Here is a 72,089-nt window from a genome sequence, read left to right as displayed (position 1 = left end):
TTTTTTGGGCCTTTCTTTTTTTTGGCCTTTCTTCTTTTTTTCTTTTTTTTTCTTTTGGGCAATGCTCTAATAATGATGATCATCACACTATTGATTACAACATAAGGATTACAACTCAAAACTTAGAACAAGATATGACTCTATATGAATGCCTCCGGCGGTGTACCGGGATGGTGCAATGAATCAAGAGTGACATGTATGAAAAATAATGCATGGTGGCTTTGCCACAAATACGATTTCAACTACATGATCATGCAATGGCAATATGACAAAAGTAATGTATGCCATGATGATGATGATGGAAGTTGCATGGCAATATATCTCGGAATGGCTATGGAAATGCCATGATAGGTAGGTATGGTGGCTGTTTTGAGGAAGATATAAGGAGGTTTATGTGTGATAGAGCGTATCGTATCACGGGGTTTGGATGCACCGGCGAAGTTTGCACCAACTCTTAAGGTGAGAAAGGGCAATGCACGGTACCGAAGAGGCTAGCAAAGGTGGAAAGGTGAGAGTGCGTATAATCTATGGACTCAACATTAGTCAAAAGAACTTATATACTTATTGCAAAAATTTAGAAGTCATCAAAAATCAAGTACTATGCGCATGCTCCTAGGGGGATAGATTGGTAGGAAAAGACCATCACTCGTCCCCGACCGCCACTCATAAGGATGCACAAGCCAGGTACACTTCATGTTTCAAATTTGTTACACAACTTTAACCATACTTGCATGCTACGGGACTTGCAAACTTCAACACAAGTATATCTCAAATTCATAATCACCCAACTAGCACGACTTTGATATTATCACCTCCATATCTCAAAACAACTATCAAGCATCAAACTTATCTTAGTATTCAATTCACTCAAAACAAAGTTTCACATATCTTTAATACCAAGTATATTAACATTAAGAAAATTACCATGCTATTAACGACTCTCAAAATAATTTAAGTGAAGCATGAGAGATCAATAGTTTCTTTAAAACAAATCCACCACCATGCTCTAAAAGGTATAAGTGAAGCACGAGAGCAAAAAATTTCAAGCTCAAAAGATATAAGTGAAGCACATAGAGTATTCTAAAAAATTCCAATTCATGTATGGCTCTCTCAAAAGGTGTGTACAGCAAGGATGATTGTGGTAAACTAACAAGCAAAGACGCAAATAATACAGGACGCTCCAAGCAAAACACATATCATGTGGTGAATAAAAATATAGCTCCAAGTAAATTACCGATGGAAGTGGATGAAAGAGGGGATGCCTTTAGGGGCATCCCCAAGCTTTGACTTTTTGGTGTCCTTGGATTATCTTGGGGGTGCCATGGGCATCCCCAAGCTCAGGCTCTTGCCACTCCTTGTTCCATAATCCATCAAAAGAATTCACCCAAAACTTGAAAACTTCACAACACAAAACTCAACAGAAATCTCGTGAGCTCCGTTAGAGAAAGAAAACAAAGAACAACTTAAGGTACTCTAATGAACTCATTCTTTATTTATATTGGTGTTAAGCCTATTGTATTCCAACTTCTCTATGGATTATAAACTACTCCCTCCGTCCGGAAATACTCTTCATTGAAATGGATGTATCTAGATGTATTTTAGTTGTAGATACATCCATTTTCATCCATTTTGATGACAAGTAATTCTGGACGAAGGGAGTATTTTACTAGCCATAGATTCATCAAAATAAGCAAAAAAAACATGTAAAACAGAATCTGTCAAAAACAGAGCAGTCTGTAGAAATCTGTAACTAACGCAAACTTCTGGAACTCTAAACATTCTACCAAAATAGGAAGTCCTGGAAAATTTGTTTATTGAACAGAAGCAAAAAGAATCAACACAAAAGCACGTTTCTGTGATTTAACAAAACTATATTCGTGCGCACAAAGTTTCTGTTTTTCAGCAGAATCAAATCAATTATCATCGTAGGTTATCCTATAGGTTCTACTTGGCACAAACACTAATTAAAAGATAAAACCCCATCCAAACATAAGCTAGATGGATTATTTATTCCTAAAAATAAGCAAAAACAAAAAACACAAAATAAAATTGGGTTGCCTCCCAACAAGCGCTATCGTTTAACGCCCCTAGCTAGGCATAAAAGCAAGGATAGATCTAGGTATTGCCATCTTTGGTAGGCAATCCATAAGTGGCTCTCATGATAGATTCGTATGGTAATTTTATTTTCTTTCTAGGGAAGTGTTCCATGCCCTTCTTTAAGGGAAATTGGAATCGAATATTCCCTTCCTTCATATCAATAATTGCACCAATCGTTCTAAGGAAAGGTCTACCAAGAATTATAGGACATGAAGGATTGCAATCTATATCAAGAACTATAAAATCTACGGGCACATAATTCCTATTTGCAACAATAAGAACATCATTAATTCTTCCCATAGGCTTTTTAATAGTGGAATCCTCAAGATGCAAGTTTAGAGAGCAATCATCAAAGTCACGGAAATCTAGCAAATCACACAAAGCTTTGGGAATAGTAGAGACACTAGCACCCAAATCACACAAAGCATGAAACTCATAATCTTTAATTTTAATTTTAATAGTAGGTTCCCACTCATCATAGAGTTTTCTAGGGATAGAAACTTTCAACTCAAGTTTTTCTTCATAAGATTGCATCAAGGCATCAATAATGTGTTCGGTAAAGGCCTTATTTTGACTATAAGCATGAGGAGAATCTAGCACGGATTTCAACAAGGAAATACAACCAATCAAAGAGCAATTTTCATAATTAAATTCCTTGAGATTGAAAATAGTGGGTTTAGCAACATCTCGGTTTTTATTTATTTCAATCCCACTTTCATCAATTTCATCATCAAGATCTAGAAACTCCGAATTCTTAGAATGCCTTCTAGGTAAAGGAAGATCATATTCAGTTTCATCAAGATTCATATTGCAAAACAAAGATTTAATGGGGGACACATCAATAACTTTTAGATCTTCATCTTGATTTTCATAGGAATTGGAAGGACACGCTTTAATAAAGGCATCTTTGGAAGCACGCATCCTAGTGGTTCTTTCTTTGCACTCATCAATGGAAATTCTCATGGCTTTGAGAGACTCATTGATATCATGCTTAGGAGGAATAGATCTAAGCTTTAAAGAATCAATTTCAAGAGAAATTCTATCAATGTTCCTAGCCAAATCATCAACTTTAAGCAATTTCTCTTCAAGCAAAGCATTAAAATTCTTTTGTGAATTCATAAACTCTTTAACACTACTCTCAAATTCAGAGGGCATCTTATTAAAATTTCCATAAGAGTTGCTGTAGGAATTTCCATAATTATTAGAAGGATTGCTAGGATAAGGCCTAGGATTATTCCCTCTATACGCGTTGTTTCCAAAACTATTCCTACCAACAAAATTCACATCCATAGATTCATTATTATTCTAAAGCAAAGTAGACAAAGGCATATCATTGGGATCAAGAGGAGTATTTTTAGGAGCAACCATCTTCATAAGTTCATCCATCTTTTCACTCAAAACATAGATTTCTTCTATAGCATGCACTTTTTTACTAGAAGATCTTTCGGTGTGCCATTGAGAATAATTAGCCATAATGTTATCAAGCAATTTGGTAGCATCTCCTAACGTAATTCCAATAAAAGTGCCTGCCGCGGCCGAATCTAAAAGATTTCTAGAAGCAAAATTCAATCTGGCATAAAATTTTTGTATGATCATCCATAAATTCAAACCATGAGTAGGGCAATTGCGAAGCATCAATTTCATTCTTTCCCCAGATTGGGCAACATGCTCATGATCAAGTTGTTTAAAATTCATGATATCGTTCCTAAGAGTGATGATCTTAGCGGGAGGAAAATACTATTTTTAGGCCAAGATGAAAACCAAACTTTAGCACGATCTCTAAGTGAAAACGGAAATAACTTCAACTTGACAATATTGTTATCTGTATCTTTCTTCTTTTGCATATCACATAAATCAACAAAATTGTTTAGATGAGTAGCGGCATCTTCACTAGGAAGGCCGGCGAATTGATCTTTCATAACAAGATTCAACAAAGCGGTATTGATTTCACAAGACTCATCATTATTAAGAGGAGCAATCGGAGTACTAAGGAAATCATTATTATTGGTATTCGAGAAATCACACAATTTGGTATTATCTTGCGCCATGGCAACAAGTAATCCAACACACAAGCAAACAGAAAGGCAACGGGGGAAAGGCAAACGGGAAAGAGAGGAGGAGATCGGGAAAGAGAGGGCGAATAAAACGGCAAGGGTGAAGTGGGGGCGGGGAGGAAAACGAGAGGAAAATGGAAAATAATGTAATGCGAGAGATAGGGATTGCGATGGGTACTTGGTATGGTTGACTTGCTTGCGTGAGCCTCCTCGGCAATGGCACCAGAAATTCTTATTGCTACCTCTTGACCACTGCGTTGGATTTCCCCGAAGAGGAGAGGATAATGCAGCAAAGTAGCGTAAGTATTTCCCTCAGTTTTGGAGAACCAAGGTATCAATCCAGTAGGAGACCACGCACAAGTCCCTCGTACCTACACAAAATGATAGCTACTCGCAACCAACGCGATTAGGGGTTGTCAATCCCTTCACGGTCACTTACGAGAGTGAGATCTGATAGAGATGATAAATAATATTTTTGGTATTTTTGATAGATAGATGCAAAGTGAAAAATAAAAGGCAAAGTAAAAACAAAGCAAGTAAATAAAGCGATAGAGATTGATATGATGAGAATAGACCCGGGGGCCATAGGTTTCACTAGTGGCTTCTCTCAAGAGCATAGATTTTCTACGGTGGGTGAACAAATTGTTGTTGAGCAATTGACAGAATTGAGCATAGTTATGAGCATATCTAGGTAATGATGATGTATATAAGAATCACGTCCAAGACAAGTAGATCGAAACGATTCTGCATCTACTACTATTACTCCACTCATCGACCGTTATCCACCATGCATCTAGAGTATTAAGTTAAAAACAGAGTAACGCCTTAAGCAAGATGACATGATGTAGAGGGATAAATTCATGCAATATAATAAAAACCCCATCTTGTTATCCTCGATGGCAACAATACAATACGTGCCTTGCAACCCTTTCTGTCACTAGGTAAGGACCCGCAAGATTGAACCCAAAGCTAAGCACTTCTCCCATTGCAAGAACTACCAATCTAGTTGGCCAAACCAGAAAGGATAATTCGAAGAGACTTGCAAAGATAACTCAATCATACATAAAATAATTCAGAGAAGATTCAAATATTTCCATAGATAAGTTGGATCATAAACCCACAATTCATCGGTCTCAACAAACACACCGCAAAAAGAAGATTACATCGAATAGATCTCCACGAGAGAGGGGGAGAACATTGTATTGAGATCGAAAAAGAGAGAAGAAGCCATCTAGCTACTAGCTATGGACCGGAAGGTCTGAAGTAAACTACTCACACTTCATCGGAGGGGCTATGGTGTTGATGTAGAAGCCCTCTGTGGTGGATGCCCCCTCTGGCGGAGCTCCAGAACAGGCCCCAAGATGGGATCTCGTGGATATAGAAGGTTGCGGCGGTGGAATTAGGTGTTTAGCTCCTGCTATGATCGTTTGGGGATACGTAGGTATATATAGGAGGAAGGAGTACGTTGGTGGAGAAATAGGGGGGCCACGAGGTAGGGGGCGCATCCAAGGGGGGGCGCCCTCCACCCTCATGACCGCCTCTGGCACTTCTTGGAGTAGGGTCCAAGTCTCCTGGATCACGTTCGGTGATAAAATCACGTTCCCGAAGGTTTCATTCCGTTTGGACTCCGTTTTATATTTGTTTCTTCGAAACACTGAAATAGGCAAAAAACAGCAATTCTGGGCTGGGCCTCCGGTTAATAGGTTAGTCCCAAAAATAATATAAAAGTGGAAAATAAAGCCCAATATAGTCCAAAACAGTAGATAAAGTAGCATGGAGCAATCAAAAATTATAAATACATTGGAGACGTATCATGGCCGAAGCCGAGAAGAAGGCAGCCGCAGAGCAGGCTCTCCGTGAGCAGCACGAGGCCAGAGTTATTGAAGCTGGGCGAGAGCTTCAGGAGGCCGTGAAGAAATGAGAGACCTTGGAGCAGAGTTTATCAAGGAAAGAATCCGAATTCTTCCAGGCTCGCCAAGCTGCAAGTGATGCCCGGGGGGAAGACCAAGGTGCCCTAAAGGAAATCCAGGAGGCGAGGAAGATTGCGGCTGGTAAGGATTTTTCTATACAAAGCGGCTATTTGAAATGAGAAAATCAAGTTGAGAGTTTTAATTCTGATTTCTCCAGGGGTATTTGTGGAGCTACCGCGCGGCATATCTGATGCCGCCCAATTCTACCGAGCCGAAGAGAGGAATACTGTGAATAAGCTCTTATGGATGCAGTATCTGGCGCCGAATTATCCGGTGCCTTTCTCTGATCAACTGAAGTAGCTGATCGAACTGCATAAGGCGGCCGAGCTAGCCATGAAGGATTTAATTATCCGGATGTGGCCCGCCAAGATGATTTCGAGCAGTTACTTCAGGCTCGTGAAGCGAATTGTGAGTGCCTGCCCTCGACTCGAAGTCATCAAGCGGTCGGTCTGCATAGAGGGTGCGCGAATGGCCTTCGCCCGTGCAAAGGTGCATTGGGGAAGATGGATGTGAAAAAGCTGATGACCAAGGGACCGCCGGAGGGAAAGGAGCAACGTAAGCCCGAACTGTATTATGAAGGTGTCTTGAAAGTGGCCTACCTTGCGGCAGAGAAATGCACCAAGGACGTTATATTTCCATGAATACAGTCATGTTTGCCCTTTGTAATATTTGAACAAGGTCATTTCTATTATTTATTGCTTGTCGTTTGAAAGTTTTTCCTCCTGTGCGGCCGTTTTATATACTAAACCTGAGAGTTGGCCAGTAGTCGGCTTCTGCCCCCACGTAGTAAGTATGGGATTGTTCAGGATAACCCTGAGCACTATTTATCCCAGATTTGGGTCCTTGAAGGAGGTGTTCAGCACAGCGAACCAGGCAATCAGACTATAGGGCTTTATCACTCTCACTTAGCCATAGGAGTTTTAAAAGGAAGGTAGACGCAGCCCCTGATGTTCGGAAGACCGCATGAGGGGCTCTATAAGCGCCTGATCGGAAGAAAAAGCCTATCCATCGCACGCTGCATTGGTTATGGCATTATGCGGAAGAAATCCTTAAAGATTTTACAACCTCTCGAACAGCTGACCAGCTCTCGATGCATCATGACAGTCAGTTTTCGGCTTTCTCTACTGAGGTGCTCCTCTGGAAGAACCGGGACACAATTGCAGTAGTTCTCCCTGTGCTACCTTAGCTGATATAGCGGAATGTAAGGTACCAAAACATAGGAGCCGGGAAAACCCAACTATTGACCCAGACATGATTTGGAGTTGATGCATATAATGCTATAAGTTCGGGGTGCCGAACTGCCATGAAGGTGTTCAGACTTTTTTGCCATAGTATGGGTATAATGAAGCCCCTGGCATATTAAGGCATATCGCGATATGCAGCTGCCTTTTAACAAAAGAGTTTTAATAAGAAATAGCGGCAGACGAGCATCATATAAACCTGCATGTTGTATTTGAATAATACGTCAATGCGTACGAGTACAGGTAATGTGATAAAAAGAAATATGAATGTGGAACCTGCTGAGACCAGGCGGGAGGAAGTTGTATGTGGATCCAGAGTGTAGTCGGATGATCATAGAGGGGAATATCTAGAGATTCCCTTACGCGCTCGAACTGTCTCCACGCCATCCATTCTGGCCAACGCAAAGGTGAACCTATAAAGAAAATGTAAGAAATGGTTTTGCGCCACAGGGCGGTTGAGCCGCGGTATGAGGCTTGTCTTAACTTTTTGCCGGAGTGTTTTTAATTAAGCTCCGGGCGAGCCGAGCTATCCTGCCGCGCAGTAGTTCGGACTCCTTTGGCAGTGTCCGGGAGCTTGGCCGTCGATTGAATGGTGCCATCTGTTCCTCTTGCTTTTAAAGTGGTGGTAGATTCTTTGGCAATGAGGGGGAGTTCATCCCTGCCATTAACCATGATGACGCTGCATGGACCGGGCATCTTGAGTTTGCGGTAGGCATAATGTGGCACTGGTTGAACTGAGCGAGCGCAGTTCGTCCGAGCAATGCCTGATAGTCACCGCGAAAGGGGACGATGTCAAAGACTAACTCTTCGGTACGGTAACTGTCCGGAGATCCAAAGACCACTTTCAGTGTGATTGAGCCCGTGCAAGAGGACTCTACACCTGGTATGACACCTTTGAAGGTGGTTTTTGTGGGCTTGATCCTTGAGGGGTCGATGCCCATTTTGCGCACTGTATCCTGATAAAGCAGGTTCAGGCTACTGCCACCGTCCATAAGGACTCGTGTGAAGTGGAATCCGTCAATGATGGGGTCGAGGACCAATGCGGCCGAACCGCCATGACAGATACTAGTAGGATGGTCCTTGCGATCGAAAGTGATCGGGCAAGAGGACCATGGGTTGAACTTTGGGGCGACTGGCTCTATTGCATAGACGTCCCTTAATTCACGCTTCCGCTTGGTAATATGGGTTGCGTATATCATATTCACTGTTTTCACCTGGGGAGGGAATTTCTTCTGTCCGCCTATGTTCGGTGATCGGGGCTCCTTGTCGTCATCTTCGCTTTGAGACCCCTTCCCCTTGTTTTCGGCACCTGACCTACCAGCTTGTCTGAAGACCCAGCATTCTCTGTTGGTATGATTGGCTGCTGCTCCTGAGGTGCCATGAATTTGGCATGGACGGTCGAGTATGCGGTCCAAACTGGACAGGCCTGAATTGTTTTTGTTGAATGGCTTTTTTCGCTGACCGGACTTGGAACCACTGAATCCGACATTGACTGATGTGTCTTCGGCACTATCATTGTTTTTGCGACGCTTGTGTTTGTTGCACCGTGGTTTGTCGTTGCCATCCCTGGCTTTTGATGTGCCAGGATTGCTTGCTGTGTTGTTGCTACGAGCCAACCAGCTATCCTTGTCCGTGCAAAAGGGGGTCATGAGTGTGGTGAGGGCTGCCATGGATTTTGGCTTTTCTTGGCTGAGATGTCGGGCAAGCCACTCGTCACAGATGTTATGCTTAAAGGCCGCTAGGGCTTCGGCATCCGGACAGTCGACAATTTGGTTCTTTTTAGTTAGGAACCGGGTCCAAAATTTCCAGGCTGACTCTCCGGGCTGTTGGGTTATGTGACTTAGATCATCAGCATCCGGTGGTCGCACATAAGTGCCCTGGAAGTTGTCAAGGAATGCGTATGCCATGTTCTCCCAACTCTCGATGGAGTTTGCCGGCAGGCTATTCAGCCAATGCCGAGCCGGTCCCTTGAGCTTTAGTGGGAGGTACTTGATAGCGTGTAGATCATCTCCGCGGGCCATGTGGATATGGAGGAAAAAAATCTTCTATCCATACCGCGGGGTCTGTAGTACCATCGTATGATTAAATGTTCATGGGTTTAAACCCTTCTGGGAATTCATGATCCATTACTTCATCGGTGAAGCATTGAGGGTGTGCGGCGCCTCTGTGCCGGGCTACATTGTATTCGATCTGGCCGGACATTTGTTTAGTGTATCCAGCGTGACGGTCGTCGTCATGCATTGTGGCGCGCCCCCGTGATCCATAGATCGATCTTGACTGTCCTGCTTTGTTTTCCAATACGTATTGCAGGTCCTTCGTGTAGCCCCGGGCCTTCATATTTTTGCTTGATTGGCGATGAGGTGCGGTCTGGACTTCGGGCTGGTACGCCACTTTGTCTCGGCCACGGGGTGGCCCGTCAGCCGCATCACGCGCTGGTAGTGTGGGCTTTAACGCCTCCTCCTCGAGTTGAGGTAGCAACCTGCGCTTTGGGTAACTTTTGGTAGGGCGCTCGAGTCCGTATTCCTCGGCAGCCAGGACCTCGGTCCATCTATCAGTTAGCAAATCTTGATCAGCTTACAATTGTTGCTGCTTTTTCTTCAGGCTTTTTGCAGTGGCTATAAGCCGGCGCTTGAAGCGCTCCTGCTCAACGGGATCCTCAGGCACGATGAATTCTTCGTCGCCAAGGCTCACTTCATCTTCGGAGAGAGGCATATAATTATCATCCTCTTATTCTCCATCTGTTACCTGTTCCTTAGGGCTAGCTTGCCCATCTTCTTGCTCGGCCTGCTTGAAGCCTGGCTAGGCGGGGTTGTTTTCGTCTTCGGCATCATCCAGATTGTTATCATCTCTTGTGCCGGTATTACTATTTTTGCTATGGGGGGCTTGGAGCGGAGCCTACGACGCCGGTGCCTAGATTGCTTCTCCAGGGGATTATCTTCTGTTGCCTCATCGCCATTTCTTTCTTTGGGGGTGTCCACCATATATATATATATATATATATATATATATATATATATATATATATATATATATATATATATATCATATGATGAGGTGGCTGTCCAGCGCCCTATAGGCGGTGGTTCCTGTTCTTCTCCTGCATCGTCGTCCATACCATCGATGTCTTCGGAGTTGAAGTCAAGCACGTCGGTTAAGTCATCGACAGTGGCTATTAAGTGGGTGGTGGGAGGGGAACGAATTTCTTCGTCGTCCGCATCCCACTCGAGCCGGACATAGCTCGGCCAAGAGTCTCATGACAAGGAGAGAGACTTTAATGAATTTAGCACATCACCCAAGGGCGAGTGCTGAAAGATATCCGCGGAGGTGAACTCCATGACCGGTGCCCAATCAGATTCGATAGGCACGGACATACGCGGTTTGGATCCTATAGCCGGAATCAAGTCGGAGGGTCCGATGATACTGGCCTCATAGGAGGTGGGGTCAGTGTTCGGCTCCAAGGCCGATGAGTATGCGACCTCCATGGCGGGGTCCATTCACCCATCCTCGGATGGCACAATCTTCTCCGGATTGATTCCCGGGGCCACCGCAGGCGCGATCTCCCAAACATTGTCCGATGGCAGATCTAAGTCATACTCATCATGACTGTCCGGCGCACCTAACACGGGCTCGAATCCATCGAAAATCAAGTCTCTGCGGATATCAGCAATATAGTTCAAGCTTCCAAACCTGACCTGATGGCCAGGGGCGTAGCCATCGATCTGCTCCAGATGGCCATGCGAGTTGGCCCACAGTATGAAGCCGCCGAGCATGAAGATCTGTCCGGGAAGGAAAACCTCCCCCTGGACCGCGTCGTTGAAGATGATTGAAGGAGCCATCAAGCCTTATCGCGACGACACAGTGGAACTCTCAATGAAAGCACCAATGTCGGTGTCAAAACTGGCGGCTCTCGGGTAGGGGGTCCCGAACTGTGCGTCTAAGGCTAATGGTAACAGGAGGCGGGGGACATGATGTTTTACTCAGGTTCGGGCCCTCTCGATGGAGGTAATACCCTACTTCTTGCTTGATTGATCTTGATGATATGAGTGTTACAAGAGTTGATCTACCATGAGATCGTAGAGGCTAAACCCTAGAAGCTAGCCTGTGATTATGATTTTCCTTGTCCTACGGACTAAACCCTCCGGTTTATATAGACACCGGAGGGGGCTAGGGTTACACATATCAGTGAATTGCCAAGCTTGCCTTCCACGCAAAGGAGAGTCCCATCCGGACACAGGACGGAGTCTTCAATCTTGTATCTTCATAGTCCAACAGTCCGGCCAAAGTATATAGTCCGGATGTCCAAGGACCCCTTAATCCTGGACTCCCTCAGCAAGCACCACATGCTAAAGGATCTATGACAATATAACTTCTATGTGAATATGAACAAACATAAATCATTAAGTTGTGTTCCTTGTCCAACGTCAACAATTTTGGCATATAATATTTTTGTGAGGGCTCACAATCACAAAGGATTTCCAGGATTTGTATGTGAATCTCCTCTTCCCTTATGAATTTTTTCATGAGTTGGATCATTGACCAATGCTATGTTTGTCAATCTCTAATAAAATTTTCTACTTATACTTTTCCTTATGTGGTGTCATTACCTACCATAAGATTAGCACATGATCTTTTTCATTTATTTCCTTTCTTTTTATTGGAACATGAAAAGTAAAGAAAGAAAAAACTCACACTAAACTTTATTATATATCTCGCACACGATTACAAGGATAGATCACTAAGCAAACTCTCAAAGAGAAAGGATCGAACTAAACTTTTATTTAGCTAAAGCAAAAGATCAAACTAGAATAAGTAAAGGAAAAAAGATACCGGGGGTGATACGATACCGGGGCACCTCCCCCAAGCTTGGCGGAAGCCAAGGGGAGTGCCCATACCCGATACTCAATTTTCTTTTGGTGATGAAGAAGGAGGTGGTGTTGATGAAGTAGATGGGTTGTCCTTCTTCCTTAGTTTACGCTTGAGGATGGAATTTTCCTCCTTCAATTCACCGATCTCCTGCTCAAGCTCATCACCTTTCTGCATAAATCTTGCTTGTTTTCCTGCAAAAGGCGGAAGGGTATAAACTAAACCTTAGGCCTCTTTGCTTTATTGGGGAGGCTTGACTTCTTGAATTCCACATGCATGTCCCCAGGTTGAGGCAATGGGGCCTCGTCCTCGTCTGAGCTCGTCTCCTCCTTCTCCCGAGGATAATAGTCTTCCTCTTCCTCCGAATTCCAGCCATAATGCTCCACATCCCCATAAGACTTGGGGTTTGCGATAAAATCAACGACATAGCTCTCATCCTCCGAGTCTTGGGATGACATATTTTTAGATCTATTAGGAAAACAGCAAGAAAAGAAAACAGAATATTTCTCCGTGATACGGTGTTCAATAGGTTCGGGGGGGTATATAAAGATTTTTTATCTTGGGAAACAAGCAAACGGAAGAAAAACGGAGTCCGGAAGGTACCCGAGGTGGGCACAACCCACCTAGGCGCGCCTGGCCGAGGTGGGCACAACCCACCTGGGCGCGCCTGGCAAGCCAGGTGCGCCCTGGTGTCTTGTGCCCACCAGGGTCACTTTCCCGGTAGTTTTTTATTTTCCTAATTTTCTAAATATTCCAAAAGTGACAAAAATATTTTTGCAGATTTTTCGAAGTCCGTTTACTTACCATATCACGTACCTCCTCCTTTTCACGATTCTGTAGTGTTTCGGAAGGACTCTTTTATGTGTTCTTTCGGTGTCATAGTGTGGATAATATTACTTTCAACATTAATGGGCGTACCTGAGATATAATGTTTTATTCACTGCCCATTAACAATCTTCGGGTTAGTGCCTTTGGCATTATTTATTTTGATAGCTCCAGACCGATAAACCTCCACGATAACATAGGGTCCTTCCCATTTGGAGAAAAGTTTCCCTACAAAGAACCTGAAATGGGAGTTGTAGAAAAGAACATATTCTCCAACCTTGCACTCATGCTTTTGGATTCTTTTATCATGCCATCTTTTAACTTTTTCTTTAAACAAGTTGGCATTTTCATAAGCTTGGGTTCTCTCTTCATCTAATGAGCTAATATCAAATAACCTGTTTTCACCGGCAAGTTTGAAATCATAGCTGAGTTCTTTGATTGCCCAAAAAGCTTTATGTGCTAACTCAAGAGGCAAATGACAAGCTTTTCCATAATCCATTTTGTAATGAGACATACCCATAGGATTTTTATATGCTTTTCTATAAGCCCAAAGTGCATCATCTAATTTCTTAGACCAATTCTTCCTGGACCTATTGGCAGTCTTTTGCAAAATTAACTTTATTTCTTGACCACTAGACTGAGGATGATAGGGTGATACAATTCTATGGTTAGCATCATACTTGGCAAGCATTTTACAGAAAGCACCATGAATATAGTGTGAACCACCATTGGTAATTAAATATCTAGGGACTCCAAACCTTGGGAAAATAACGTCCTTAAGCAATTTATAAGAGGTGCTGTGATCAGCACTACTAGCTGGAATAGCTTCTACCCACTTAGTAACATAATCAACAGCAACCAAAATATGAGTATACCCATTAGAGGAAGGAAAAGGTCACATGTAATCAAATCCCCAAACATCAAATGGTTCAACAACAAGTGAATAATTCATAAGCACTTCCTGACACTTACCGATATTACCAATTATTTGACATTCATCACAAGATAAGACATACTTACGAGCATCCTTGAAAAGATTTGGCCAATAAAAACCAGATTGTAATACCTTGTGAGCAGTTCTGTCTCCTGCATGATGCCCTCCATAAGCTTCGGAGTGACATTTCCGTAGGATTTGTCCCTGTTCATGCTCAGGTACACAACGTCTAATAATACCATCTACTCCTTCTTTATAAAGATGTGGGTCATCCCAAAAGTAATGTCTTAAATCATAGAAGAATTTTTTATTTTGTTGGTATGTAAAGCTAGGTGGTAAATATTTAGCAATAATGTAATTAGCATAGTCAGCATGCCAAGGAGTGTTATTAGAAACATTTATTGTTGCTAACTGCTCATCGGGAAAACTATCATCAATAGGTAGTGGGTCATCAAGGACATTCTGAAGCCTAGACAAGTTATCAGCTATAGGGTTCTCTGCTCCTTTCCTATCAGTAATATGTAAATCAAATTCTTGTAGCAAGAGAACCCATCGAATAAGTCTAGGTTTAGCATCTTTCTTTTCCATAAGATATTTAATAGCAGCATGGTCGATGTGAACCATAACTTTAGAGTCAACAATGTAAGATCTAAATTTATCACAAGCAAACACCACTGCTAGAAATTCTTTTTCAGTAGTAGCATAATTTCATTGTGCACTTTCTAGAGTTTTACTAGCATAATGAATAACATTTAGTTTCTTATCAACTATTTCTCCTAAAACAACACCAACAACATAATCACTGGCATCACACATAGTTTCAACGGGCAAATTCCAATCAGGTGGTTGAACAATAGGTGCAGAAATTAAGGCTTTCTTGAGTGTTTCGAGGGCTTCTAAACAATCATCATCAAAAACAAAGGGAATATCCTTTTGCAAAAGATTTGTAAGAGGCCTAGAAATTTTACAAAATTCTTTGATAAATCTCCTATAGAAACCATCATGACCTAAGAAACTACGAATACCTTTGATAGCTTTGTCCACCTCAATACCTCTTTCAGAAATTTTATGGCCCAAGACAGTACCTTCATTAACCAAAGTGGCACTTCTCCCAATTCAAGACAAGATTTGTTTGCTCGCATCTCTGCAAAACTCGATCAAGATTTCTTAAACAATCATCAAAAGACTTCCCATAAACAAAAAAGTCATCCATGAAAACCTCAACAATCTTTTCATAAAAGTCAGAGAATATAGCACTCATACATCTTTGAAAGGTAGCAGGTGAATTGCATAAACCAAAAGGCATATGTCTATAAGCATAAGTTCCAAAGGGACAAGTGAAAGCGGTCTTTTCTTGGTCAGGTTGAGAAACAGGTATTTGGGAAAAACTGGAATATCCATCAAGGAAGCAAAAAATGTTTGTGCTTAGATAATCTTTCTAGCATTTGATCAATAAAAGGCAGAGGGTAATGATCTTTTCTAGTTGCTTTGTTGAATTTTCTAAAATTAATTACCATTCTATAGCCTGTAATAATTCTTTGTGGAATAAGTTCATTCTTATCATTAGGAACAACAGTAATACCTCCTTTCTTAGGGACACAATGAACGGGACTTACCCATCTACTATCAGTTATAGGATAGATTATACCTGCTTCTAGAAGTTTTAATATTTCCGTTCTTACCACTTCTTTCATCTTCGGGTTTAACCGACGTTGGTGATCAACAACGGGTTTAGCATCAGGCTCCATATTAATTTTGTGCTGACATAGAGTGGGACTAATGCCCTTTAAATTGTCAAGAGTATATCCAATAGCAGCTCGGTGCTTCCTTAGAACTTTCAATAATCTTTCTTCTTCATGTTCTGAAAGGTTAGCACTAATAATAATAGGATATATCGTCTTTTCATCAAGATAAGCATATTTCAAAGTGTCTGGCAATTGTTTTAATTCAAACACGGGATCACCTTTAGGTGGAGGAGGACCTCCTAGAGTTTCAATAGGCAAATTGTGTTTAAGCAGAAGGCGTTGTTCAAAGAAGATCTGATCTAATTCATTTCTTTCATGCATATGTAAATCATTTTCATGGTCTTGCAGATATCAGTAGGAGGCACAACAATAGAAGCAAGACCAATTATTTAATCCTTACTAGGAAATTCTTTTTATGAGGTTTTCTTCTAAACTTGGAAAAATTAAACTCATGGGACTCGTCATCAAAGCTGACACCGACAGTTTGTTTCTCACAATCTATTTTAGCATTGACGGTGTTCAAGAAAGGTCTACCAAAGATAATGGGACAAAAATCATCTTGTGGGGAACCAAGAACAAGAAAATTAGTTGGATATTTTATTTTCCCACACAAGACTTCAACATCTCTAACAATCCCAACTGGTGAAATAGTATCTCTATTAGCAAGTTTAATAGTAACATCTAGGTCTTCTAACTCTACAGGTGTTATGTCATTCATAATTTCTTGATATAAGGTAAAGGGAATAGCACTCACGCTAGCACCTATGTCACATAAGCCATGATAACACTGATCTCCTATTTTAACTGAGACAACAAGCATGCCAACAACGGGTCTGGGTTTATCTTTTCCATCAGGTTTGGCAATTCTAGCAGCTTCATCACAGAAATAAATAGCATGCCCATCTATGTTTTCTTCCAGGAGATCTTTAACCACAGCAACACTAGGTTCTACTTTGATTTATTCATTAGTTTTAGGTGTTCTAATATAGCTTTTGTTGACCACAGTTGAAACTTTAGCATGTTCCTTTATCTTAACAGGAAAAGGTGGTTTCTCAATATAAGCAGTAGGAACAACTGGATCAACATTATAAATAATAGTTACCTATTTAACTGGTACTAGTTCTTTAGTTTCTTCTTTGATAGGTGGGTGATATTTAAACCACTTCTTCTTAGGGAGATCAACATGAGTAGCAAAAGATTCACAAAAGGAGGCTACTATCTCAGAGTCAAGTCCATATTTAGTGCTAAACTTTTGAAAAGCATCGGTATTCATAAAAGATTTAACACAATCATACTTAAGCTTAATACCTGACTCTTTACCTTCACCGAGTTCCCAATTTTAGAGTTGTGTTTAATTCTTTCCAAAATATCCCACCGAAATTCAATAGTCTTCTTCATAAAAGAACCAGCACAAGATGTATCAATCATGGATCAATCATTATGAGAAAGTCGAGCATAAAAATTATGGATAATAATTTCTCTTGAGAGCCCACGATTGGGGCATGAATATAACATTGACTTAAGCCTCCCCCAAGCTAGAGTGATACTTTCTCCTTCACGAGGCCAAAAATTATATATATAATTCTGATCACGATGAACTAGATGCATAGGATAATTTTTTTGGTGAAACTCCTATTTCAATCGATTCCAAATCCAAGATCCAATATCATCGCATAGCCAATACCATGCCAATGCTTTTCCCTTCAAAGATAAAGGGAAAACCTTCTTCTTAACTTCATCTCCGGGTAAACCTGCAAGCTTAAACAATCCACAAATTTCTTCCACATATATCAAGTGCATATCAGGATGTTCAGTTCCATCTCCTGCATAAGGATTAGCTAACAGTTGTTCTATCATACCCGAAGGAATTTCATATTCAATATTTTTAGTAGGTGCATTAGGTTGAGGGGTAACTAATTGTGGTTCCGGTCGAGGTGAAGATACCCCGAAAAAGCCCCTCAAAGGATTGTTTTCCATAGTAACAAGTGGCAATAAATTTCAGCATGTAATAATAATTTTTCCTTACCAATTTCCACTTACCAAGAGCGCTTCCCTCCCCGACAACGGCGGCAGAAAATTGCCTTGATGACCCACAAGTATATCGGATCAATTGTAGCCTTTTCGACAAGTAAGAGTGTCGAACCCAACGAGGAGCAGAAGGAAATGACAAGTGGTTTTCAGCAAGGTAATGTCTGCAAGCGCTGAAATTGTAAGTAACAAAGTAGTTTGATAGCAAGATAATTTGTAACGAGCAAGTAATGATAGTAGTAACAAAAGTGCAGCAAGGTATCCCAATCCTTTTGAGGCAAAGGACAGGCCAAAACGGTCTCTTATAATGAGCAAAGCGTTCTTGAGGGTACACGGGAATTTCATCTAGTCACTTTCATCATGTTGGTTCGATTTGTGTTCGCTACTTTGATAATTTGATATGTGGATGGATCGGTGCTTAGGTGTTGTTCTTACTTGAACAAACCTCCTACTTATGATTAACCCCCTCGCAAGCATCCGCAACTACTAGAAAAGTATTAAGAATAAATTCTAACCATAGCATTAAACTTTTGGATCCAATAGGTCCCTTACGGAATAGCGCATAAACTAGGGTTTAAGCTTCTGCCACTATCGCAACCCATCATCTAATAACTACTCCACAATGCATTCCCTTAGGCCCAGATATGGTGAAGTGTCATGTAGTCGACATTCACATGACACCACTAAGGGAATCACACCATACATACTATCAAAATATCGAACACATATCAAGTTCACATGATTACTTGCAACATGATTTCTCCCGTGACCTCAAGAACAAAAGTAACTACTCACAAACGATAATCATGCTCAAGATCATAGGGGTATTAAATAGCATATTGGATCTGAACATATAATCTTCCACCAAATAAACCATATAGTAATCAACTACAAGATGTAATCAACACTACTAGTCACACACAAGCACCAACCCATAGTTTCGGTACAAAGATTGAACACAAGAGATGAACTAGGGTTTGAGAGGAGATGGTGTTGTTGAAGATGTTGATGGAGATTTCCCTCCCCAAGATGGGAGAGTTGTTGGTGATGATGATGACGATGATTTCCCCCTCCGGGGGGAGATTCCCCCGGCGGAATCGCTCCGCCGGAGGGCAAAACTACTCCTGCCCAAGTTCCGCCTTGAGATGGCGGCGCTCCGTCCCGAAAGTCTTCTCCTTATTTTTTCTAGGTTAAAATGACTTATATACCAGAAGATGGGCACCGGAGGTGGGCCTAGGGGAGCACAACCCACCAGGGCGCGCCCAGGTGGGTTGTGCCCACCTGGTGGGCCCCCTCTGGTACTTATTGACTCCAATATTCCTCATTTATTCCATAAAAATTCCCCATAAAGTTTCAGCTTATTTGGAGTTGTGCATAATAGGTGGCCTGACGTAGATTTTTCAGGTCCAGATTTCCAGCTGCCGGAATTCTCACTCTTTGTGTGTACCTTTCATATTAAGAGAGAAGGCATTAGAATTACTCCAAAAAGTATTATTATGCATAAAAACATCATAAATAACAGTAGGAAAACATGATGCAAAATGGACGTATCAAGTTTCTGACCAACAAACTTGTCCACTTCATTCATCCTGAAGCTCTCATGTACACCTGGTAAGTAGTCCTCATTGTCATCAATGTACTCCGAGTCAACCCACATCATATCACAGACAATGGGCTTCTTGTCCAACAAGACTATCTCATAGAAATTCTGTTGTTCCTTATTGTGAAAGTGGTAGTCTACAGCAGTCCTCCTCCTGATAGCATAGGGATCAGTCTGTCTCCATAATCACAGACCTGCATCCTTTCTTTCCTTCATGTTTTCAGCCACTGGATGATCATCACTGTGATCTGGGATCTCAGGCTTCAATTTTCTAAGTACTAGTGACTCATCATCCTCTTGGGCCTCAGGCACTTGGCTTTGTTCTTCTCAGCAGCAGATATGTTTCTGGTGGATCTCTTGGGTGCAGTAGACTTGGAGGCTTGAGCTTGAGTTGAAGGCTTGGGGGTGACTTGGGCTTAGATGGAGCATCCCCAGTCCTTATGGCATCCCCCATAAGCTTCTGAGTCATTGGTGGAGATGCAGCTGGTTCTTCCTCCTCCTCTTCTTCATCAGATGAGTGCCTTTCAAATTCAGCCATTGGATCAACTAGCTTGCGCAATCTTCCTCTTTATCTTTTCTTCTTCTTCTCTGTTGCACCACTTGGTTCAGCAGTTGTTTCTTGAGTGGAGGCTCTGGCTTTTGACATAGGCTTCCTCTTAGCAGGAGCTTTCACCTCCATTCCAGGCTTTCTGGCAGCAGCAACAACATACTCTTTCTTGAGTACCTTTTCCTTGGAGGTGACCTCCTCCTCAATGAAAAAATCCTCATCCTCAGATTTTGAAGTTCTCTTCTTCCTTTACCTCGTAGCAGCCTTAGGCAAGTTGCTTGGAGTGCTTCTGCTTCCATCATCATAACTGCTTGAGGGACTAGTGCCCTCACTGAGGTTTACTTGCTCTTCAGACCTGTTCTGGCTATCACTAGCCTCTGACATAGCTTAAACTGACCCTGTGAATAGTTGGTTATAGATAGAGTGGATGAGCATCACAAAGTTCAGCTATTTTGCAAAAATATTGAGACAAAAACTTAATTTTAGTTTTCTGCAGAAAGCATTTCGGAGCTACCGATATGACATACTCGGTGACACCGAAGCACAAACAGAGTCTAAACATGCAGTTTCGGTCTGACCGAAATGCAGTTCGGTGACTCCGAGATGCTAGGGTTTCACAAAGTAAGTGATTTTGGTCACACCGATTAGTACACTTCGGTCAGGCCGAGTTGTACTTGTGCAATGGCCTGGGCCAAATTGGTGAGACCGAGATCCTCAGATCGGTCGGTCCCAGATGAGTTGGCGGAAACCTAACCCTAATTTTTGCATCAAATCTATTATAATGGAATTTTTTGGTTGATAGATTGATCTCATTCGTGGTAAGAACAATGGAAAAGATCTTTGTGCAAGAATCGGAATAATGGAGCGCACAAAGAGGTCAAGTCCGTACCCTAACTTGGCGACGAACTTGCTACGGCGGCAACGGCTGTGAGATTCCCGTTGATGGCGATGGAGACCAGTGGTAGGAGGCACTCACGACGACGGTGATGATCCGGAGACCAAGGGGGCGGCAGAGTTGGGAAGGCGCGGTTGAGTGTTTGAAGAAATTTCCAAAATTCAACCCGTGGCAAATATATACCCAGTCACTGTCGGTGTGACCGGGTGGAACGACTCGGTGGCACCGAGATGCAGAACTGCAAGCGGTTACTGCAACTCGGTGTGACTGAATTGTTCTAATCGGTTGCACCGAGATGAAAACCTAGATCAACTTAATGAATTTGGTAAGACCGAGTAGGATGAGTTGGTCTGACTGAGATGCATTAAGAGGTTTTGGAAGTTTAAGCCCTTGACGGATCGGTGGCTCCGAGTGCTCCTCACACGGAGGGTCCGAATTCGACTTGTTCAAACTTTGTGATGTAGCATGAATAGAGTTTGAGACGAGAAAAGCATAGATAACTAGAGGGAGAACTTAGGCATTCTTGTCCATCCATTTGACAAAAAGAAAAAACCAAACAAGCAAAACTACAAATGGATGTCCTCGAATGAGAAAATTATGCATTCAACATGCTCACACAAATAAGATAGCAAATAAAACATGTGGCAAAATATATATGCACAAACACTCTAGCATCTATCAAGCAATTGTCGATGACTAGGTCATATATATTATGAGTATATTGACTTAGGAGTCAAATGAGAACATTTGATCATATGTCATACTCATCGTTTAAGCACAAGTGGGGTTACCACTTTTACATAAAGCATTGTTGTGCTCACACCATTTGAGTTGCTTTAGCTCAATTCTTAGAGCAAAGCTCCCCCTAGATGTGATATCCCCCCTTGAGAGGGATGAACTAACCTTGGGTTTTGTCTATGATGACTTCATGTAGGTGTTGAAGATGTGGATGCTCAATATTGATGTAGATCATTTGGAGCAATCCACTGGAGTGAGTTGCACTTTCAATACCTACACGGGTTAGTCCCACAAGGAACATGCAAGAGTATCCATAGACATAGAGTGAAACACACATATGATGATGTCCATGAAAGCATTAGGTTACCTTGTCCCTTGTCTTACCAACAAGAGGGTTTGTGACTCCTTGAGCTAGTGCAAGATATGGAAGTTGATTGCACTTGTCCTTGCCAAAATGAATATGAGTGAAGTTTGTTGGCGGAGTCACCCTCAAGAAGTCTATAGTTCTTCTTATTTGTGATCCACATCAACTTTATGGGAATCATTGGAGTTGTGGTCGTACTTGATGAAGTAGAACTTGACGTAGTCTTGGGAACCCACTTGACCATGGTCTTAGGGGCTTCTTCAAATGAATCAATCTCTTCTTGAAGCTTGTCCTTGCCTTTTAGCTTGTGGTCTTGTGGTGGAAGATCATCTTGAGCTTGTGTTACTTTGAAAGAAGTGGGGTCATACTTCTCTTGTTGAGGAACAAACTTTGTCTTGGGGTATTGATCTTCTTACCACTCAACTCCATTGGCATTGAACTTTCGTTCAAAACCAACACCTTGATTCTTCCGGTGCCTTCCTTGCTTGCGTACAATTTCCTCAAATTGCTTACTTCCGGCAAGGCTCTTGTAAACAACTTTCTCTATAATTCCCTTCAATAAGCTATTTTCTTGCTCAAGTGTAACTTGGCTAAGAGAATCATTAGTGGAATCAAGAGAACTACTAGAAGCAACAATATTGGATTTAACATTGTTATTGTTACTACTAGAAGAAGAATCTTTCTTGTTCTTGTTGCTAGTTTTTACTTGTGTCATGTAAGTAGACAAGAGTAAACGCTTGGCAATGTAAGAAGAACTTTTCTTTCGAAGATCATCGTTGATTGCTTTTAAGAACCCATGCTCTTGCTCTAAATTGAGCTTCTCAAAGTGTAGCTTCTCATGAATCTTTAAAAGTTCTCGATGATCCTCCAAAGTAGTTTCATGAGATAACTTAAGAGTGGTTAGTTCTTCAGTTAGACGCTCAATCTCCTTCTTATCATTGTCATTCGTTTCATCTTGATTAGCACGATTAATAGCAATTTCATCATAGTTTTCATCACTAGTGTTGTCAACAAGTAAATCATCATCACCTAACAAGTCATCTTCATCACTATTGAAATCGAGGTACTCGAGGTGTGAGACCTTAGGGCCTTTAGCCATGAAGCATCTTCCAATTCTTTCATTTGGTGAGTCAAATATGTCGTAGGTGTTCGATGACACAAGTGCAAGACTGCCAACACCTTCATCTTGGGTATAGTCGGAGTCGGAGTGATAGCTTCTCTCGGAGTAGTTGTTGGAGTCAGAACCGGATACCCATTCACCAACGTGAGCTTGATGTCTTCGTCTTGTATAGCTCTTTGATGACTTGTCCTTCCTTTTCGAATCTTTGCTTCTACGAGAGGGTCTTCATTCATAACAATCATCTCTACTCATTCTCTCTCTTGGTGGCGATTCATCTCTTTTACTTCTCCTTTTAGGTGAATCTTCATTTCTCTTGTAGGGAGCCGTATACTCATTGGAGTAGTGTCCGGGTCTTCCACAATTGTAGCAATTGCGATCACGACTAGAAGATCTTTTGTCATTGTAGGACCTTGACTTGGAACTTCTCTCTTTGCTTTTACTCTTGTAGAATTTATTGAAGTTCTTCACCATTAAGCTCACTTCTTCATTGAAGACTTGTTTCTCACTTGATGTTGTAGGAGCATCACATGAAGCTTTGTAAGCACCACTAGACTTGTTGTGAAGCTCTTCCTTATGCTTGAGTGACATATCATGAGCAACAATTCTACCAATGACTTCTGTTGGCTTGAGATCTTAGTAATTGGGCATCATTTGGATCAATGTGCACACGGTATCATACTTTCCATCCAAGGCTCTTAGGATCTTCTTTATGATGAATTCGTCGGTCATCCCTTCGCTTCCTAAGCCGGCAATCTCATTTGAGAGCAAGCCTAGAGTACATTTCCGCGACTCCTTCACCATCCTTCATTTTGAACTTATCAAGTTGACTTTGGAGCACATCCAATTTGGATTCCTTGAAGGACTCGGTACCTTCGTGCATATCAACCAAAGTATCCCAAATTTCCCTTGCATTCTCAAGGCGGCTGATTTTGTTGAATTCTTCGGGGCACAATCCATTGAAGAGGATATCGCAAGCTTGAGCATTGTATTACAGCATCTTCAACTCTTCCGTGGATGCTTCATGATCCGGTTCTCTTTCATCCTCGAAGTATTCACCTTGCAAACCAATACGCACAATAGCCCAAACTGCGGGGTTATGACCAAGATTATGCATTTTCATCTTATGCTTCCAACTAGCAAAATTTGTACCATCAAAGTAAGGACCTCTACGGTGTAATTTCCCTCGCTAGACGCCATACTCTCCTACATTGTGAAACAAGGCTATGATCACCAAAGCTATGGAAATCAAGGCAAATGGAGACCAAAGCTTTGATACCACTTGTAGGATCGAAAGTAGGTCTAGAGGGGGGGTGATTAGACTACTTGACCAAATAAAAAATCTAGCCTTTTCCCAATTTTAAGTCTTGGCAGATTTTAGCAACTTAGCACAAGTCAAGCAATCAACCTACACATGCAATTCCAAGAGTGTAGCAGCGGAAAGTAAAACATTGCATATGAAGGTAAAGGGAAGGGTTTGGAGAAGGCAAACGCAATGTAGACACAGAGATTTTTGGCGTGGTTCCGATAGGTGGTGCTATCATACATCCATGTTGATGGAGACTTCAACCCACGAAGGGTAACAGTTGTGTGAGTCCATAGAGGGCTCCACCCAAGAAGGGTCCACAAAGAAGCAACCTCATCTATCCCACCATGGCCGTCGCCCACGAAGGACTTGCCTCACTCGGGTAGATCTTCACGAAGTAAGCGATCTCCTTGCCCTTACAAACTTCTTGGTTCAACTCCACATCTTGTCAGAGGCTCCCAAGCGACACCTAACCAATCTAGGACACACCAGTCTCCAAAAGGTAATAGATGGTGTGTTGATGATGAACTCATTGCTCTTGTGCTTCAAATGATAGTCTCCCCAACACTCAGCTCTCTCTCATAGATTTGAATATGGTGGAAAAAAGATTTGAGTGGAAAGCAACTTGGGGAAGGCTAGAGATCAAGATTCTAGTGGTAGCATTGGAATGTCTTGGTCTGAACACATGAGTAGGTGGTTCTCTCTCAGAAAATGAGTAGTGGAAATGTAGGCACATTCTGATGGCTCTCTCTCAAATGGAGAACGAGGTGGAGGGGTATATATAGCCTCCACACAAAATCCAGTTGTTACACACATTTGACCCAACTTGGTCAGACCGAATAGAAGAACTCGGTCAGACCGACGAGATCAAATCGGTGTGACCAATGTGTTAGGGCTAGGGCAAAACCTCATCTCGGTGAGACCAATTGCTTGAACTCGGTGAGACCGGTCAGCAAAGAGCAAACAGAGAGTAGGTCAAGCAAACTCGATGGGACCGATTGCTCATTTCGGTGAGACTGAAATGTTACAAAGGGAAACAGAGAGTTTTTCAAGCAAACTCGGTGGGACTGAAATGTTACGAAGGGAAACAGAGAGTTTGCAGGGCCATCTTGGTTAGACCGAGATCTGTATCGGTGTGACCGAATTGGCTAGGGTTTCTGGCAGCGGCTATGTCAACTGAACTCGGTGGCGCCGGATAGAGTAGATCGGTGGGGCCGAGTTTGACTTTGGGTTTTTGACATATGTGGAAATGAGAAAGTGGCTGAGGGTTTTGGAGCAATATCACTAAGCACTTTGAGCAAGTAGACCATTAAGCAACACCTCGTCCCCTTTTAATAGTATTGGCTTTCCTATAGACTCAATGTGATCTTGGATCACTAAAATAAAAATGAAGAGTCTTGAACTTTTGCCAATCTTTGTCCTTAGCATTTTGAAGGGTCCAAATCTCTAGTCCATGCCATGCCAATCATTGAACTTTCTGAAATATTTCACTTGAAAGGATATTAGTTCAATGAGCTATATGTTGTTATGAATTACCAAAACCACCCGGGGATTAGTTGCACTTTCACTATCGTTACACTTAACGATATCTTAAGATTCGGAAAACATGGTCACCAACAACACTTGACCTAGTCCTAGAGGCAAGACAAGGACCCTTTTATTTAACCGTTTATTATTCCACACATGCATATGAGTTTTCCACTGAATCACATATTCCAGGACATAGCAGTTATGGCATAGAATATAAACTCTTTAATTACAAATATGGAAATATAATAATACAAATATTATTGCCTCTAGGACATATTTCCAACATACACTTGGCTGCCACGTGAGGGATTAATGAGGCATAGTGTTTCTCTTACGAGCAACCCACGCCAGTTTGTCAAGGACCTTATTGATGAGACGTCAACAACAGGGAGAGAAGAGCTTATCCGAATAATGTTCTTGTCAATTGATGTAGAGCTATTTTAAGTTTCCCGCTTTGCACTCGGCGAATTGATTTTTGGTCTTGGGACCATGAAAAGAAGGGGATCTTTACGATATGATTTGCTTATTGCATGTTAGTTAGGACCAAGCTGAGAAGGGGAACTCGTGAAATAGAGTATTGCGATCTTCTTCCAATAGATTTGAAGAGTAAGAATGGACCCTGTGGAAAATTGATGCCCCGAAAAAACTTAGGGTGTTTTTATGGAGATTAGCAAGACCGTCTCTTGCAACTTTTGATCTTTTAGAGGACCGTCATATTGTAGATTCTCCAAACTACTCGTTATGTGAATCCCCTGATTCTTGGATACATTCTCTCCTTGAGTGTTTTCTTGCTAGGTGTGTGTGGGATCTCTCGAAATTGGAGAAGCAAGCAAGAGGTGGAATACTACAAAGATAAATTGTACCCCATAAAAGTAGTTCCTGTAATCAGAATGTATTTTCTTAAACCACCCACATGAACCATATTCTGACTTTTATCTGGTGAATATCCAACAAGAGGTTCCATTGAATGAATAATAGATCAGGAACACATGACTGAGACGAGACAACCACACGCCAAACATTTGTTGTTTATGATGATAGATACGTTGTCACTTGATGATTTTATTCATATGGTAGTCACATTATGGGCAATCTAGCATGCTCGGCGCAAAGCAACTAATGAAAGAGAGTTCAAGCCTCCTCCTTCAAGACACCTTTTTTCCGAAAACTTCATTCTAGACATTCAAAGCAACCAATAGAACAAGTCATCGTCAATTCAACCCAGAGCTCTGAATCAATCACATGTTGTTTGGAAAGCGCCTCCACCGGGTTTTGCAACGTTAAATATTGATGGTGCAGTGTCTAGGAATGGTGGCCATGGAGTGGTGGGAGTCATGTGTTGCACCGATCAAGGCAATTCATGGGCTCGTCAACGATAACATTCAAGAACATCACGGAAATTAGGGTTCTGGAAGTCCTGGCGTGTCGAGATGCTTTGGCCTTGGCTGATGATTTGATGCCGCGCTAGGTATTCATTGCGTCAGACAGTTTGGAAACAATCAAAGACATTCAAGTTAAGATAGGACGCCCCTGCATTACTATTGTTCGAGAGGTTGCCCACCATGTTGATGATCTTGAGGTGTGCCAATACACTCATGAAGGTAGGAGTCACAACTTAAAAGCTGGTAGATTTTCAATATTATCATGGTCATTATATTTTGGCTGCCATGTCTGGAACGCCACGTGACCATCTAATTTAAATTCTTGAATAATGTTGCATGATCAGAAAAAATCAAAGGCCACAAATTGGAAGGAGCATGGGCATGGCTAACGCGTAGCCGAAAACCTACTGCCCCATAAGCCAGCTAGGTTTAGATACCACTATGGCAGCAGGACTGATGTCTGCATGCGTATGTGAAGCTTATAGAGACGGCATGTTGTTTGATAGAAAAAGAAAGAAAAAGTAAGGAGGAAAAGTAAAAGTAGGTGAAGAAGAATAAAAAGGGTAAACACATGGGGACAAAGAATGACGGGTGTGAGGCAGCACAACCATAGCCATTACGAGGGTATGTACAATGGTGGCATATGAATACATATGTCCCATGACAAAAAATAGGTTGGGGCATCTATATTGATTTTTTCTTCTCAATGCAAGCTACTACTAGCGGGCCTCATCAAAGAATAGAAAGTAGACCATCACTACATATGCATCTCTACTTTCCACTTCAACTTTCAAACTTTATGCACCGGACCACACTTTTTCTCCTCAAGCACCCGCCTCCTGTAAAGGATCCTGCTTCCACGTCCGAACCTACTTTTCCTGGCATCCGATTCTACATGACACGCGAGGCACCAACCTTGGGGCTATGCATTGTCCATGCCCTTAATGCGAGCACATGCCAGCAATAGCCTCAATACTTCCATGCCTGAGGACGGGGCATCGACCCATTGGCTGTGTAGCTGGGGTAGCTGTCAGCCCACCCGAGTTCGACTCCTGGCTCGGAAATGCGGTGCTTGTGGAGTTTCTCCTATAAAAAATGTCAACGAGGGTTAGTCCTTGGATTGGCCTCATTTTTTAAATACTTCCATGCCTAGGTGTTTAATGGAATGCTTGTCTTTTTTCGCCCCCATAGTCGTGCCCTTAGAAACTTAAGAGATACACAGTCCGATCAATATTAATTAACATTCGGTTAACTTTGTACTAACCTAAGAGCATCTACAGCCGGACTTTGCAAATCCGGTCCCTCAAAAGCCCACACACGCGACCGGGCGTGTCCGCAGACAGTGAACGATCACGCCTTAAATTAGCCATTCTACATCTGAGTCGCTCATTTCAATCCCTAAATCCATACAAAGCATGCAAAAAAAATCTACGTACTATCCTAACTAATCTTCGTCGTCGGAGATGTCCAGGACGACGATGTCGGGTGCCGGCTAGACGGGCAGGTAGGAGGGCTCTGGCTCATCCTCTTCCTGCTCGACCTCATCCATATAGGCGAGCATCTCCGCCTCTTCCGTGGCATGTTGCGCCTCCATCTCCTGTCGGCGATGGCGTCTGGCCTCCGCAGCCGACTCCGAGCGGAGGGAATCGGGGATGGCCTGACCCGCGTCGCCAGCGTCCCCCACATCCTCCTTCTCCGGCTCATCCTCATCCTCAACCTCCTCCTCCACCTCCTCCTCCTCCAACTCCTCCTCTGGATCCACTGCATCCGGAGGTAGCCCTGCGGCTATCAGGGCTTCGCGCCTTGATCGGATCTGCTCAAGGAGCTCGAGCTGGCGCTCCAGCGTTAGAAATGGCTCGCTCCTCACCCGACGGCGTGGGGGCATGGCTAGTAGGCGGACCGGGAAGGGGGGGGTTGGAAAATGGCAGTGGCGGACAGACGGAGGAAAATGTGGATGGTAGGGTTCCGATGCCGCCGGTCGACTTAAATAGCCGGGCTAGGCATTACGCGGCCTGCCGGAGCGGCGCCACACAGCGACACCGGTCTGATGGAGGAGACGAGATTCAGACTGTTTGGTTTCCGAGCGTTTCCGCGTGGGACCCTGCTGTCAGTTCGACATGGCGGACGTGTCTGAACGCCCATATTTTGGCTGGATATGAGGGATGCCGCTCAGTCTGGGCATTTGAGACCTGTTTGAGGGGACGTTTAGATCAAAAAATCGTGACCGGTCAATGACCGGACGGGCCGCCGGGGCATTTGCTGTAGATGCTCTAACTTTGTATGTTCGGAGGGAGCAGGAGTACATACGATTTGGGAAGAAGCAACGAGAAATGACAAAAAGGGTAATAATCTAAACGCTGATGATTTTCTGTATAGATATTCGCAACCAGCCGCGCGTGTGGTGTAGCAATACAATCATAATTTCCGCAGAAATGAAGGCAACGAACAAGTCACGAAAGAACTTGTCGGCACAAGTGTCATGTCATGTCAGTCTCAACCCAACTAGTAGCTAACTACGTATAACAAATTAACGAACTTCCCGTATGTGCGTGCGCGTGCCGTACGTGCTAGCGCCACAGTCACACACGCGCGTAACACGTGTGTATATACGCTGGCTATGCACACATCGATCCTAACGAGCCGGGCACGCCAGGCCTAGACGGCGCGGCGGCACAGCGGGCACGACGCATGCCGGCAAAGCCACCCGTCTATGCACGACATGTGGAACGTGTGGCGGCACTCCGGCAGGCTCCGCGCCGCCTCGCCGGCCTCGAACTCCTGGAGGCACACGGAGCAGCCCCCGTCCTGCACGGCGGCTTGCTGCTCGGTGATCGTCGTCGCGGGGAGCTCGGCGATGGCGTCTGCAGCCATGCCTTTGAAGGAGGCGGAGCCCATGTCAAACATCTCGGAGAGCGTCGGCGGGCTGTCGCTGAACCCGTCGCCCGCGGCGTTCATCTGGCTGTCGACCGCGTTCTGCACTGCGGGGTCCACCTTCTCGCGCACCAGACGACCCGTCAGGAGGCTCCAGATCACGTCAAGCTGAAATGAATTAACAACGAATTGATGATTACTACTACTAAATAATTAGGTGAATACAATGATGATAATCAGAACCGCTGAATCGATGCTGCGCTAGTTAGTTGAGCAGGTTTGGTTCAGGCACGTACCACGTATAGGACGCTCCAGATGCCGCACTCGTCGGAGCGCCACATGGCCATGGACCTGTCGACAACCTCCATGGCCACCACGGCGCCGGAGATGGCGCCGATGCCCGCGCCGCGGACGAGACCGCTCTCCGTCGCCAGCCCGATCATCCCGCCCGTGATGGCTCCCAGAATCGTGCCCACTGCAACAACACCAAGTCGATCAGGAACAGTCGCACGATGGAGATGCCGAACACCCCGCCATGTCCACGGTGGAATGAAAACAAGAAAAAACATGCATGTATGCCACCGACCTGTGGCGAAGATGAAGGTGATCACGCCGCGGACGATCGAGCCGGCGACCCGAGCCGGTAGTCTGGATATGCTCCCCCCGGCCGCGTCCTCCTGGCCCGAGAAGAATGCTGATGTGTCGGCGCGAGCTACCGCTGCCTCCATTGTAGCCGGATCACCTGCTGCTGCGGATCGATCGGGTGTCGGATGAACAAATCAGACGAGGAGAATCCCGCTGCTGGTCGATGATCAGAGTTGTACAGCTGAATGAATGAATGAGGAAGGCTTATGTTGGTGAGATCGAGGATTTTGTAGATGATGCAGGAGGGCCAGATCTTATATAGTACTAGTACTACTCGTACGCACGCAGCGCGTTGATTAATTGGCCGAGGACTCGTGGCTAGCCCCAAAATGGATTAGCTAGCTAACTGGAGCGAGGACATGTTGGGTGCACCTGGCTTGCCAGCTCACCGTCTGCGACCACGGATTTTTCGTTTTCGGACAGCCTGGACCATTCATATGCGTCAGACATCCCACGTGGCGCGCGAAGTAGCTTGGCGTAGCAGCCTAGGTGACGGAACGTGTCCAGCGAAGAGAAAAAAGAGAGGCGGGAAACAAGGCAATCATCCATAAATGCTAACGGACCGAGCCCATCCGGCACGCGGATGATGGCAACGCGCCAGTTGCCAATGCCTTCACCCGCTCCATCTCTTAACGGCTAAGCTTCCCTCTTCGGGCACTACTCAACGCAACAGCTGCTTCCAAGCGAATTCCCAGACTTCTCCTCACTCCATGACTGCGTGACGGGTGCGGCCGTACGTGTTATGATGCCTACCCGTCAGCTAAGATTTTTCCATGGAGGCGACAAAAAGACCAGGAGAGGGACGGAGAAATATGGGTTCGCTTTTTCCTTCTCAACGGATGCGCGGAGCCCATTTTCGGAAATGAAAATGTGTTTTGACAGAGCATTTCCAACGGAGTATATCATACTCCCGGACGCGGACTTGGTGCTCACTGGTACCCGTGCACCCTATATATGAAAAAAAATTTAGTAATTCCAGAAAGTACAAAAAAATCTAATTTTTTTTGAAATCAAACATGATCAAGTATTGTATTCGTATAAAAAGTTTAGACAAGAAATGATTCATATTGACTTCACAGCAAAAAAGACAAGTTTATGACGACAATATAGCGTGTATAGTACTTGTATATAGCGTTTTTTGTTGAATCTTCGACCCAGGATGCAACGAAAGTCATTCTCTGACGAATCTTTTTATATGACTACAATACTTGATCATGTTTAATACTAAAAAAAATTAAAAAAATTTGAACTTTTTTGAATTACTTTTTTTTTTTGCATATAGGGTGCGCTGGTACCCAGGTTCTCCTTCATATTTTCCTCATACTCCCTCCATTTTCTAACTATAAGCATTTTGTTGGCCATACATCCACTTCGCGATCGAAAACTTGGTTTCACACATACCGCACAGGTTCGTGTTCGTTTTAAGTTTTCTATAGCCAAACTTACAATGATAGGCAATCATAGTTGATTTATTCATAAGTTGTTAAGTTTCGCTCTACAAAACATAAGGTGAACGGGAAGTTGGTGCGGTATGTACGAATCCAAGTTTCCCAATCGGGACACAGGTATGCGGCCCACGAAGTGTGTTCTTGCCTCCCCGTGTGTGAATTTCTCTATTGTCCCGTCGAAGTAAAGAAAAAAAAACGCATATTGTTTTTTGTGTTACGTATAATGATATCTATAAGTATAACGAACTTGTTTGAGAACTGATAGGTTTGTGTTCGTCAGAAACTTAAGGGACACCTCCGAGGGAGAGTTTGTGCCTTAGTATGGGCAATTTGGAACTGTGCAAATGATTGTTTGTGTTTTAATAGATTAAATACTCCACTTCCGATGGGGCAACGGGCGACTCCCCGGGCGACCGAGGCGGCGGCCGCCGGGGCGCTGTCCTCGGCTAGTGCACCTCGCCCGTGTGTTGGCGGCCGATTCTGGGCGCTGACCGGACCGGAAGAGGAGGATGCGGACGGGGACGGAGATGACCCGGCGGCCTCACCGCCGACGCCGACGCCGTCCGACCTGTTTTGCGGGTTTTTCAGTTTTGGTTATGACGAAGACGAGGTTGCCACAACGGTAGACGAGATCTTGCCGGTGGACGATCCGACGAGGGTTGGGCTTCATGCGGGCGAGAGGAAGGAGATGGTCCATCGTGTTGTTCACCGGAGAACGGCGGCGACGGCAATCAGGCCATGGAGGGTCCTCTACCGAAGGTTAGTCTTCCCAATCTTACTCTTTTTGATTTGGTTAGGCCAGATTCATGGATTACTGTTCAGAGGAAAAAGAAACCGGTGCGCCGGGCAAGTGCTTGCCGGACGCTAGCGGCGGCCGCGGCGGCATTGCCGGTTGGGCGACCGATCGAGATCTCGACGATGCGAGCGCATCGTTTGAAATAGCTCCTGGGCTGCGAGCTGGGAGCGCCTGGGGTCGGGCCGGTTCTAAGTGAACCGGGCCTGCATGTAGTTGGGCCGGATTTTGTTGGGTATGAGGCCCAGTATAACCCGATCGCTACTTCCCTTCCTCCAGTCGTCCCATGCACGTACAATCTCCGAGTCTGCTTGCCGTCACTGAGGGCTAGGGTTTCACGACGTGGCCGGACGGGGTTCTCTGATCGTGGTCCACGGCGGGCAAGGCGCATCCCCCCTCTCGGGGCCATGGCTGGCCGAGGAGTGGCGCCTCCAGGCAAGAGTGCCGCCGCGGGTGGGGCGGGCCGCAGAGGGCCAGCGCCGCCGCCAGGGGCTGGCCATGGCGGGAACGGCCCGCCGCCGGGAGCTGGCCGCGGTGGGAATGGCACGCTGCCGGGGACTGGCCGCGGTGGGGCTGCCCCGACTCCGGGCAGTGGTGGCCCTAGGCCGCTTGCGGCTAGCGGGGCGCCCGGGCTTGGCGCGGTCGGCCGCGGGTCTCATCTTTCGGGCTTTCGTCCACCAGCGCCGATGGTGGTGCCGCAGCCGGCGATGGGCCGGGGTGGTGTGAACCCTTGACCCCCGAAGCCGAGCCCTGCTTCGGCTGCTGCTGCGGGCAGGGGTGCCCTTGGTCCGAGGCCTCCACCCCCCGCAACTAGCATGCAACCTCGTCCGGCGACGCCTCACTCCAGCGCCAGGCCGCCTCACTTTGTCGCCCGGCAATCGCAAAATCGGGTTGCGCCGGTGCTGACGCAGGCACCGCCACCGCAAACTTCAGCTGCTGGAGTTGATACAGCTGCGCCTCGTGGTCAATGGGGCGATGACGGTTATGATTCCTATGGAGAGGGTCAACACCGGGGTTTCTTGTCCACGGGTGGTGGTTGGGGGTATGCATAGCAGAGCGATGGTTCGACTGAGAGGCCTTTCATGGATCCTACGGGAGGTTTTGTTGAGGGGGCGTCATGCCCGAGAAATCGACACCGCGGTGGTTTCCGCGGTCATCGTGGTGGTCGAGGAGGTCGAGGTGGCCGGTTTCATCCACGACAGCCTCATCCGACCATTGTGGTCGCGCAGACGGCCGCTGGTGGGGCTGCCGAGGAGTCTGGGTTGTCTGGCCAGGCTATGGAGGTGGTGACGGCGCTCACGGAGGTCGTGGTTCCTGGGACTATTGGCTTGGGGTCTGTGTCTGTGGAGGTGTTAGATAGGGCTCATTCGGACAGGGCGTCCAAGTGGGCGCGCAAGAAGGAAAAAAATGTTATGCTATCACTGTGGCGAGAAGGGCCATTTTATAGCTGAGTGTTTGGCAGTTTTATGCGATACTTGTGGCAAACCTGCCCATGATTTGGGGGAATGTCTGCTTTTGAGGGATCAGGCGCCGTCTCTTATGATGTATGGAGTGTACTGTGCTGAACTCATGTTCTTTGAGTCCCCGAATGAGAGGGAGGCTCCTGATGAGGCTCGGAGTATGACCACTGGGATTGTCAAAGTGACCACGGGAGATGTCTCTAAGACCCAGATTGTGCAGCGACTTTGGGAGCTAGCTCCAGGGGACTTCCATTGGGAGCTTGTCAGTCTTGAGGCAAACTTGTTTAGGGTTGAGTTCCCGTCGGTGGAGGATTTGCAGAGGCTGCTGAGTTTTGGGATGTGCAAAGTTTCCGGTACACATGGCATCCTCGAGTTCCATGAGTGGAAGTTGGTGGAACCTCAGGGTAAGCCTCTTACCCAGGCTTGGCTGCGTTTTTCTGGGGCTCCTTCGAAGCCTATGCAGGATGCTAGGGTCGTTGCTAGCTTGGGCATCATGGTGGGAAAAACTGAGCGAGTGGATATGGCCTTCACTAGAGCTCATGGGGTAGCTCGTCTACTGGTTAGTATTCTGGACATTGAGTTTGTATCTGATGTGGTCAAGTGGTCATATCGAGGTCAGATATATAGCCTTGGGATTGAGTTTGAGGATGAGAGCCTATTCGCCGAGGCAGCTACTGAGACTAATATTGATATGCACGAGGGTGATGATGACGCAGGAGCTAAGGAGAATCTAGTCGTTGATCCAGGACGAGAGTTGTCTAAGGGACAGGGGGTTGTTTCTCAGACGACCGGGGACAGGACGGTTCCACCCTCCTTGGTGCCCATGACCACTCTGAGGTTTGGGTCTATCGAGTCTGCTTCTGCACCCTCGAGACTGTGGTCAGAGAGTGGAGTCTTTCGAGGCTTTTGACCACACGTTACCAGCTTTGGAGTTTGAGGATGCTCCATGTCCGGTCCTTGGGACTTTTCCGTCCTCGGTCAGGGGAGATGAGGAGGAGGCACCCTCCCATGTTGTGGTTCCTTCTCATACCGAGGGTCCGGCCGTGGAGGGTTTTCCCTTGGGAGGGGGTCCGGGCCTGGTGTTCTCGGATCCCTCTTCTTCTGTCACGAGGACGGAGCTGCAGGTGGTGGTTCCGAGTTTTGAAGGGGGCTCGGGGCAGGTGACCTCGGCGCCCTCTTCTCCTATCACGCCGGACGAGGTTTCAATGATGGAGGCTCTATCTTCGGGAGGGGGTCCGGGGCAGGTGGCCTCGGCACCCTCTTCTCCTCTCGCTAGGACGGAGCTGCAGGCGGCAGTTCCGGTCCCTGGAGGGGGCTCTAGGCAGGTGGCCTCGGGGCCCTCTTCTCCTTCGGCGTCTAGGGTGGCTGGCCCTCAGTTGGCGCCGGTGAGCACCTATTGCCTGCGGGCGGGGGTGGGTGGGGAGCTCGGGCAGGCGGCCCAGGTTGCCCCATCAACCGGCTCAGTGTTGTCTCCCTGCCGTGGGGACCGACTAAGTGTTCGGGGGGAGGCAGGAGGCCCCTCCTCGGGCATCATCACTCGGGAGGAGGTGATAGCATTTGGCGGGATTCCGGACCCGGTTTCTGAGGGGCGACGGTCCAGCTGCCGTCTTCAGGACCATCTGGAGGTGGATGATATTCAGCAGCGATGCGTCATGAGGGCGGCCAAGCTTCGTGACGTTGAGGTCACTACTGGTATGTTGGTTAATACCTCTAATTCCATCTTGCATTTTTCGAACGATGAGATTGTTGATAATGCAAATTAATTAGGAATTTCACTAGGTAGTAATGAGGGTGAAATTTCAAATTTTGTTAATGATATACTGGATTTAGAGGCCGAGCAGGCTTTAGAAATGATACATAACTTAGCAGCGGTCAAACCCATGAATGATTCAGATATTGATGCTTTGGGGGTTCGGGTGCTGGATAATTTTTGTGTGGATCTTGCTAATCCCCTCTCTGAGCCTGATGAGGAGGATGAGAGTTTGGAGAATGCTGTTGTAAGACTTCCTGTGCCTGGTTGTGAGGACTTGCTGGAGAGTAAGATCAGTCCTAAACGCAAATGGAAGCGGAAGATTTACCCGACGTCTGCAGTGCGTAGGAGTGCTAGGATCCGCACGGCTAAAAAATTCCATGACGGGATATGAAAGGAATCTTTTGGAATAGCAGAGGTCTCAAAGACTTGGCTAAAAGAAGGTTTCTTGCAGAAGCGTCTATCGAGCATAGGTTGGATTTTATTGCATTGTCGGAAACTAGTAGATCTAACTTCTCGCCACAATTTCTCAATACTTTATCGGGTGGTATTGATTTCGAGTGGCACTGTTTGCCACCGCGCGGAAGATCGGGTGGGATCTTACTCGGTGTTAGATGCGAGTCTCTTGAAGTCCGAAGTGTGGTCATGGGAGACTTTGCTGTTAAGTTTAGGGTGCGGTCGAAGGCAGATGGGTTTGATTGGGCTCTGGTGGTGGTTTATGGTGCTGCTCAGCCAGAGTTCAAACCAGATTTCTTGGCAGATCTAGTTAGGATTTGCGGCTCTGAACAGCTCCCAATCCTGTTGGGGGGGATTTAACATCATTAGGGGGCGTGATGAGAAGGATAATGATAACTTTGACGGGAGATGGTCGTTCATGTTTAACACTATCATTGAAAGCTTGGATCTGAGAGAGATTGAGCTTTCGGGTAGGAAGTTTACCTGGGCTAACGCGATGCCAAACCCAACCTTTGAAAAGTTGGATCGTGTTTTGGCAAGTGTGGAATGGGAACAGAAGTTTCCCTTTGTAACTGTTCAGGCACTCTCTCGCGGTATATCTGACCACACGCCTTTATTTCTTGACTCTGGTGAGGCCTCTCACCTGGGCAACAAAAATGTTTTCTCGTTCGAGATTGCTTGGTTTGAAAGAGAAGGCTTCCTTGATCTCGTAGCCAGAGAGTGGGCTAAGGATGCAGGAGGTAGGACTGCGCTTGAGCGCTGGCAGAATAAGATTAGGCACCTGAGAAGTTTCCTACGTGGGTGGGCTAAGCATCTTAGCGGGATTTATAAGGTTGAAAAGGAACGGCTACTTACCCTTATTCAGTCCTTAGATGTAAAAGCAGAAACCATGGTTCTGCCTGCCGTAGAGCTTCATGCCAAGCTTGACGCTGAGATGAGGCTGAAAGAACTTCTTCGTGAAGAAGAATTAAAGTGGGCTCTGTGGGCCAAGGTCCGAAGAGTTGTCCAGGGGGACGCGAACACTCAATTCTTCCACATGATCGCAAATGGAAAACACGGGAAGAAGAGGATTTTTCAGCTTGAATAAGATGAAGGAATGATTATCGGTCAGGAGAACCTAAAATTATACATTACTAAGTATTACAAGAAGTTGTTTGGACCCCCAGAGGATAACTGTGTGTCTCTGGATGAGTCTAGGGTTGAGGATGTGCCTCAACTTACTGCTGTTGAGAATGATATTTTAGCCGCTCCTTTTTTGAAAAGGAGGTGTTCGAGGCCATTTCGCAGATGAAAAATAATAAGGCTCCCGGCCCGGATGGATTCCCGGCTGAGTTTTATAAGAAGTGATGGCATATTATTAAAGGGGACCTGTTGCCGATGTTCCATGATTTGTTCTCGGGACAGCTTCAGCTATTTCAGCTAAATTTTGGCACCATAACCCTGCTTCCTAAGAAAACAGAGGCTGTCAGAATCGAGCAATTCGGGCCCATTTGTCTTCTCAATGTTAGTTTCAAAATTTTTACCAAGGTCGGGATGATTAAGCTCACACAGATTGCGCATGCTATGGTGCAGCCTACTCAAACTGCTTTCATGCCGGACAGGAACATCCTTGAAGGGGTTGTGGTCCTTCATGAAACGCTCCATGAGATTCACACGAAAAAACTTGATGGAGTTATTTTCAAGGTGGATTTCGAGAAGGCGTATGACAAAGTCAAATGGCGTTCCTTCAACACGCCTTACGCATGAAGGGTTTTAATGAAGCTTGGCGACGCCAAGTAGAATCTTTCACGCAAAAAGGGAGTGTTGGAATTAAAGTGAATGACGATATAGGTCATTATTTTCAGACACACAAGTGTTGGAAATATGCCCTAGAGGCAATAATAAATTAGTTATTATTATATTTCCTTGTTCATGATAATCGTTTATTATCCATGCTATAATTGTATTGATAGGAAGCTCAGATACATGTGTGCATACATAGACAACACCATGTCCCTAGTAAGCCTCTAGTTGACTAGCTCGTTGATCAATAGATGGTTACGGTTTCCTGACCAAGGACATTGGATGTCATTGATAACGGGATCACATCATTAGGAGAATGATGTGATGGACAAGACCCAATCCTAAGCCTAGCACAAAGATCGTAGTTCATATGCTAAAGCTTTTCTAATGTCAAGTATCATTTCCTTAGACCATGAGATTGTGCAACTCCCGGATACCGTAGGAATGCTTTGGGTGTACCAAACATCACAACATAACTGGGTGGCTATAAAGGTGCACTACAGGTATCTCCGAAAGTGTCTGTTGGGTTGGCACGAATCGAGACTGGGATTTGTCACTCCGTGTAAACGGAGAGGTATCTCTGGGCCCACTCGGTAGGACATCATCATAATGTGCACAACGTGACCAAGGGTTTGATCACGGGATGATGTGTTACGGAACGAGTAAAGAGACTTGCCGGTAACGAGATTGAACAAGGTATCGGCATACCGATGATCGAATCTCGGGCAAGTACAATACCGTTAGACAAAGGGAATTGTATACGGGATCGATTGAGTCCTTGACATCGTGGTTCATCCGATGAGATCATCATGGAACATGTGGGAGCCAACATGGGTATCCAGATCCCGCTGTTGGTTATTGACCGGAGAACGTCTCGGTCATGTCTGCATGGTTCCCGAACCCATAGGGTCTACACACTTAAGGTTCGATGACGCTAGGGTTATAAAGGAAGTTTGTATGTGGTTACCGAATGTTGTTCGTGTTGGGGAATGTTGCAGAAAATTAAAAAATTTCCTACGGTTTCACCAAGATCCATCTATGAGTTCATCTAAGCAACGAGTCAAGGGAGTGAGTTTGCATCTACATACCACTTGTAGATCGCGTACGGAAGCGTTAGATGGAACGGTGATGATGGAGTCGTACTCGCCGTGATTCAGATCACCGGAGATCCTAGCGCCGAACGGACGGCACGTCCGCGTTCAACACACGTACAGTGCATGTGACGTCTCCTCCTTCTTGATCCAGTAAGGGGGAAGGAGAGGTTGATGATGATGGCTCTAGCAGCAGCACAACGGCGTGGTGGTGGTGGAACAGCAGCACTCCGGCAGGGCTTCGCCAAGCACGCGACGGAGGAGGAAGAGGTGTAGCAGGAGGAGGGGGCGCCAGGACTTCAGGGTTCAGCTGCCCCTCTCCCCTCCCTTTATATAGGCCCCCAGGGGGGCGCCGGCCCTGGGAGATCCAATCTCCCAAGGGGGCGGCGGCCAAGGGGGGAGGAGTGCCCCCCAAGGCATGTGGTGCGCCCCCCCACCCTAGGGTTTCAACCCAAGGCGCAGGGGGTGGGCCTGGGGGGTGCACCAGCCCACTATGGGCTGGATCCCCTCCCACTTCAGCCCATGGGGCCCTCCGGGATGGGTGGCCCCACCCGGTGGACCCCTCCGGTGGTCCCGGTACAATACCGGGTGACCCCGAAACTTTCCCGATGGCCGAAATACCACTTCCTATATATAATTCTTTACCTCCGGACCATTCCGAAACTCCTCGTGACGTCCGGGATCTCATCCGGGACTCCGAACAACATTCGGTATACTGCATACTCATATTCATACAACCCTAGCATCACCGAACCTTAAGTGTGTAGACCATACGGGTTCGGGAGACACGTAGACATGACCGAGATGGCTCTCGGGCAATAACCAACAGCGGGATCTAGATACCCATGTTGGCTCCCACATGCTCCTCGATGATCTCATCGGATGAACCACGATGTCGAGGATTCGAACAACCCCGTATACAATTCCCTTTGTCATTCGGTACGTTACATGCCCGAGACTCGATCGTCGGTATCCCAATACCTCGTTCAGTCTCGTTACCGGCAAGTCACTTTACTCGTACCGTAATGCATGATCCCGTGACCAAACACTTGGTCACTTTAAGCTCATTATGATGATGCATTACCGAGTGGGCCCAGAGATACCTCTCCGTCATATGGAGTGACAAATCCAAGTCTCGATCCGTGTCAACCCAACAGACGCTTTCGGAGATACCTGTAGTGCACCTTTATAGTCACCCAGTTACGTTGTGACGTTTGGTACACCCAAAGCACTCCTACGGTATCAGGGAGTTACACGATCTCATGGTCTAAGGAAGAGATACTTGACATTGAAAAAGCTCTAGCAAAACGAACTACACGATCTTGTGCTATGCTTAGGATTGGGTCTTGTCCATCACATCATTCTCCTAATGATGTGATCCCGTTGTCAATGACATCTAATGTCCATAGTCAGGAAACCATGACTATCTGTTGACCAACGAGCTAGTCAACTAGAGGCTCACTAGGGACATGTTATGGTCTATGTATTCACACGTGTATTACGATTTCCGGATAATACAATTATAGCATGAATAAAAGACAATTATCATGAACAAGGAAATATAATAATAATGCTTTTATTATTGCCTCTAGGGCATATTTCCAACAGTCTCCCACTTGCACTAGAGTCAATAATCTAGTTACATTGTGATGAATCGAACACCCATAGAGTTCTGGTGTTGATCATGTTTTGCTCGCGAGAGAGGTTTAGTCAACGGATCTGCGACATTCAGATCCGTATGTACTTTGCAAATATCTATGTCTCCATCTTGAACATTTTCACGGATGGAGTTGAAACGACGCTTGATGTGCCTGGTCTTCTTGTGAAACCTGGGCTCCTTGGCAAGGGCAATAGCTCTAGTGTTATCACAGAAGAGTTTGATCGGCCCCAACGCATTGGGTATGACTCCTAGGTCGGTGATGAACTCCTTCACCCAAATTGCTTCATGCGCTGCCTCCGAGGCTGCCATGTATTCCGCTTCACATGTAGATCCCGCCACGACGCTCTGCTTGCAGCTGCACCAGCTTACCGCTCCACCATTCAACATATACACGTATCCGGTTTGTGACTTAGAGTCATCCAGATCTGTGTCGAAGCTAGCGTCGACGTAACCCTTTACGACGAGCTCTTCGTCACCTCCATAAATGAGAAACATGTCCTTCGTCCTTTTCAGGTACTTTAGGATATTCTTGACCGCTGTCCAGTGTTCCTTGCCGGGATTACTTTGGTACCTTCCTACCAAACTTACGGCAAGGTTTACATCAGGTCTGGTACACAGCATGGCATACATAATAGATCCTATGGCTAAGGCATAGGGGATGACGCTCATCTCTTCTTTATCTTTTGTCGTGGTCGGGCATTGAGCCGAGCTCAATCTCACACCTTGCAATACAGGCAAGAACCCCTTCTTGGACTGATCCATTTTGAACTTCTTCAAAATCTTATCAAGGTATGTGCTTTGTGAAAGACCTATGAGGCGTCTCGATCTATCTCCATAGATCTTGATGCCTAATATATAAGCAGCTTCTCCAAGGTCCTTCATTGAAAAACACTTATTCAAGTAGGCCTTAATGCTGTCCAAGAATTCTATATCATTTCCCATCAAAAGTATGTCATCTACATATAATATGAGAAATGCTATAGAGCTCCCACTCACTTTTTTGTAAACGCAGGCTTCTCCGTAAGTCTGCATAAACCCAAACGCTTTGATCATCTCATCAAAGCGAATGCTCCAACTCCGAGATGCTTGCACCAGCCCATAAATGGATCGCTGGAGCTTGCATACTTTGTTAGCATTCTTAGGATCGACAAAACCCTCCGGCTGCATCATATACAGTTCTTCCTTAAGATGCCCGTTAAGGAATGCCGTTTTGACGTCCATCTGCCATATCTCATAATCATAGTATGCGGCAATTGCTAACATGATTCGGACGGACTTAAGCTTCGCTACGGGAGAGAAAGTCTCATCGTAGTCAATCACTTGAACTTGCCGATAACCCTTAGCGACAAGTCGAGCTTTATAGATGGTGACATTACCATCCGCGTCCGTCTTCTTCTTAAAGATCCATTTGTTTTCTATCGCTCGCCGATCATCGGGCAAGTCAGTCAAAGTCCATACTTTGTTTTCATACATGGATTCTATCTCGGATTTCATGGCTTCTAGCCATTTGTTGGAATCTGGGCCCGCCATTGCTTCTTCATAGTTCGAAGGTTCACCGTTGTCTAACAACATGATTTCCAGGACAGGGTTGCCGTACCACTCTGGTGCGGAACGTGTCCTTGTGGACCTATGAAGTTCAGTAGCAACTTGATCCGAAGTACCTTGATCATCATCATCATTTTCCTCTTCAGTTGGTGTAGGCATCACAGGAACATTTTCCTGAGCTGCACTACTTTCCCCTTCAGGAGGTAGTACTTCATCGAGTTCTACTTTCCTCCCACTTACTTCTTTCGAGAGAAACTCCTTTTCCAGAAAGGATCCGTTCTTGGCAACAAAGATCTTGCCCTCGGATCTTAAGTAGAAGGTATACCCAATGGTTTCTTTAGGGTATCCTATGAAGACGCATTTTTCCGACTTGGGTTTGAGCTTTTCAGGTTGAAGTTTCTTGACATAAGCATCACATCCCCAAACTTTTAGAAACGACAGCTTAGGTTTCTTCCCAAACCATAATTCATACGGTGTCGTCTCAACGGATTTAGACGGTGCCCTATTTAAAGTGAATGTAGCTGTCTCTAGAGCGTATCCCCAAAATGATAGTGGTAAATCGGTAAGAGACATCATAGATCGCACCATATCTAATAGAGTGCGATTACGACGTTCGGACACACCGTTTCGCTGAGGTGTTCCAGGCGGCGTGAGTTGTGAAACGATTCCACATTTTCTTAAGTGTGTAGCAAATTCGTGACTTAAATATTCTCCTCCATGATCCGATCGCAAGAATTTTATCTTTCGGTCACGTTGATTCTCTACTTCATTCTGAAATTCCTTGAACTTTTCAAAGGTCTCAGACTTGTGTTTCATCAAGTAGACATACCCATATCTACTCAAGTCATCTGTGAGAGTGAGAACATAACGATATCCTCTGCGAGCCTCAACACTCATTGGACCGCACACATCGGTATGTATGATTTCCAACAAGTTGGTTGCTCGCTCCATTGTTCCAGAGAACGGAGTCTTGGTCATTTTGCCCATGAGGCATGGTTCACATGTGTCAAATGATTCATAATCGAGAGACTCTAAAAGTCCATCAGCATGGAGCTTCTTCATGCGCTTGACACCAATGTGACCAAGGCGGCAATGCCACAAGTATGTGGGACTATCGTTATCAACTTTACATCTTTTGGTATTCACGCTATGAATATGTGTAACACTACGTTCGATATTCATTAAGAATAAACCATTGACCATCGGGGCATGACCATAAAACATATCTCTCATATAAATAGAACAACCATTATTCTCGGATTTAAATGAGTAGCCATCTCGTATCAAACGAGATCCAGATACAATGTTCATGCTCAAACTTGGCACCAAATAACAATTATTAAGGTTCAAAACTAATCCCGTAGGTAAATGTAGAGGTAGCGTGCCGACGGCGATCACATCGACTCTGGAACCATTCCCGACGCGCATCGTCACCTCGTCCTTCGCCAGTCTCCGCTTATTCCGCAGCTCCTGCTGTGAGTTACAAATATGAGCAACGGCACCGGTATCAAATACCCAGGAGTTACTACGAGTACTAGTAAGGTACACATCAATTACATGTATATCAAATATACCTTTGGTGTTGCCGGCCTTCTTATCCGCTAAGTATTTGGGGCAGTTCCGCTTCCAGTGACCCTTCCCCTTGCAATAAAAGCACTCAGTCTCAGGCTTGTGTCCATTCTTTGACTTTTCCCGGCAACTGGCTTACCGTGCGCGGCAACATCTCTGCCGTCCTTCTTGAAGTTCTTCTTACCCTTGCCCTTCTTGAACTTAGTGGTCTTATTGACCATCAACACTTGATGTTCTTTCTTGATTTCAACCTCTGCTGACTTCAGCATTGAAAATACTTCAGGAATGGTCTTCACCATCCCCTGCATATTGTAGTTCATCACAAAGCTCTTGTAGCTTAGTGGGAGCGACTGAAGGATTCTGTCAATGACCGCCTCATCCGGGAGGTTAATGTCCAGCTGGGACAGGCGGTTGTGCAACCCAGACATTTTGAGTATGTGCTCACTGACAGAACTATTTTCCTCCATCTTACAACTATAGAACTTGTCGGAGACTTCATATCTCTCGACCCGGGCATGAGCTTGGAAAACTAGTTTCAGCTCCTCGAACATCTCATATGCTCCGTGTTGCTCAAAACGCTTTTGGAGCCCCGGTTCTAAGCTGTAAAGCATGCCGCACTGAACGAGGGAGTAATCATCAGCACGAGACTGCCAAGCATTCATAATGTCTTGGTTCTCTGGGACGGGAGCGTCACCTAGCGGTCCTTCTAGGACATATTGTTTCCTCGCAGCTATGAGGATGATCCTCAGGTTCCGGACCCAGTCCGTATAGTTTCTCCCATCATCTTTCAGCTTGGTTTTCTCTAGGAATGCGTTGAAGTTCATGTTGACATGAGCGTTGGCCATTTGATCTACAAGACATATTATGCAAAAGTTTTAGACTAAGTTCATGATAATTAAGTTCATCTAATCAAATTATTTAATGAACTCCCACTCAGATTCAACATCCCTCTAGTCATCTAAGTGTTACACGATCCGAGTCGACTAGGCCGTGTCCGATCATCACGTGAGACGGACTAGTCATCGTCGGTGAACATTCTCATGTTGATCGTATCTTCCATACGACTCGTGTTCGACCTTTCGGTCTCCGTGTTCCGAGGCCATGTCTGTACATGCTAGGCTCGTCAAGTTAACCCTAAGTGTTTTGCATGTGTAAAACTGTCTTACACCCATTGTATGTGAACGTAAGGATCTATCACACCCGATCATCACGTGGTGCTTCGAAACGACGAACTTTAGCAAAGGTGCACAGTTAGGGGAGAACACTTCTTGAAATTTTTGTAAGGGATCATCTTATTTACTACCGTCGTTCTAAGTAAACAAGATGCATAAACATAATAAACATCACATGCAATTATATAATAGTGACATGATATGGCCAATATCATATAGCTCCTTCGATCTCCATCTTCGGGGCTCCATGATCATCTTCGTCACCGGCATGACACCATGATCTCCATCATCATGATCTCCATCATCGTGTCTTGATGAAGTTGTCACGCCAACGACTACTTCTACTTCTATGGCTAACGCGTTTAGCAACAAAGTAAAGTAATTTACATGGCGTTCTTCAATGACACGCAGGTCATACAAAAATAAAGACAACTCCTATGGCTCCTGCCGGTTGTCATACTCATCGACATGCAAGTCGTGATTCCTATTACAAGAACATGATCTCATACATCACAATATATCATTAATCATTCATCACAATTTCTGGCCATATCACATCACATGACAATTGCTGCAAAAACAAGTTAGACGTCCTCTAATTGTTGTTGCATCTTTTACGTGGCTGCAATTGGGTTCTAGCAAGAATGTTTTCTTACCTACGAATAACCACAACGTGATTTTGTCAACTTCTATTTACCCTTCATAAGGACCCTTTTCATCGAATCCGCTTCAACTAAAGTGGGAGAGACAGACACCTGCCAGCCACCTTATGCAACTAGTGCATGTTAGTCGGTGGAACCGGTCTCACGTAAGCGTACGTGTAAGGTTGGTCCGGGCCGCTTCATCCCACAATACCACTGAAGCAAGATAAGACTAGTAGCGGCAAGCAAGTTGACAAGATCTACGCCCACAACTAAATTGTGTTCTACTCGTGCAATAGAGAACTACGCATAGACCTAGCTCATGATGCCACTGTTGGGGAACGTTGCAGAAAATTAAAATTTTTCCTACGGTTTCACCAAGATCCATCTATGAGTTCATCTAAGCAACGAGTCAAGGGAGTGAGTTTGCATCTACATACCACTTGTAGATCGCGTACGGAAGCGTTAGATGGAACGGTGATGATGGAGTCGTACTCGCCGTGATTCAGATCACCGGAGATCCTAGCGCCGAACGGACGGCACCTCCGCGTTCAACACACGTACGGTGCGTGTGACGTCTCCTCCTTCTTGATCCAGCAAGGGGGAAGGAGAGGTTGATGATGATGGCTCCAGCAGCAGCACAACAGCGTGGTGGTGGTGGAACAGCAGCACTCCGGCAGGGCTTCGCCAATCACGCGACGGAGGAGGAAGAGGTGTAGCAGGGGGAGGGGGCGCCAGGACTTCAGGGTTCGGCTGCCCCTCTCCCCCCTCCCTTTATATAGGCCCCCAGGGGGGGCGCCGTCCCTGGGAGATTCAATCTCCCAAGGGGGTGGCGGCCAAGGGGGGAGGAGTGCCCCCCAAGGCATGTGGTGCGCCCCCCCCACCCTAGGGTTTCAACCCTAGGCGCAGGGGGTGGGCCTGGGGGGGAGCACCAGCCCACTATGGGCTGGCTCCCCTCCCACTTCAGCCCATGGGGCCCTCCGGGATGGGTGGCCCCACCCGGTGGACCCCCGGGACCCTTCCGGTGGTCCCGGTACAATATCGGGTGACCCCGAAACTTTCCCGACGGCCGAAATACCACTTCCTATATATAATTCTTTACCTCCGGACCATTCCGAAACTCCTCGTGACGTCCGGGATCTCATCCGGGACTCTGAACAACATTCGGTATACTGCACACTCATATTCATACAACCCTAGCGTCACCGAACCTTAAGTGTGTAGACCCTACGGGTTCGGGAGACACGTAGACATGACCGAGACGGCTCTCGGGCAATAACCAACAGCGGGATCTGGATACCCATGTTGGCTCCCACATGCCCCTCGATGATCTCATCGGATGAACCACGATGTCGAGGATTCGAACAACCCCGTATACAATTCCCTTTGTCATTCGGTACGTTACATGCCCGAGACTCGATCGTCGGTATCCCAATACCTCGTTCAGTCTCGTTACCGGCAAGTCGCTTTACTCGTACCGTAATGCATGATCCCGTGACCAAACACTTGGTCACTTTGAGCTCATTATGATGATGCATTACCGAGTGGGCCCAGAGATACCTCTCTGTCATACGGAGTGACAAATCCCAGTCTTGATCCGTGTCAACCCAGCAGACACTTTTGGAGATACCTGTAGTGCACCTTTATAGTCACCCAGTTATGTTGTGACGTTTGGTACACCCAAAGCACTCCTACGGTATCCGGGAGTTACACGATCTCATGGTCTAAGGAAGAGATACTTGACATTGAAAAAGCTCTAGCAAAACGAACTACACGATCTTGTGCTATGCTTAGGATTGGGTCTTGTCCATCACATCATTCTCCTAATGATGTGATCCCGTTGTCAATGACATCTAATGTCCATAGTCAGGAAACCATGACTATCTGTTGACCAACGAGCTAGTCAACTAGAGGCTCACTAGGGACATGTTATGGTCTATGTATTCACACGTGTATCACGATTTCCGGATAATACAATTATAGCATGAATAAAAGACAATTATCATGAACAAGGAAATATAATAATAATGCTTTTATTATTGCCTCTAGGGCATATTTCCAACAGTTCGGAGTCCCGGATGAGATCCCGGATGTCTCGAGGAGTTCCGGAATGGTCCGGAGGTAAAGATTTATATATGGAAAGTTGTTGTTCGGGTTCCGGAAAAAGTTTGGGTTTTTTCGGTATTGTACCGGGAAGCTTCCAGAAGGTTCCAGAGGATTCCGGAGGGGTCCGGAGGTCCGGAAATTGTTCCACCACGTCCAATACGGTAGCATGGGCTGTAAGGGGGCGCCCTAGCCTTAATGGGCCAGGGGCACCAGCCCCCCAAGGCCCATGCGCATGGGAAGGGGAAAACCCTAAGGGGGAGGGCCTCCACTTGACTTGGGAGGCACTCCTCCCCCCCTTGGCCGCTGCCCCCTCCTCAGATTGGATCTGAGGGGGCCGGCCCCCTCTCCCTTGCCCCTATATATATGTAGGGGGTGGGAGGGCAGCCGCACCAAAAGTTCTGGCGCAGCCCTCCCCCTCTCCCAAGTACTTCTCCTCTCCCGCGGTGCTTGGCGAAGCCCTGCAGGATCGCCACGCTCCTCCACCACCACCACGCTATTGTGCTGCTGCTGGATGGAGTCTTCCTAAACCTCTCCCTCTCTCCTTGCTGGATCAAGGCATGGGAGACGTCACCGGGCTGTACGTGTGTTGAACGCGGAGGTGCCGTCCGTTCGGCACTAGGATCTCCGGTGATTTGGATCACGACGAGTACGACTCCTTCAACCCCGTTCTCTTGAACGCTTCCGCTTAGCGATCTACAAGGGTATGTAGATGCACTCTCCTTCCCCTCGTTGCTGGTTTCTCCATAGATAGATCTTGGTGACATGTAGGAAAATTTTGAATTTCTGCTACGTTCCCCAACAGTGGCATCATGAGCTAGGTCTATTGCGTAGATTCTTTGCACGAGTAGAACACAAAGTAGTTGTGGGCGTTGATTTTTTTCAATATGCTTACCGTTACTAGTCCAATCTTGTTTCGACGGTATTGTGGGATGAAGCGGCCCGGACCGACCTTACACGTACTCTTACGTGAGACAGGTTCCACCGACTGACATGCACTTGGTGCATAAGGTGGCTAGCGGGTGCAGTCTCTCCCACTTTAGTTGGAACGGATTCGATGAAAAGGGTCCTTATGAAGGGTAAATAGCAATTGGCATATCACGTTGTGGTTTTGCGTAGGTAAGAAACGTTCTTGCTAGAAACCCATAGCAGCCACGTAAAACATGCAAACAACAATTAGAGGACGTCTAACTTGTTTTTGCAGGGTATGCTATGTGATGTGATATGGCCAAGAAGAATGTGATGAATGATATGTGATGTATGAGATTGATCATGTTCTTGTAATAGGAATCACGACTTGCATGTCGATGAGTATGACAACCGGCAGGAGCCATAGGAGTTGTCTTATTGTATGACCTGCGTGTCATTGAACAATGCCATGTAATTACTTTACTTTATTGCTAACCGGTAGCCATAGTAGTAGAAGTAATAAGTTGGCGAGACAACTTCATGGAGGCACGATGATGGAGATCATGATGATGGAGATCATGATGATGGAGATCATGGTGTCATGCCGGTGACGACGATGATCATGGAGCCCCGAAGATGGAGATCAAAAGGAGCAAAATGATATTGGCCATATCATGTCACTATTTGATTGCATGTGATGTTTATCATGTTTATGCATCTTATTTGCTTAGAACGACGGTAGTAAATAAGATGATCCCTTATTAAAATTTCAAGAAAGTGTTCCCCCTAACTGTGCACCGTTGCGAAAGTTCGTCGTTTCGAAGCACCACGTGATGATCGGGTGTGATAGATTCTTACGTTCACATACAACGGGTGTAAGCCAGATTTACACGCGAAACACTTAGGTTAACTTGACGAGCCTAGCATGTACAGACATGGCCTCGAAACACAAGAGACCGAAAGGTCGAGCATGAGTCGTATAGTAGATACAATCAACATGAAGATGTTCACCGATGATGACTAGTCCGTCTCACGTGATGATCGGACATGGCCTAGTTGACTCGGATCATGTAATCACTTAGATGACTAGAGGGATGTCTATCTGAGTGGGAGTTCATTAGATGAACTTAATTATCCTGAACATAGTCAAAATCCCTTTTGCAAATTATGTCATAGCTCGCGCTTTAGTTCTACTGTTTTAGATATGTTCCTAGAGAAAATATAGTTGAAAGTTGACAGTAGCGATTATGCGGACAGTAGAAAGCTTATGTCCTTAATGCACCGCTCAGTGTGCTGAACCCCAAACGTCGTTTGTGGATGTTGCGAACATCGGACATACACGTTTTGATAACTACGTGATAGTTCAGTTAAACGGTTTAGAGTTGAGGCACCAAAGACATTTTTCAAAACGTCGCGGAACATATGAGATGTTTCGAGGGCTGAAATTGGGATTTCAGGCTCGTGCCCACGTCAAGAGGTATGAGACCTCCGACGATTTTCTTAGCCTGCAAACTAAGGGAGAAAAGCTCAATCGTTGAGCTTGTGCTCAGATTGTCTGAAGTGCAACAATCACTTGAATCGAGTGGGAGTTGATCTTCCAGATGAGATAGTGATGTTTCTCCAAAGTCATTGCCACCAAGCTGCTAGAGCTTCATGATGAACTATAACATATCAGGGATAGATATGATGATCCTTGAGGTATTCGCGATGTTTGACACCGCGAAAGTAGAAATCAAGAAGGAGCATCAATTGTTGATGGTTGGTGAAACCACTAGTTTCAAGAAGGGCTAGGGCAAGAAGGGATACTTCATGAAACGACAAATCAGCTGCTTCTCTAGTGAACAAACCCAAGGTTGAACCCAAACCCGAGACTAAGTGCTTCTGTAATAAGGGGAACAACCACTGGAGCAGAATTACCCTAGATACTTGGTAGATGAGAAGGCAGGCAAGGTCAATAGAAGTATATTGGATATACATTAAGTTAATGTGTACTTTACTAGTACTCCTAGTAGCACCAGGGTATTAAGATACCGGTTCGGTTGCTAAGTGTTAGTAACTCGAAATAAAAGAGCTATGAAATAAACGGAGACTAGCTAAAGGTGAGCTGACGATATGTGTTGGAAGTGTTTCCAAGTTTGATGTGATCAAACATCGCACGCTCCCTCTACCATCAAGATTAGCATTAAACCTGAATAATTGTCATTTGGAGTTGGCGTTGAGCATAGACATGATTGGATTATGTCTATCGCAATACGGTTATTCATTTAAGGAGAATAATGGTTACTCTATTTATTTGAATAATACCTTCAATGGTCTTGCACCTAAAGGAATGGTTTATTGAATCTCTATCATAGTGATACACATTTTCATGCCAAAAGATATAAGATAGTAATGATAGTACCACTTACTTGTGGCATTGCCATGTAAGTCATATTGGTATAAAACGCATGAAGAAGCTCCATGTTGATGGATCTTTGGACTCACTCGTTTTTGAAAAGTTTGAGACATGCGAACCATGTCTATTGGTGTATACGCATGAAGAAACTCCATGCAGATGGATCGTTTGGACTCACTTGATTTTGAATCACTTGAGATATGCAAATCATACCACATGGGAAAGATGACTGAAAAGCCTTGTTTCAGTGAGATGGAACAAGATAGCAACTTGTTGGAAGTAACACATTTTGATGTGTGCAGTCCAATGAGTGCTGAGGCATGCAGTGAATATCGTTATGTTCTTACTTCACAGATGATTCGAGTAGATGTTGAGTATATTTACTTGATGAAACACAAGTCTGAATTATTGAATAGTTCAAGTAATTTCAGAGTGAAGTTGAAGATCATTGTGACAAGAGGATAAAATGTCTATGATATGATCATAGAGATGAGTATCTGAGTTACGAGTTTTGGCACGAAATTAAGACATTGTGGATATTGTTTCACAATTAATACCGCCTAGAACACCATAGTGTGATGGTGTGTCAGAACATCATAGTTGCACCCTATTGGATATGGTGCGTACCATGATGTCTCTTATCGAATTACCACTATCGTTCATGGGTTAGGCATTAGAGACAACCACACTCACTTTAATAGGGCACCACGTAATTCCGTTGAGATGACACCATTTGAACTATGGTTTGGAGAAACCTAAGTTGTCGTTTCGTAAAGGTTTGGGGCTGCGACGCTTATGTGAAAAAGTTTCAGGTTGATAAGCTCGAACCCAAAGCGGATAAAATGCATCTTCATAGGACACCCGAAAACAGTTGGGTATACCTCCTATCTCAGATCCGGAAGCAAAAGTAATTGTTTCTAGAAACAGGTCCTTTCTCGAGGAAAAGTTTCTCTCAAAAGAATTGAGTGGGAGGATGGTGGAGACTTGATAAGGTTATTGAACCATCACTTCAACTAGTGTGTAGCAGGGCACAAGAAGTTGTTCGTGTGGCACCTACACCAATTGAAGTAGAAGCTTATGATAGTGATCATGAAACTTCGGATCAAGTCACTACCAAACCTCGTAGGTCGACAAGGATGTGTACTGCTTCAGAGTGGTACAGTAATCCTGTCTTGAAGGTCATGTTGCTAGACAACAATGAACCTACGAGCTATGGAGAAGCGATGGCGGGACCATATTCCGACAAATGGTTAGAAGCCATGAAATCCGAGATAGGATCCATGTATCAGAACAAAGCATGGACTTTGGTGGACTTGCCCGATGATCGGCAAGCCATTGAGATAAATGGATCTTTAAGAAGAAGACAAACGTGGACGGTAATGTCACCGTCTATGAAGCTCGACTTGTGGCGAAGAGTTTTTCACAAGTTCAAGGAGTTGACTACGATGAGATTTTCTCATCCGTAGCGATGCTTAAGTCCGTCGGAATCATGTTAGCATTAGCTGCATTTATGAAATCTGGCAGATGGATGTCAAAATGAGTTTCCTTACCAGTCTTCGTAAGGAAAGGTTGTATGCGATACAATAAAAAAGGTTTTGTCGATCCTAAGGATGCTAAAAGGTATGCAAAGCTCCAGCAATCCTTCTAAGGACTGGAGTAAGCATCTCGGAGTTGGAATGTACACTTTGATGAGATGATCAAAGATTTTGGGTTTGTACAAAGTTTATGAGAAACTTGTATTTCCAAAGAAGTGAGTTGGAGCACTAAAGAATTTCTGATGAGTATATGTTGTTGACATATTGTTGATCAGAAATGATGTAGAATTTCTGGAATGCATATAGGGTTATTTGAAAAGTGTTTTTCAAGTGAAAACCTAGATTAAGCTACTTGAACATTGAGCATCAAGATCTATGAGGATAGATCAAAAACACTTAATGATACTTTCAAATGAGCACGTACCTTGACATGATCTTGAAAGTGTTCAAGATGGATCAGTCAAAGAAGGAGTTCTTGACTGAGTCGTAAGGTACGAAGTTAAGACTTAAAGCTCGACCACGGCAGAAAAGAGAGAAAGGACGAAGGTCATCCCCTATGCTTTAGACGTAGGCTCTATAGTATGCTATGCTAAGTACCGCACCTGAAGTGTGCCTGGCCATGAGTCAGTCAAGGGGTACAAGAATGATCCAGGAATGGATCATTGGACAACGGTCAAAATTGTCCTTGGAGTAAATAAGGACATGTTTCTCAATTATGGAGGTGATAAAGAGTTCGGCGTAAAGGGTTACGTCGATGCAAGCTTTAACACCTATCCGAGTGACTCTGAGTAGCAAACCGGATACGTATAGTGGAGCCACCATTTGGAATAGCTTCAAGTGGAGCGTAGAAGCAGCATTTACAATATGACTTAGAGATTTGCGAAGTACATACGGATCTGAATGTTGCAGACCCGTTGACTAAAACTTCTCTTACAAGCAAAACATGATCAAACCCAAGAACTCATTGAGACTTAATCACATGGTGATGTCAACTAGTTTGAGATACTAGTAAACTCTTTGGATGTTGGTCACATGGCGATGTGACCTATCAGTGTTAATCACATGGCGATGTGAACTAGATTATTGACTCTAGTGCAAGTGGGAGACTGTTGGAAATATGCCCTAGAGGCAATAATAAATTAGTTATTATTATATTTCCTTGTTCATGATAATCGTTTATTATCCATGCTATAATTGTATTGATAGGAAGCTCAGATACATGTGTGCATACATAGACAACACCATGTCCCTAGTAAGCCTCTAGTTGACTAGCTCGTTGATCAATAGATGGTTACGGTTTCCTGACCAAGGACATTGGATGTCATTGATAACGGGATCACATCATTAGGAGAATGATGTGATGGACAAGACCCAATCCTAAGCCTAGCACAAAGATCGTAGTTCATATGCTAAAGCTTTTCTAATGTCGAGTATCATTTCCTTAGACCATGAGATTGTGCAACTCCCGGATACCGTAGGAATGCTTTGGGTGTACCAAACGTCACAACGTAACTGGGTGGCTATAAAGGTGCACTACAGGTATCTCCGAAAGTGTCTGTTGGGTTGGCACGAATCGAGACTGGGATTTGTCACTCCGTGTAAATGGAGAGGTATCTCTGGGCCCACTCGGTAGGACATCATCATAATGTGCACAATGTGACCAAGGGGTTGATCACGGGATGATGTGTTACGGAACGAGTAAAGAGACTTGCCGGTAACGAGATTGAACAAGGTATCGGCATACCGACGATCGAATCTCGGGCAAGTACAATACCGTTAGACAAAGGGAATTGTATACGGGATCGATTGAGTCCTTGACATCGTGGTTCATCTGATGAGATCATCGTGGAACATGTGGGAGCCAACATGGGTATCCAGATCCCGCTGTTGGTTATTGACCGGAGAACGTCTCGGTCATGTCTGCATGGTTCCCGAACCCGTAGGGTCTACACACTTAAGGTTCGCTGACGCTAGGGTTATAAAGGAAGTTTGTATGTGGTTACCGAATGTTGTTCGTGTTGGGGAACGTTGCAGAAAATTAAAATTTTTCCTACGGTTTCACCAAGATCCATCTATGAGTTCATCTAAGCAACGAGTCAAGGGAGTGAGTTTGCATCTACATACCACTTGTAGATCGCGTACAGAAGCGTTAGATGGAACGGTGATGATGGAGTCGTACTCGCCGTGATTCAGATCACCGGAGATCCTAGCGCCGAACGGACGGCACCTCCGCGTTCAACACACGTACGGTTCGTGTGACGTCTCCTCCTTCTTGAACCAGCAAGGGGAAGGAGAGGTTGATGATGATGGCTCCAGCAGCAGCACAATGGCGTGGTGGTGGTGGAACAGCAGCACTCCGGCAGGGCTTCGCCAAGAACGCGACGAAGGAGGAAGAGGTGTAGCAGGGGGAGGGGGCGCCAGGACTTCAGGGTTCGGCTGCCCCTCTCCCCCCTCCCTTTATATAGGCCCCCAGGGGGGCGCCGGCCCTGGGAGATTCAATCTCCCAAGGGGGTGGCGGCCAAGGGGGGAGGAGTGCCCCCCAAGGCATGTGGTGCGCCCCCCCCACCCTAGGGTTTCAACCCTAGGCACAGGGGGTGGGCCTGGGGGGCGCACCAGCCCACTATGGGCTGGCTCCCCTCCCACTTCAGCCCATGGGGCCCTCCGGGATGGGTGGCCCCACCCGGTGGACCCCCGGGACCCTTCCGGTGGTCCCGGTACAATACCGGGTGACCCCGAAACTTTCCCGATGGCCGAAATACCACTTCCTATATATAATTCTTTACCTCCGGACCATTCCGAAACTCCTCGTGACGTCCGGGATCTCATCCGGGACTCCGAGCAACATTCGGTATACTACATACTCATATTCATACAACCCTAGCATCACCGAACCTTAAGTGTGTAGACCCTACGGGTTCGGGAGACACGTAGACATGACCGAGACGGCTCTCGGGCAATAACCAACAGCGGGATATGGATACCCATGTTGGCTCCCACATGCTCCTCGATGATCTCATCGGATGAACCACGATGTCGAGGATTCAAACAACCCCGTATACAATTCCCTTTGTGATTTGGTACGTTACATGCCCGAGACTCGATCGTCGGTATCCCAATATCTCGTTCAGTCTCGCTACAGGCAAGTCACTTTACTCGTACCGTAATGCATGACCCCGTGACCAAACACTTGGTCACTTTGAGCTCATTATGATGATGCATTACCGAGTGGGCCCAGAGATACCTCTCCGTCATACGGAGTGACAAATCCCAGTCTCGATCCGTGTCAACCCAACAGACACTTTTGGAGATACCTGTAGTGCACCTTTATAGTCACCCAGTTACGTTGTGACGTTTGGTACACCCAAAGCACTCCTACGGTATCCGAGAGTTACACGATCTCATGGTCTAAGGAAGAGATACTTGACATTGAAAAAGCTCTAGCAAAACGAACTACACGATCTTGTGCTATGCTTAGGATTTGGTCTTGTCCATCACATCATTCTCCTAATGATGTGATCCCGTTGTCAATGACATCTAATGTCCATAGTCAGGAAACGATGACTATCTGTTGACCAACGAGCTAGTCAACTAGAGGCTCACTAGGGACATGTTATGGTCTATGTATTCACACGTGTATTACGATTTCCGGATAATACAATTATAGCATGAATAAAAGACAATTATCATGAACAAGGAAATATAATAATAATGCTTTTATTATTGCCTCTAGGGCATATTTCCAACAGTCTCCCACTTGCACTAGAGTCAATAATCTAGTTACATTGTGATGAATCGAACACCCATAGAGTTCTGGTGTTGATCATGTTTTGCTCGCGAGAGAGGTTTAGTCAACGGATCTGCGACATTCAGATCCGTATGTACTTTGCAAATATCTATGTCTCCATCTTGAACATTTTCGCGGATGGAGTTGAAACGACGCTTGATGTGCTTGGTCTTCTTGTGAAACCTGGGCTCCTTGGCAAGGGCAATAGCTCCAGTGTTGTCACAGAAGAGTTTGATCGGCCCCGATGCATTGGGTATGACTCCTAGGTCGGTGATGAACTCCTTCACCCAAATTGCTTCATGCACTGCCTCCGAGGCTGCCATGTATTCCGCTTCACATGTAGATCCCGCCACGACGCTCTGCTTGCAGCTGCACCAGCTTACCGCTCCACCATTCAACATATACACGTATCCGGTTTGTGACTTAGAGTCATCCAGATCTGTGTCGAAGCTAGCGTCGACGTAACCCTTTACGACGAGCTCTTCGTCACCTCCATAAATGAGAAACATGTCCTTCGTCCTTTTCAGGTACTTTAGGATATTCTTGACTGCTGTCCAGTGTTCCTTGCCGGGATTACTTTGGTACCTTCCTACCAAACTTACGGCAAGGTTTACATCAGGTCTGGTACACAGCATGGCATACATAATAGATCCTATGGCTAAGGCATAGGGGATGACGCTCATCTCTTCTTTATCTTTTGCCGTGGTCGGGCATTGAGCCGAGCTCAATCTCACACCTTGCAATACAGGCAAGAACCCCTTCTTGGACTGATCCATTTTGAACTTCTTCAAAATCTTATCAAGGTATGTGCTTTGTGAAAGACCTATGAGGCGTCTCGATCTATCTCTATAGATCTTGATGCCTAATATATAAGCAGCTTCTCCAAGGTCCTTCATTGAAAAACACTTATTCAAGTAGGCCTTAATGCTGTCCAAGAATTCTATATCATTTCCCATCAAAAGTATGTCATCTACATATAATATGAGAAATGCTACAGAGCTCCCACTCACTTTCTTGTAAACGCAGGCTTCTCCGTAAGTCTGCATAAACCCAAACGCTTTGATCATCTCATCAAAGCGAATGTTCCAACTCCGAGATGCTTGCACCAGCCCATAAATGGATCGCTGGAGCTTGCATACTTTGTTAGCATTCTTAGGATCGACAAAACCCTCCGGCTGCATCATATACAGTTCTTCCTTAAGATGCCCGTTAAGGAATGCCGTTTTGACGTCCATCTGCCATATCTCATAATCATAGTATGCGGCAATTGCTAACATGATTCGGACAGACTTAAGCTTCGCTACGGGAGAGAAAGTCTCATCGTAGTCAATCCCTTGAACTTGCCGATAACCCTTAGCGACAATTCGAGCTTTATAGATGGTGACATTACCATCCGCGTCCGTCTTCTTCTTAAAGATCCATTTGTTTTCTATCGCTCGCCGATCATCGGGCAAGTCAATCAAAGTCCATACTTTGTTTTCATACATGGATTCTATCTCGGATTTCATGGCTTCTAGCCATTTGTTGGAATCTGGGCCCGCCATCGCTTCTTCATAGTTCGAAGGTTCACTGTTGTCTAACAACATGATTTCCAGGACAGGGTTGCCGTACCACTCTGGTGCGGAACGTGTCCTTGTGGACCAACGAAGTTCAGTAAGGGGGCGCCCTAGCCTTAATGGGCCAGGGGCACCAGCCGCCCCAAGGCCCATGCGCATGGGAAGGGGAAAACCCTAAGGGGGAGGGCCTCCACTTGACTTGGGAGGCACTCCTCCCCCCCTTGGCCGCTGCCCCCTCCTCAGATTGGATCTGAGGGGGCCGGCCCTCTCTCCCTTGCCCCTATATATATGTGGGGGTGGGAGGGCAGCCGCACCAAAAGTTCTGGCGCAGCCCTCTGTTGGGGAACGTAGTAATTTCAAAAAAATTCCTACGCACACACAAGATCATGGTGATGCATAGCAACAAGAGGAGGAGTGTATCTTCATACCCTTGAAGATCGCCAAGCAGAAGCGTTTATCAACGCGGTTGATGTAGTCGTACGTCTTCACGATCCGACCGATCCAAGTACCGAACGCACGGCACCTCCGAGTTCTACACACGTTCAGCTCGATGACGTCCTCGCCTTCTCGATCCAGCAAGACGGGCGAAGTAGTAGATGAGTTCCGGCAGCACGACGGCGTGGTGACGGTGTTGGTGAAGAACAATCTCCGCAGGGCTTCGCCTAAGCACTACGGAAACTATGACGGAGGATAAACTAGAGGGGACGGGGTTGCCGGCACACGGCTTGGTGTTTCTTGATGTGTCTTTGCTGCTAGCCCTGCCCCTCTATTTATATGTTGAGCCTTGGGGTCAAAACTTGGAGTAAAAGCCTCCACAAAGTCGGTTTCACCCGAAAGGCAAGAGTCCTTCTCGGACTCCAGGGCCGGACGCCAGGGTTCCCGGCGTCTGGACCCAGACGCCAGGGACCCTGGCGTCTGGCCCCTGGACTCCGCAAAACTTCCTTTTGCGCTTTCCAAAAACCTCATGGGCTTTCCCCTTTGGCCCAAATAACGTGTTCTCGTTCCCAAACATTTCGGGAAACATCCGGAACCCCTTCCGGTGAATTCCGGAACTCTTCCGGAGATCAAACACTATTATCCCATATATCAAACTTTATCTTCGGACCATTCCGGAGTTCCTCGTCATGTCCATGATCTTATCCGTGACTCCGAACAACATTCGGTTACCAACATACATAACTCATATAATACTATATCATCAATGAAACATTAAGCGTGCGGACCCTACGGGTTCGAGAACTATGTAGACATGACCTAGAACTTGTTTCCGGTCAATAACCAATAGCGGGACCTGGATGCCCATATTGGCTCCCACATATTCTACGAAGATCTTTATCGGTCAAACCGCATAACAACATACATTGTTCCCTTTGTCATCGGTATGTTACTTGCCCGAGATTTGATCGTCGGTATCCAATACCTAGTTCAATCTCGTTACCGGCAAGTCTCTTTACTCGTTACGTAATACATCATTCCGTAACTAACTCATTAGCTACATTGCTTGCAAGGCTTATAGTGATGTGCATTACCGAGAGGGCCCAGAGACACCTCTCCGACAATCGGAGTGACAAAACCTAATCTCGAAATACGCCAACCCAACATGTACCTTTGGAGACACATGTAGTACTCCTTTATAATCACCCAGTTACATTGTGACGTTTGGTAGCACGCAAAGTGTTCCTCCGGTAAACGGGAGTTGCATAATCTCATAGTTACAGGAACATGTATAAGTCATGAAGAAAGCAATAGCAACATACTAAACGATCAAGTGCTAGGCTAACGGAATGGGTCATGTCAATCACATCATTCTCCTAATGATGTGATCCCATTAATCAAATGACAACACATGTCTATGGTTAGGAAACATAACCATCTTTGATTAATGAGCTAGTCAAGTAGAGGCATACTAGTGACTATATGTTTGTCTATGTATTCACACATGTATCATGTTTCCGGTTAATACAATTCTAGCCTGAATAATAAACATTTATCATGAAATAAGGAAATAAATAATAACTTTATTATTGCCTCTAGGGCATATTTCTTTCAGTCTCCCACTTGCACTAGAGTCAATAATCTAGTTTACATCGCCATGTGATTTAACATCAATATTCATATCTGTATATGATTAACACCCATAGTTCACATCGTCATGTGACCAACACCCAAAGGGTTTACTAGAGTCAATAGTCTAGTTCACATTGCTATGTGATTAACACCCAAAGAGTACTAAGGTATGATCATGTTTTGCTTATGAGAGCAGTTTAGTCAATGGATCTGTCATATTCAGAGCCGTATGTATTTTGCAAAATATTCTATGTCCACAATGCTCTGCATGGAGCTACTCTAGCTAATTGCTCCCACTTTCAATATGTATCCAGATTGAGACTTAGAGTCATCTGGATCAGTGTAAAAGCTTGCAACGTTGTAACTTTTTACGACGGGCTCTTTTATCACCTCCATAATCGAGAAACATCTCCTTAGTCCTCACTAAGGATATTCTTGACCGCTGTCCAGTGATCTACTCTTAGATCAAAATTGTATTCCTTTGTCAAACTCAGAGCAAGGTATACAATAGGTCTGGTTCACATCATAGCATACTTTATAGAACCTATGACTGAGGCATAGGGAATGACTTTTCATTCTCTTTCCATTTTCTGCCATGGTCGGGTCTTGAGTCTTACTCAAATTCACACCTTTGCATCATAGGCAAGAACTCCTTCTTTGACTGTTCCATTTTGAACTATTTCAAAAATTTATCAAGGTATGTACTCATTGAAAAATCTTATCAAGCGTCTTGATCTATCTATATAGATATTGATGCTCAATGTGTAAGCAGCTTCACCAAGGTCTTTCTTTGAAAAACTCCTTTCAAACACTCCTTTATGCTTTCCAGAAAAATTCTACATTATTTCCGATCAACAATATGTCATTCACATATACTTATCAGAAATGCTGTAGTGCTCCCACTCACTTTTTTGTAAATACAGGCTTCACCGCAAGTCTGTATAAAACTATATGCTTTGATCAACTTATCAAAGCGTATATTCCAACTCTGAGATGCATGCACCAGTCCATAGATGGATCGCTGGAGCTTGCACACTTTGTTAGCATCTTTAGGATTGACAAAAACTTTCTGGTTGCATCATATACAACTCTTCTTTAATAAATCCATTAAGGAATGCAGTTTTGACATCCATTTGCCAGATTTCATAAAATGTGGCAATTGCTAACATGATTTAGACAGACTTAAGCTTCGATACGAGTGAGAAAATCTCATCGTATTCAACACCTTGAACTTGTTGAAAACCTTTCGCAACAAGTCGAGCTTAGTAGATAGTAACACTACTATCAGTGTCCGTCTTCCTCTTGAAGATCCATTTATTTAACATGGCTTGCTGATCATCGAGCAAGTCAATCAAAGTCCATACTTTGTTCTCATACATGGATCATATCTCAGATTTATGGCCTCAAGCCATTTCGTGGAATCTGGGCTCATCATCGCTTCCTCATAGTTCGTAGGTTCATCATGGTCAAGTAACATGACTTCCAGAATAGGATTACCGTACCACTCTGGTGCGGATCTTACTCTGGTAGACCTACGAGGTTCAGTAGAAACTTGATCTGAAGTTTCATGATCAATATCATTAGCTTCCTCACTAATTGGTGTAGTTGTCACAGGAACTGGTTCTTGTGATGAACTACTTTCCAACAAGGGAGTAGATACAGTTATCTCATCAAGTTCTACTTTCCTCCCACTCACTTCTTTCGAGAGAAACTCCTTCTCTAGAAAGGATCCATTCTTAGCAACGAATGTTTTGCCTTTGGATTTGTGATAGAAGGAGTGCCCAACAGTTTCCTTTGGGTATTCTATGAAGACGCACTTCTCCGATTTGGGTTCGAGCTTATCAGGTTGAAAACCTTTTTCATATAAGCGTCGCAACTCCAAACTTTAAGAAACAACAGCTTAGGTTTACTTCTAAACCATAGTTCATACGATGTCGTCTCAACGGATTTAGATGGTGCCCTTTTTAACGTGAATGCAGCTGTCTCTAATGCATAAGCCCAAAACGATAATGGTAAATCAGTAAGAGACATCATAGATCGCACCATATCCAATAAAGTGTGGTTACAACGTTCGGACACACCATAACGTTGTGGTGTTCCAGGTAGCGTGAGCTGTGAAACCATTCCACATTGTTTTAATTGAAGACCAAACTCGTAACTCAAATATTCGTCTCCGCGATCAGATCGCAGAAACTTTATTTTCTTGTTACGATGATTTTTCCATTTCACTCTGAAATTCTTTGAACCTTTCAACTATTTCAGACTTATGTTTCATCAAGTAGATATACCATATCTGCTCAAATCATCTTGTGAAGGTCAGAAAATAACGATACTTTCCACGAGCATCAACACTCATTTGATCGAATACATCGGTATGTATTATTTCCAATAAGTCAGTAGCTTGTTCCATTGTTTCGGAGAACGGAGTTTTAGTCATCTTGCCCAAAAGGCACGGTTCGCAAGCATCAAATGATTCATAACCAAGTGATTCCGAAAATCCATCTTTATGGAGTTTCTTCATGTGCTTTACACCGATATGACCCAAATGGCAGTGCCACAAATAAGTTGCACTATCATTATTAACTTAGCATCTTTTGGCATCAATATTATGAATATGTGTATCACTATGATCGAGATCCAACAAACTATTTTCATTGGGTGTATAACCATCGAAGGTCTTATTCATGTAAACAGAATAACAATTATTCTCTAACTTTAAATGAATAACCGTATCGCAATAAACACGATCAAATCATGTTCATGCTCAACGCAAATGCCAAATAACATTTATTTAGGTTTAACACTAATCCCGAAAGTATAGGGAGTGTGCGATGATGATCATATCAATCTTGGAACTACTTCCAACACTCATCGTCACTTCCCCTTCAACTAGTCTCTGTTTATTCTGTAACTCCTATTTCGAGTTATTAATCTTAGTAACCGAACAAGTATCAAATACTCAGGGGCTACTATAAACACTAGTGAGACACACATCAATAACCTGTATATCAAATATACCCTTGTTCACTTTGCCATCCTTCTTATCCACCAAATATTTGGAGTAGTTCCACTTCCAGTGACCATTTCCTTTGCAGTAGAAGCACTCAGTTTCAGGCTTTGGTTCAGCTTTGGGCTTCTTCGTGGGAGTGACAACTTGCTTGTCATTCTACTTGAAGTTCCCTTTCTATCCCTTTGCCCTTTTCTTGAAACTAGTGGTCTTGTCAATCATCAACACTTGATGCTCTTTCTTGATTTCTACCTTCATCGATTTCAACATCACGAAGAGCTCGGGAATTGTTTTCGTCATCCCTTGCATACTATAGTTCATCACGAAGTTCTAGTAACTTAGTGATGGTGACTAGAGAATTCTGTCAATCACTATCTTATCTGGAAGATTAACTCCCACTTGATTCAAGTGATTGAAATACCCAGACAATCTGAGCACATGCTTACTAGTTGAGCGACTCTCCTCCATCTTTTAGCTATAGAACTTGTTGGAGACTTCATATCTCTCAACTCGGGTATTTACTTGAAATATTAACTTCAATTCCTGGAACATCTCATATGGTCCATGACGTTCAAAACGTCTTTGAAGTCCCGATTCTAAGCCGTTAAGCATGGTGCACTAAACTATCAAGTAGTCATCATATTGAGCTAGTCAAACATTCATAACGTCTGCGTCTGCTCCTGCAATAGGTCTATCACCTAGCGGTGCATTAAGGACATAATTCTTCTGTGCAGCAATGAGGATAAACCTTAGATCACGGATCCAATCCGCATCATTGCTACTAACATCTTTCAACACAATTTTCTCTAGGAACAAATCAAAATAAACATATGAAAGCAACAACGCAAGCTATTAATCTACAACATAATTTGCAAAATACTACCAGGACTAAGTTCATGATAAATTAAAGTTCAATTAATCATATTACTAAAGAACTCCCACTTAGATAGACATCTCTCTAGTCATCTAAGTGATTACGTGATCCAAATCAACTAAACCATGTCCGATCATCACGTGAGATGGAGTAGTTTCAATGGTGAACATCACTATGTTGATCATATCTACTATATGATTCATGTTCGACCTTTCGGTCTCCGTGTTCCGAGGCCATATCTGTATATGCTAGGCTCATCAAGTTTAACCTGAGTATTCCGCGTGTGCAACTGTTTTGCACCGGTTGTATTTGAACGTAGAGCCTATCACACCCGATCATCACGTGGTGTCTCAGCACGAAGAACTTCCGCAACGGTGCATACTCAGGGAGAACACTTCTTGATAGTTAGTGAGAGATCATCTTATAATGCTATCGTCAATCAAAGCAAGATAAGATGCATATAGGATAAACATCACATGCAATCAATATAAGTGATATGATATGGCCATCATCATCTTGTGCTTGTGATCTTCCATCTTCGAAGCACCGTCGTGATCACCATCGTCACCGGCGCGACACCTTGATCTCCATCATAGCATCGTTGTCGTTACGCCATCTATTGCTTCTACGACTATCGCTACCGCTTAGTGATAAAGTAAAGCAATTACAGGGCGTTTGCATTTCATATAATAAAGCGACAACCATATGGCTCCTGCCAGTTGCCGATAACTTCGGTTACAAAACATGATCATTTCATGCAATAAAATATAGTATCACGTCTTGACCATATCACATCACAACATGCCCTGCAAAAACAAGTTAGACATCCTCTACTTTGTTGTTGCAAATTTTACGTGGCTGCTACGGGCTTAGCAAGAACCGCTCTTACCTACGCATCAAAACCACAACGATAGTTCGTCAAGTTAGTGCTGTTTTAACCTTCGCAAGGACCGGGTGTAGCCACACTCGATTCAGCTAAAGTGAGAGAGACAGACACCCGCCAGCCACCTTTAAGCACAAGTGCTCGTAACGGTGAAACCAGTCTCGCGTAAGCGTACACGTAATGTCGGTCCGGGCCGCTTCATCTCACAATACCGCCGAACCAAAGTATGACATGCTGGTAAGCAGTATGACTTGTATCGCCCACAACTCACTTGTGTTCTACTCTTGCATATAACATCAACGCATAAAACCTAGGCTCGGATGCCACTGTTGGGGAACGTAGTAATTTCAAAAAATTTCCTACGCACACACAAGATCATGGTGATGCATAGCAACGAGAGGAGGAGTGTATCTTCATACCCTTGAAGATCGCCAAGAGGAAGCGTTTATCGACGCGGTTGATGTAGTCGTACGTCTTCATGATCCGACCGATCCAAGTACCGAACGCACGGCACCTCCGAGTTCTGCACACGTTCAGCTCGATGACGTCCTCGCCTTCTCGATCCAGCAAGACGGGCGAAGTAGTAGATGAGTTCCGGCAGCACGACGGCATGGTGACGGTGTTGGTGAAGAACAATCTCCACAGGGCTTCGCCTAAGCACTACGGAAACTATGACGGAGGATAAACTAGAGGGTACGGGGTTGCCGACACACGGCTTGGTGTTTCTTGATGTGTCTTTGGTGCTAGCCCTGCCCCTCTATTTATATGTTGATCCTTGGGGTCGAAACTTGGAGTAAAAGCCTCCACAAAGTCGGTTTTACCCGAAAGGCAAGAGTCCTTCTCGGACTCCAGGGCCAGACGCCAGGGTTCCCGGCGTCTGGACCCAAACGTCAGGGACCCTGGCGTCTAGCCCCTGGACTCTGCAAAACTTCCTTTTGCGCTTTCCAAAAACCTTGTGGGCTTTCCCCTTTGGCCCAAATAACGTGTTCTCGTTCCCAAACATTTCGGGAAACATCCGGAACCCCTTCCGTGAATTCCGGAACTCTTCCGGAGATCAAACACTATTATCCCATATATCAAACTTTATCTCCGGACCATTCCGGAGTTCCTCGTCATGTCCATGATCTTATCCGTGACTCCGAACAACATTCGGTTACCAACATACATAACTCATATAATACTATATCGTCAACGAAACGTTAAGCGTGCGGACCCTACGGGTTCGAGAACTATGTAGACATGACCTAGAACTTGTTTCCGGTCAATAACCAATAGCGGGACCTGGATGCCCATATTGGCTCCCACATATTCTACGAAGATCTTTATCGGTCAAACCGCATAACAACATACGTTGTTCCCTTTGTCATCGGTATGTTACTTGCCCGAGATTTGATCGTCGGTATCCAATACCTAGTTCAATCTCGTTACCGGCAAGTCTCTTTACTCGTTACGTAATACATCATTCCGTAACTAACTCATTAGATACATTGCTTGCAAGGCTTATAGTGATGTGCATTACCGAGAGGGCCCAGAGATACCTCTCCGACAATCGGAGTGACAAAACCTAATCTCAAAATACGCCAACCCAACATGTACCTTTGGAGACACCTGTAGCACTCCTTTATAATCACCCAGTTACATTGTGACGTTTGGTAGCATCCAAAGTGTTCCTCCGGTAAACGGGAGTTGCATAATCTCATAGTTACAGGAACATGTATAAGTCATGAAGAAAGCAATAGCAACATACTAAACGATCAAGTGCTAGGCTAACGGAATGGGTCATGTCAATCACATCATTCTCCTAATGATGTGATCCCATTAATCAAATGACAGCACATGTCTATGGTTAGGAAACATAACCATCTTTGATTAATGAGCTAGTCAAGTAGAGGCATACTAGTGACTATATGTTTGTCTATGTATTCACACATGTATCATGTTTCCGGTTAATACAATTCTAGCATGAATAATAAACATTTATCATGAAATAAGGAAATAAATAATAACTTTATTATTGCCTCTAGGGCATATTTCCTTCACCTTCCCCCTCTCCCAAGTACTTCTCCTCTCCCGCGGTGCTTGGCGAAGCCCTGCAGGATCGCCACGCTCCTCCACCACCACCACGCCGTTGTGCTGCTGCTGGATGGAGTCTTCCTCAACCTCTCCCTCTCTCCTTGCTGGATCAAGGCATGGGAGACGTCACCGGGCTGTACGTGTGTTGAACGTGGAGGTGCTGTCTGTTCGGCACTAGGATCTCCGGTGATTTGGATCACGATGAGTACGACTCCTTCAACCCCGTTCTCTTGAACGCTTCCGATTAGCGATCTACAAGGGTATGTAGATGCACTCTCCTTCCCCTCGTTGCTGGTTTCTCCATAGATAGATCTTGGTGACACGTAGGAAAATTTTGAATTTCTTCTACGTTCCCCAACAACAAGGGCCTGAGACAAGGAGATCCCATGTCTCCTATCTTGTTCAACATTGTGGTTGATATGTTGGCGATCCTGATAGGTAGGGCAAAGGAGGCCAGTCAGGTGGGTGGCTTGGTGCCTCATCTAGTTGATGGTGGTGTGTCCATCCTGCAGTACGCTGATGATACAATCATCTTTATGGAGCACGACTTGGCAAAAGCGAGAAATATGAAGTTGGTGTTATGCTTATTTGAACAATTGACTGGATTGAAGATTAACTTTCATAAAAGCGACTTGTTCTGCTTTGGTAGAGCCAAGGACGAACAAGAGGCTTATAGGCAATTGTTTGGATGTGAGTTGGGGGCCTTACCTTTTACGTACCTAGGTATACCCATTCACCATCGTAAGCTAACAAACAGCGAGTGAAAGTGCATTGAGGATCGGTTTGAGAAGAAACTGAGTTGCTGGAAAGGAAAACTCATGTCATATGGAGGCCGATTGATTCTTATTAATTCGGTGCTCACGAGTATGCCTATGTTTCTCTTATCCTTCTTTGAACTTTCAGTTGGGGTTAGGAAAAGGCTGAACTTCTATCGATCCTGATTCTTCTGGCAGAGTGACGAACTTAAGAGAAAGTACCGACTCGCCAAATGGGATATCATCTGTCGATCAAAGGACCACGGGGCCTTGGTATTGAGAATCTTGAAGTCGAGAACAAATGTCTTCTCAGTAAGTGGTTGTATAAGTTGTCAGTTGAGACTGAGGCAACGTGGGCGCAGATTCTCCGTAGTAAGTATCTGCAGTCCAAGACTTTGTCCCAGGTGACAGTGAGACCAACTGACTCGCCATTTTGGAAGGGGCTTATGAGAGTCAAAGCTGCCTTCTTTAATAGAACGAAGTTTGTTGTCGGTAATGGCAACACCACTCGCTTCTGGGAGGATACGTGGCTTGGTGAAACGTCGTTGGCGCTCCAGTATCCGTCCTTGTATCGTATTGTTCAGCGTCGTGATTCTCTTGTTGCAACGATTATGCAGTCCATTCCCCTGAATATTCAGTTTTGGAGGGTGCTTGTTGGTGACCGGTGGGAAGCATGGCTTTATTTGGTGAGTAGATTGATGGAGGTTCAGCTAGCTCATCAGCCCGATCAGTTGTGTTGGAAGCTTACTAGGTCTGGAGAGTTCATAGTCAAGTCGATGTATATCGATGTCATTAACTCTAGTATTATTCCTAGTTCCAAACATGTTTGGAAAGTCAAAGTTCCTTTGAAGATTAAAGTGTTTATGTGGTTTGTGCATAAACAAGTAATTTTAACAAAGGATAATTTGGTTAAGCGCAACTGGACAGGATCTACTAGGTGTAGTTTTTGTGATCGGGATGAGACTATCAAGCACCTCTTTTTTGGTTGCCCGTTGGCGAGAGTTTTGTGGCGCACCGTGCAAGTTGCCTTTAACATTACTCCTCCGAATTCGGTCAGTACGTTATTTGGAACGTGGCTTGTTGGGATAGAGTCCGAAACAGCCAGACACATTCATGTAGGAGTATGCGCGTTGTTATGGGCAATTTGGAACTGCAGAAATGATTTGGCTTTTAACAAAACAACAACTATTCATTTTTTGCAGGTTTTATTCCGGGCTACTGCGTTGATCCATATGTAGTCCTTACTCACTCAGACGGAGGCCAGGGAGCGTTTGGTTACTGGATCTGTCCGGTGGGAGATGGTAGCGCGGGATATTTTCAACCGGTTTGAATGTCGGTCATGTAATAGGATAGGCGATTAGTTTACCTATCTTTTGTCATACAAGTGTGTCACAAAAGAATACTCCCTCCGTCCGAAAATACTTGTCATCAAAATGAATAATATGGGATGTATCTAGACAAGTAGTTTCGGACGAAGGAAGTACTACAGGCAACAATTGCCTTATTTGCATGAATATAGGTATCATATACTCCTAGAGATTGGACTTTCATCATGTACCTTTCCAGTTTTATTACCGCTTCTCATGTTATATATTGCTTTTACAAATTTTGTCGAGTTTGTTTTTGTTTGGAAGTGCATCGAATGCCGGGCCCTCCGTTTCAAAAAAAAAGTGCATCGAATGCTTCGTACCATACGAAGGAAGAAGAGGGAACTGCGACTAAATATCGTCGGTCAGTTTATGTGGGCTACAGTGCGGAGATATTTGGTTCCATTCAAAACGCATTGATTACCAGGGAAGAAATTTCTACGGCGATGGGGAGAGCTCTGTGTACGGCAGCCAGCCAGCAGCTGACCTTGTGTGAGCAGCCGCGGGCAGAGAAACATTCAAAAGAGAAACTTTCTGCACACATATCGGTCCCGTTGGACGCAGACAAAGTCGAACCACATGACCTCAGGATTCGGATGGTCCTACGATGGCTGAACTGAAAGCTACACCGGGAGAAAACCTGGATGGACGGTCCTCATGGCGTTTGCATTCGCAGCCTCGCTGATGGCCCTTAGACCGTCCAGCGGCTGCAGCCAATGAGATCCCCGTGCTAACTCTCTCGGAACGAATTGACTTGAGGAGCAGAAGCTCGACCACACGCGTTCAGCCACACGTGGCGGAAAAGAAAGGAGTAGTCGGTCGGTACGTCATTAGTTTTGATGCGTTTGGTAGGCTGCGTCCGCGATAATTCTTTTACGAGGCAAGAGCACTAGAGACCCAGAAACTTGCGTTGTATGTGATGATTTAGTCCATAAATTTATAAAAGGTGATTAACTAGTCCATAAACTTGCAAACTATGTGATGGTTTAGTTCACAGCCAATCAAAAACGGACAATTGACACTCGGCTGGCTGCTTCGTGGCACACCTGGTCGGACTGGCGAGTCCTTGGCGGTGTACCACCCAAGCGGGGCAGGCGACGTCGCCGCGCTGGTCCGGGCGGCGTACGGGTCTTCCCGCGACATCCGCATGTCGGCGCGCGGCCATGGCCATTCCATCAGCGGGCAGGCGCAGGTGCCCGGCGGCGTGGTCGTGGACATGAGCCGCGGGGGCAAGGCGCCGTCGCGCGCATTGCCGGTGTACTCGCCGGAGCTGGGCGGGCACTACGTGGACGTGTGGGGCGGCGAGCTGTGGATTGACGTGCTCAACTGGACGCTCTCGCACGGCGGGCTGGCGCCGCGGTCGTGGACGGACTACCTCTACCTGTCCGTGGGCGGCACCCTCTCCAACGCCGGCATAAGCGGCCAGGCGTTCCACCACGGGCCCCAGATCAGTAATGTCTACGAGCTCGACGTCGTAACCGGTACGTACTACACACATACATACATACATGAGCCGATCTATCAGCCACCCCTTCCGACCTCGGCCGGCATGCACACGCGCCGGCGTTCTCATCTCAGGCGTGGCGGTGACCTGCTCGGAGGCGAAGAACCCGTAGCTCTTCTTCGGTGCGCTGGGCGGGCTGGGGCAGTTGGGATCATCATGCACGCTCGCATCGCCCTCGAGCCTGCTCCCCACAAGGTAGCACCAACACCCATGCCGGCGCCCTATGCGCCGTCCTCACCTCCCCATACGCACGCATCAATCCGTTCATTCGTTAACCCACCTGGTCTGTAAGACGAAGACGAGGGAGGAATATCTCGTGGGCCTTATCTCCATCCCTTTGGACCTCGCTCCTGCGTGACGAGGCGATATGTCACTGCCCCGGCGGGGGAGCTGAGCTCGACGCCGGCCGTGCAAGTGGCGGGCGCGCTGCTCTCAGCGCGGGCGGGCGACATCCATTTCCATTGTTAGGTGGAGACGGAATTACCGCACGTACGTTAACGAACCGATAAAGATACCGATAAGCCCAACCGAACGTGTTTCTAATTATAGCCGGCCGATCCGTTACATGGGGCTCGACTCTGCACTGATGACACGTATGCCAATTGCTTTGAGTGGATGACACGTATGTTGATTGTTGTCCGCGTCAACAAGCAGTTTTCTGTACTAGCAGCGTTTTGAAAAAGTCCGCCCCATGAAATGTCTTCGTCCAGATTAAACTTGTACTAGCAGCGTTTCGTTTATGGAAACCAGGGCTGAGGGAAACAGGGACTACAGGCGTGATTTTCGTTAATGTTGAGGGGTTTTCCGCAAAAGAGCCGGTCCGACCAGGTGTGCCACCCAGCAGCCAGCTGGGCGCCAATTGTCTGTCTCTGATTGGCTGTGGACTAAACCATCACATAGTTTGCAAGTTTGTGGATGAGTTGATCACCTTTTACAAGTTTATGGACTAAACCATCGCATCCAACGCAAGTTTCTGGGTCTCTAGTGCTCTTCTTTTAAATTTTATTCGTACTCAACAGTTACATATACACTACTATTTTGGATCTAATAGCATCTACAGCTGGACCTGTCATACCTGTCTCAAACATCTGGGCAAACCGTCCGGTCATGGACCGGAAAAAAAAACAAGCCAACCAGACCTCTCAAACCGCGGACAAA

General features: G+C 45.3%; 1 protein-coding gene and 1 pseudogene across 1 annotated transcript; one reads left to right on the top strand and one right to left on the bottom strand.

The window, feature by feature from the left end:
• Positions 1 to 29,582: 29,582 nt before the first annotated feature.
• LOC119335306 (NEP1-interacting protein-like 1) lies at positions 29,583 to 30,994 on the bottom strand. Its single transcript, XM_037607444.1, has 3 exons — positions 30,694 to 30,994; positions 30,404 to 30,582; positions 29,583 to 30,275 (listed from the first exon to the last, which is right to left on the bottom strand). The coding sequence occupies exons 1-3, from the start codon at positions 30,833 to 30,835 to the stop codon at positions 29,892 to 29,894; spliced, it is 705 nt and encodes a 234-aa protein (XP_037463341.1). The 5' UTR covers positions 30,836 to 30,994; the 3' UTR covers positions 29,583 to 29,891.
• Positions 30,995 to 36,333: 5,339 nt separating this feature from the next.
• LOC119338860 lies at positions 36,334 to 71,222 on the top strand (annotated as a pseudogene).
• Positions 71,223 to 72,089: the final 867 nt, after the last annotated feature.

Source organism: Triticum dicoccoides, chromosome 7B (assembly GCF_002162155.2).
Source record: "Triticum dicoccoides isolate Atlit2015 ecotype Zavitan chromosome 7B, WEW_v2.0, whole genome shotgun sequence".
In the NCBI taxonomy this organism is placed as follows: Eukaryota; Viridiplantae; Streptophyta; class Magnoliopsida; order Poales; family Poaceae; genus Triticum; species Triticum dicoccoides.
The sequence above is the reverse complement of the archived record's forward strand: the minus strand, read 5'-3'. Positions and strand labels throughout refer to the sequence as shown.

Bases quoted from the DNA above. Each gene is read 5' to 3' on its own strand.
- LOC119335306 (XM_037607444.1), bottom strand. From the start codon at position 30,835: ATGGAGGCAGCGGTAGCTCGCGCCGACACATCAGCATTCTTCTCGGGC. The intron at 30,583-30,693 runs GTCGGTGGCATA...GTGTTGTTGCAG, and splicing joins CACCTTCATCTTCGCCACAG to TGGGCACGATTCTGGGAGCC. The intron at 30,276-30,403 runs GTACGTGCCTGA...AATTCATTTCAG, and splicing joins TCTGGAGCGTCCTATACGTG to CTTGACGTGATCTGGAGCCT.